We start from the raw sequence: 67,092 nt of genomic DNA on the forward strand, positions 1-67,092 counted from the left end.
CCTCGATTCGAAGAAAGAAGGCTGTTTTCATCGTATGTCTCAACGAGGAAGCTGCAGAGATGTTGCTCTGTCTCTTCTTCCTGCTGCCTGGAGGCTTCTGTTACGGCGATAGCGGTAAGAAAATCCCATTTGTCAACATGCTTTATATGTAAAATCTCCATTTTGGTATTAATGAAGTCTAGATGTTAACATCCAACATTAGTTTTTTAGGGAAAATCACAATGAGTAAAATCAGTTGTTAAGCTTGTCGTGTTTATTTATGAATAAAACACTACAAGTGTTAACTTACATATTTAAGAAGAAAAGACAGTCCAAATAATTCTGATGCATTTTCAAAAAGTATATAGATAATCCTGATATTTCAGGCTATTAAGAATTGTATGTAATTATTGTACAATGTCATTTTCAAGCATACCTAATGCACATTTTATCCTTTAGTGTATTGAGGTTCTTCAACCTGCAGTGACATGTATAATAATAATACATTTTATTTATATAGCGCTTTTTCAAAATTCTCACTTTTCAAACATTAAAATCATCAATATGTTATGAATATGGACAATAAACAGAAGCGTTCACCAAAAATGCATTACCTACTTATTTTATAGTTTAAAAAAAAGGTGTTTTAATTCTTATTTGTATCATATGATTGTTTTATTGTTTCATCCATTGCACTGTTTTACCAGAGTTTAGCACTCAGCTTAGTTTGGGCCTCACTGCTGTTTTTTATGGAAGCCCATTCCCGCCACAAAAAATAATCATAATTATGACCAAAAAAAAAGTCATTCTTTTTTTTGTCATGACTTTTTTTGTTTTGTGGCGGAAATGGGCTTCCATAGGTTTTAAAGGCGCTGTATAAATAAAGTTATCACTAGTATTGGTAGCATCATTACTGCCTTGTTATCGTTCCAGATATCCCTGAACACACCGCGCTGCAGAGCTCAGTGGCCATGCTTCCCTGCGCTCACGGGCAAGGCAGCGACGTGACGTGGAGCCGCTTCGTCAACGGGAAATCGTTGACTCTCGTCACGATCAAAAATGGCGCGGAGGAAAAGTCGAACAAGCGCTACGGGTCCCTGGCGGACAATTCCCTGGTGATAAGAAACGTGACGCCCTTTGACGCCGCGATGTACTGGTGCAATAAAGCGAAGGTGTATCTGAACGTGACGGCGGGCGGCGACGCGGCGAGAGGAGGACCGGCGACGGGCGATGGCCTCAAGCCCGACCCGGAGAACCAGCCGCCCTCGGGCCTCTGGAAGGTACCGGTCGTGGTGGTGGTGGTGGTGGTGGTGGTGGGTGCTGCGGCGGCGGTTCTTTTGGGGGTCGTGACCCGGACACTCTGCTTCAAAAACAGAGTGGAGAAAACCAGCAATTTGGAGAAAACGGAAACCGAGGTAATTTACGAGGAGATTGGAGAGGAGGAGTGGCGGCGGTGGACAGGGAAGGACTCTTATTTTGAAAGTCCCTACTCCTTTCCGAGCGTCAGCGAACCGGCGAGCAGCTCCACTCCGCCCAGTAATAATCATGATCATAATAATCTGTACAGCGCTGTTAACAAGATCGCAACTGAAGGCCGCAGCAGTGAGCAGTGTGTGTATTCCCTCGCCCAAAGTCAAGGAGAGAGAGAGACAGACGCTCTCTCTTCCTGTTAGTTAGAGAAACTGGTGGAGAACAAATTCAGAAGCAGCTGTTTTTATTTTTTAAGTTTCGGGCTAATTTTGACAAAGAGGGGAATATAAATCAGCCCGACTGGAAACATTACAACCTGGTAAAGTGAAACCACTATCATTAATAACCTTTTTTTGATTTGTGCAGCATAAAATGTGAAAGTTGTGTCGTGTGACCTGAGCAATACTTCCTTAATTTCTCTTTTTTTCATCCATGGGGTAAAATAATATATATACACATTGTGTTTCAGCAAGTTACGGACATTAAAAACTGACCTGAGTCCTGTTTAGAGAATGGCGTAGTAGTGCGTTTCGCCTCTTGTGGCTGAAATGGGTATTACAAAAACAAATTCACCTGCTAAAACTATTTTATTTTTCATGTTTTCACAGATTCAAAATGTTTTTTGTTTTGTTCTTAAGTCACAAATAGAAAAGAGAAAACAATTAAATTCAGAAAATTAGAAAAAGGATCACCAGAATTAGTTTTCCTTATAAAACGACTACATTGCTGTGTTGTGTTGACAATAAATGAACATGATAACTCTGTAATGCTCCTTTTGCCTCTTTTTAAACCAGTAAATAAAATATCTTGAGTCAGAAACATCATGTTAAGCAATTTCCTCAGTTTATGTAAGAAGCAAAAAGAAAGAAAAAAAAGATCAGTTGCTGTTTAAGTCTCATAAAAAAATGCTTCAAATACATATATTTTGACACAATAACCTTCTGCAGAAGCTGCTACAACTCAATCAGAAGCCGTGCGTCAGGGGCTCCCTAAGCTGGGCGCAGATGACCTCATCGATGTAGAGCGAGTTGGTCTTCAGCTCCAGGTTTTCCTGCAGCTCCCGCTGGCATCGAAGCAGCGCCCTCTGCTCCTCCTCGGACTGGGCCACCGCCTCGCGCAGCCTGGGGGCGCAGGGACGAAGGGATTAAGCCACGCCTTCGGATTTCACCAGCATTGAATCACGACTTTTATTACCGTAACATTACGATTGCTTTTTGTCAAAATGTTGTGAATTCGCAGAGGAAACGTTTTGAGCGTGAGCAGAAATGTTGCTGAAACATTAAAGCTATTAAAGTCCAGGGGTTTTAGAAGTAATTCATATGAATGAACGTATCATTGAGGTGAAGAAGAGCCACGAGGATGTTTAAAGAGACGACTTCCTCACAACAACAAAAAACACAAAAAGGGGAATCGAGCCGAGATTTGTGTTGACTCAGCAGGAACAAGATTAAATGAGGAAAGTTAAATGAGGAAAGCTGATCTAACATTAGGCCATCATGCTATTATTGGTATATTATTGGTATACATTCTTTGTAATACTCGTTATTACATGTTAAAATTGTCGTTTGCATCATCATAGTGCTCTCGATGTCTCAGGACAGTAGAAATGTGTGTCCACTCTGACGTCGTTTAACTTCCACGTGTGTTTCAGCGTGTGAGCGTGCTTGTGTGTGTGTGTGTGTGTGTCCTGCGTACTTGGTGATGTGAGCGTTGATCTGCTGGACCTCGGCCAGCAGCTGGAGCTGTGCCGGATCGAGGCACTGCTCTTTGGACGGCCTCTGGAGCCGCAGGGCCAGGCGGGCCTGAGCCAGACCCAGCAGGCGCTCTTGCTCCGCGATGGCCGTGAGGAGATCCACTCTGCTCCGCTGCTGGCTGGCCAGCTCAGACCGGATCTAGAGGGGCAAGAGAGATCACGTCGGGGTCACCCGGTACTTCCTCTTAATGACATTGAATCAATCTCACTGTTCTATGCGTATAAAACAATCCATAGCCTGGAAGGATCACCTTTCGAGCATAAACGACCCACCGAGGAATCCAACAGTGTGTTAGAATAAAGTCTTAAGGACGCCAAGCGCTCCTCTTCCCCTTACCGTGCTCATCTGCTCCTCTATCTGGGTCTTGGCGGCCTTGAGATCCCAGACGTTCAGCTGCAGGGCCGTGGCCACGGCGTTGGCCTGCTTCTGCATGTCGGTGGCCGTCTGCTCCAGGAGCGACTCCAGCAGGGCCCGCAGGTACAGGGAGTTGGCCAGCTGCTGCTCCGCTTGGGCCATGTTGACGTCGGAGATGTTCTCCCACTGCTTTGGAGTCACCGACAAGCTGGGGAAGAGAACGTAAAAGTATCTCTCCAGATCTTTGGAGACAAATATGATTCACCCCGTATTGACCCCTGAGTTTTCAAACGTTAGCTCACCTCGGCAAGAGCGTTTGGGTGCGTTTGGGCCTCAGCTGGCTGTCCGGGGATTCGGCGTTCATTAAAATGCAGGAGTTGTCGATGCACTGCGCCTCAGATTTCTCCCTCAGGTCCTGCTCCAGCAGCTCCTTCATGGATCGGTTCAATCTGGAACAAGATCGGTGGACGTTGGACAAAGTCAACCCTCTCACCCGGAGCGTCTCCTCGTCCCCACCCGGAGTATCTTCTCTTACCGCAGCTGCTCAGTGACCTGCTCTGCCGCGCGCCGCAGGATGAGAATCGCTCCCTCGATGACCTCCCTCTCCTTCAGCAGCTCTCTGTCGGCCTTGTCGTGCCGCCGCTCAGTCGGGAAGCGCTTCATTCTGCAGGCGACGGACACAAAAAGAGCATCACTCTCTTCACGATGTACCATATGGAGAGAACTCTGCAAATAACAAGGACCGCCTGGACGCATCATCAGTTTCAGTGTCAGGTTCAGTTTTAGGTTTAGCATGGCCTTCACGTCGTCTGGTTTTAAATTGAAGATTTGATAGGTTGTAAACATTTCATTTAGCTGACGCTTTTATCCAAAGCGACTTACAATAAGTGCATTCAATCCATGAGTACAAACTCAGAACGACAAGAATCAAGAAAGTACAATTTTTCAAAAAAGCAGAACTACAAATTGCCATTTAAGTGCTAATAATGTGCTGCTAAGGTGATACTTTCTTTATTCAAGGTTTTGTCGGAAGAGATGTGTTAGCCCCGCCCTATCGCCCAATGCATGATGGGTTAGTTATTAAGGAGTTACAACTGTGTTTGATAAGTCAAAATATCTGCTACGGAAAAATTGCTATTAAACAGGAAAGGTGGGATTAAATAAATGATGGATGTGAGATTAATGCTAAAAACATTTCGAGTGGAGGAGGGCGGGCGGGATTTATTGTTTTAAAGTACTTTCATCTTTTCATGAGCTTCACACTAAGAGAAAGTAGTGTGTAAAGTTCAGACTAGAGTGACTGAAAACTTTGCAAATAGCTCCCAAAATCCAAATCTATAAGAGAGGTTAGCGGTGAGTGGACATCTCATATGTAAAGTAGGGACACAATGTGCATTGTTCTTCTGTCCCAGCACCAACCTCTCCTCCAGACAGAGCAAGGTGATCCTAAGGGGCTCTTTGCAGGCCTCCAGAGCTTTCTCCACTCGGCTCTGCGACGTCAGGAGGAGGTCAATCTCCACGACGATCTCATCCAGCTTCAGCTCCAACTCCTTCGTCATGAACTGGATGTCTTGGACCCGCTGACCTGAACAAGCAAAGGAAGACCCACAATTCACGCGACACCAGTCCACCTCTGTGGTCTCCATCTTAGTGTTCCCCCTTTCCTCACTCACCCAGTTCCTTGCTGTCGTCGTTTTGCATGCGCTTGCACGCGGTGTCCGTCTCCATGATCAGCCTCACGCATTCTGCTCTGAAGAGCTCCGAGTGGTTTCGCTTGAACTCCATGTTCTGCAGATTGGATTCAGCACCCTGCTGGGCGCTGCAGTCCGGGACAGACATTGTTCTGGCTTCAAAGCAGAAGGGAAAATGCATGTGAGACGACACCCAACGGATTATTTATGAAGGACATTTAAACAGGAAAAAAGGTCTCGGACATGGAGAACATTGAATAAGAGAAATGGCCGGCTATGCCTGTGATTGTTTGAAGATTAAGCTGTAACTTAAATTCTACCGGTACTGAATAGTGGATAGATAAATGTTGTGTAATTAAATACCAACACTGAAGATGATCAGATTTATCAGGTAATATTTAGAAATTGTATTTTATTTCAATTATTATTTTATTATTAAGACAATCAATATATTTACATTTGACTGTTTTTTAAATGATCAGACGTATTAAATATATTAAATTTGAATTGTGATGAATGTTATTTTTGTCAGTTAACGCTAAAGCTATGTAGCCAAGATTGCTGTTGTTGAGAGTTCATCCAGCACTTACCGCTAGCTAACTGCTAACTGCTAACCTTTGCAGAAAAACTTTAAATCTCAAATCTCAAAATGATTTGCTATCATGGTTTGAAAAAACACAACATGGTGTTTCTCACTCGCGTTTAAAAAAAAGACTTTAACTAAATAAATAAACATCTAAAAACAAACAAATAAACAAACAAGTAGTTATTCAGACCCGTTTCCGGTTTCCGGTTCTCCTTAAGCGGCGCAGTTGAAAACCTCCAAACGTCTCAACTGTTGTAACGTTAACGTAAGGAAGTGCTCCGTATCTATGGCAATAGGTGACACGTCTTCAAAAACATCTTTAGGCACGTTTAGTTTTCAACCTCTATGTATACGCATATAAAATATAATAATATAATATATATAGATGTATTTACACATATTTTATTTTCTTATTATATATATAAATACGTAAATAAATAAGTACATTTGAAAAAAGAATACATAAAATAAGTCTAAATATGTATAAAATATAAAAGTATAATAATATGAATAATATAATAATATACAACTAAAATATATGTATTTACACTTATTTTATTCTATTATTATTCCCCCCGCCTGACATTTTGAACGCAGGCAACATTTTCAATAAAGTTTTATTTGGAGCAACAACTAAAAAAAAAGAGACGTTGCCATGGCAGCTCCTCCTGTGTACAGCTAAGCTGGTTAGCTCGACCTGAGCCGAGGACCGAATCTTCCTTCCTGTTAGCTGGCAGGCTAACTGCTGTTTAACGTTACTTGTATTACTATTTGCGATCCCGTGCGATATTTAACCATGGTGAGTAAAGTATTTTAATATTATGAGTTATAGTTACGTAGCTTCGGCTTCCTATGGAGGCTAGCTAAACTAAGCTAGGTCAAGCTAACGTGACCTGAAAGGGATTTTAACCGTGGGGATAACGTTAAATGCCGGTGTGTTTTTCCTCCAGCCACCGAAGACTAGAAGCAAAAAGGCTGCGAAGGGGAAGTCTTTGGCCGTGGTGGACGGCCTGTCAACGGAGGAGATGTCCAAGGACCAGGTCAGAGCTGCAGAGCGATGCTACTAACTAGCCCTGTGTGTTTGGATAGACACACTGTGTGTGTACTCCAACACACTGTGGTTGGATAGAGACACTGAAACCCCAACACAGTGTGTTTGTAATGGAACAGAGCCTTAAAAAGCTGAGATTCACTTTGACTTTATCTAACTTTGATGTGATGGTATTTGTATATAACGGTTAGATTTAGTTTATTCTTCCTCTATATTAATTCACAAGTTTTCACATATTTATCTCAGTTTGAACAATTTCTTTGAAATAACATGGTTCAAAACTGTTTCGCCGTTGATTTCCCAATGAAAAGACAAAACACTGAACACTCACTATCTGGTCCAGAGAGTGAGATGTAATCAGTGATGAGGAAGAGTTCAGATCCTTTACTGAAAGTACGAACACACACTGTAAAAATACTCATACATTTAAAACCTTACTTAAGTAAAAGTGTAGTGTTCAATTATAGAAAATCAAATAAAAGGGCCACTGACGCAGCCTGGGTTTGGTTTACACAGGCAAAATAATGCATTGTCCATACAGGATTCAGTGTTTCTCATAATTTATTTAACCAAAAAACAAAAGAACAAAGGAACTCCTAATGCTGCCTCTCCTGCTCTGGTAAAAAAAAAAAAAATTTAATCGTAGGCTCACCCAGGTGCATGCTGGTCCTGTACCTGCCTGCTCCTATATAATATAACCCCAGGTACCCAGAGCGTTACCCAATGCATAAACAAACGAACAAACCAAAAATAAGTATACCTGGACAACAACAACACATATTTAAACTAAATAAAAACTATCAAAAGAAAAAACTGTCCTAATATATTTAAAAAAATGTAACCTAAATAAGAAAACACTGAGAATTGAATACATTGTGAATAAAATAACTAAATACTAACATCAAATAAATAGCTCCTGCAAAAAAAGAATGTGTTATTAGCACAATGTACGTAAATTCATGAAAGTAGAAGTGCTCGTTATGCAGTAAAATGTTCCCCTTCATGACTCTTAAATGTGCATAACCCTAATATATCTCATAAGAGGAGGTATGGGAGCATGAGGAGATGATGTCGCGGGTGTATCTGCAGAGTGACAGTGAGCCGCATCAGGTTACGATGGCTGACTGTGTGAACGTGATCTCACTGCACACAGATCCACTCATTAAGTAAACGGCTGATGCAGGAGATGAAGACAGAGCGTCCCCCCCCCCCCCTCCGACACCCACACACACAAAACTGATACTAATGTACTAATGTCTGTGCGGCCTTTCAGCTGGAGGAGCACATCATCCGCCTCCGAGAGGAGCTAGACCGAGAGCGCGAGGAGAGGAGCTACTTCCAGCTGGAGAGGGACAAGATCCAGGCATTCTGGGAGATCTCCAAGAGGAGGCTGGAGGAGGAGAGGGCCGAGCTGAGGAACAGAGATAGGGAGAGAGCGGAGGCAGAGGACCGCCACCAAGTGGAGATTACGGTGAGACACACACACACACACACACACACACACACACACACACACGTTACTGTAGTTTTTAAATTGCACGTTTAAAAAACCTTAAGACTGGAAGGTGTTAGAGAAACAGAGAGTAACCAATCACCCCAAAAAATCATTTAATATACAAATGAATGAATACATTTACTTTGTTTTATACTTCCTATCTCCTGCTTACCAGTACTGTGCAATTTGTGTACATTTTGTGTATTTGTGCAATTTGTGTCCATACCATAATCAGAAAATATTCTTTGGATTATTCTTTAATTTTCTGAGACTTTACGTATCATTGAGATCTGATGTTACATCATTGCAGTGAGGGGTTTAATCCAGTGGTTCCCAAAAGGTTCTGGAATAAATCTAAGATGTTAAGAGACAAAAGAAGAACCTCTTAACGCTGAATCACATTTGATCCGACCCCTGAACGCCTCATTCTGATGGCGGTCCAGGTGTACAAGCAGAAGCTGAAGCACGTCCTGTCCGAACAACACGGCACGATCTCCGGGCTGAAGGCGGACGGCGTGGCCTCGACGGCGCTGCTGCAGAACCAGAACACGCTGTCCGAGCTCGGGCTTCACAGAGAGCTGCACGGCCTGCAGGCCGACTTCAGGGAGAAGAAGGACCACAAGGAAAACGGCATCAAGGAGCTGAAGCTGGTGAGGCCGGCTTCTTCTTTTACATTGTGGTTTTATTTCCCCAATTCTTTGGCATCTTCACCACGACCCTGTCACCTTTTTTTTATTCCCAACAGAAGCACCAGGTGGAGTTAATGGAGCTGGCAAACAGCTGTGATAAAAGGATCCGAGGTGAATGAACCCAGCCCCTTTGAGTTTAATCCAGAAACTCCCGTCGTGAACTAGAATTAAAGCTTTCCCTGCTGCTTCTCCAATAGAAATGGAGGTGAAATATCACAAGAAAATGCAGTCGGCGACGGACGCGCAGGCCAAAAAGCATCACGTCGAGGTCGCCGACATCGAGGACCGGATGAGGAGCCGCGTGGCGGCGCTGGTGGAGGACCACGACCGAGCGCTCAGGCGCGCTGAGGAATACTACGCCACCATTCAGAGGAAGCTGCTGCTGGACCAGAGCACGCTGAAGGTACCGAACACACCAGCAGAAACACAGAGGCCACCAGCAGGTTGAGATGAAACTCACATGAAGTTTTTTTTCTTATAAAAAACTGAAAGCGATATAAACTGTGGCAAAGACGCTGACGCGGCTCTTTTGTCGTCCGGTAGGATGAACTCTCCGCGGTGACGGCGCTGCAGGCGCGAGCGGACAAGAAGCTTTCAGCGGCCGAGCAGCAGAACCGCCGTCTGAGCGAATCTCTGCAGGAAGCCCAGCAGAAGCTGCCGGAGCTGCAGAGACAGCTGCAAGACTACAAGCAGGCCAAGGCCCAGCTCGTGGTGCGTTCACGTCACGTGTTCACCAGCACGCTCTCCACTTAGTCACAAATACACCGACTGAAGAGTTGAGCTTTATTAAATCATCGGGATTTCTGATTATTTTCTGAGATTATTTTGTGCATTAGTGTTCATTACTACTTTAACTTGAAAGGCAAAAAAATCCAACATCATTTTGAGTTTATTTAAAACATTAGTCCATCTTTCACATTAATTTACATGACTTTGTAACCAACAACTTACATTTAAAGACACAGTAGCACCTGTTGAACATTAGGGCGTGGCCTTTTTAAAAATATCCCCACTAGGGGGCCACCATAGTCGGCATGTTTTAATCCGACATAAAAGGGATTTTCATCATCTCAGTCTCTTGTTTTGAGCTCTCTCATTGGTGCCGTTATGGAACTAAATGTGTTGAGGTTCAAAGACTTTGTAAGGAACCTGACGACGGTCGCTGTACCGAGAAATAGTTATTCAATACTAAATATTGACATTAAGTTACTCTTCTTTAAATCTAAACTGTCCGTTAAACACATTTGTTACATCTGAACTTCACTTGATGTTTGTTACATCTACAATACCCGGGTCTGCCTTCATTTCTTTTATGTATTCAACAGAAATGAAAGTGAGAAGGACTCATCCGACTGCACCAAGAACACAATCCTTCTAAAAATCAAACACATTTTCCCTCGACAGGCGACCAAAGCTCGAGGGAAGGTCCTGGACCAGGAGCTGAGGGACCTGTCGGTGGAGCACGAGCTGCTGCTGCAGGCCTTCCAGAAGGTGAGCCGTCGCCGCCGCGCCGCACGGCGTCGGGCTCAGCCGTCGATGTGTGTGTGTGTGTGTGTGTGTGTGTGTGTGTGTTCACGTTGTCGCTTTCGTCAGGTTCAGCAGGAGCGCGACGAGCTGCTGAGGAAGCAGACGGAGGCCGTCCTGGACCTGCAGCAGAGGAGCGCACTGAAGCAGCTGCTGCTGGAGAGGAAGCTGGCGGCGCTGACCGACACGCTGGAGAAGAAGGAGGCGCGGCTCTGCGCCGCCCTCTCGGCCTCCAACGTCGACCAAACCGCCGGCAGCAAACTTGAGGTGTTTTTTTTGTTTTTTTTCCTCCTTCAAATGAATTAACGGCTTCAAGAACAGCCGTCTGAACGCGTCTTCCTGCTCGTAGGAAATGCTGGCGTCTAAACGGGCCACCATCGACGCCTTGCAGCGAGACTTGGCTGAAGATCGTACGGTCAGTTCATTTAAAAAGAGTTTTAACGCGTTGGAGTTCATCATTCTGAGAGTAAACGTGTGTGTGTGTGTGTGTGTGTCCTGCAGGAGTACGACGACCTGCTGCGCACCTGTAACGAGAGGCTGAAGGATTTGGGCGTCCCGCTGTACGACTTCCCCTTCAGGCCTTCGGAGCGGCTCCTCGGCGAACAGACTCGGGCGCAGAACTCTCCGGCCTCCGAAGAGTGACCTCGCTCAGGTGAGCGCTCACCTGCTACACAACCCCAAAACGACTCGACCCCCCTCCCACGTCACATAATGAAGAAGCGGTTCACGGAGGATTTTCTGGAGGTTTAACCGTCTTTCTATCGCTGCTGCTGGTGATCACCATCGTCTCATGTTAACCGACCAAGAACTATAACTTTGTCATACCTTTTGACTCATTTTCATTTTCATTTGGTGTCTTTTCAACAATCATCAGTTCAATGTCTTCAGTGTTGTGGATTTTTTTTATTTTTTATATGTATTCGTGGTCCTCAGAGGATGAAGTCCATCGACTTTAAATAGACTTTTCCTCTCCCACCATTGTGACCATGACACTCCTGAACAGTTCATGTTCTCATCAGGATGAATTGGAGTAACTTTGATCTTCTGACTTTCCCCATTTTCCTCCTCGCTCCGTCAACATCTCAGTACTTTGGTTTGTGATCAAATCCCTTCAGATGGTGAACACTGAAGCCGGTAAACATCCGCTCACTGGAGGCTGTGAGAGTAAAATCTTGTTTGATTACCTTTAACTTTTGATACTTGAGCACAAAGTATTTTAACTTCAGCGGAGTTGTGATTTCATTCAATTTAAATCTGACGTGACACTTGTGGGATTTTTCACACCATAAATATCATCTGTTTTTCTGTAGTAGTAATAATAATAATAATAATAATAACTTCCTGGAGTCTTGTCTTTATCGCAAAGTTGCCTGAAAAAATTAAAATGTGTCTTTTTTACAACTTGTTGTCGATTTAAACAAACCAGATAAAACGTGTTCTGTCAGGAGGATTCTGTCACCTTTGTCATAGCGAGGCTAGCAGTTCCCACCCGTTTCCATTCATTATGCTAAGCTAAGCTAAGCAGTGGCCGGCGGAGTTTCAATCCTCTCAAACGTCACCAAGAAACCACACGAGCAAATTTCCCAAAATGTTGAACTGTTAAACAGCAACAGTGATCGAAAAATGTTCAATTGTTGAATTAGGAGACAAAAAACAAGCAGTGTGAATGTTGTGGTACGTTCCCTTTACTGACATTCAATGTCAATAGTTTACATCACATACAAGCATATCGTATAGAAAAACTATGCACATCAACATTTACACTTTATACACACACACAGTATGGCTTATGGGGAGAAGAAACAAAAACACAACAACCGTGAGGCTCAGGAAGACTTCAGGATCGCATCGATTCACTCGATTTTTTTTAGGGGGGGAAATAAAAATCAGCCCTTAGCTGCCGGAGGGAGGAAATAATCCCTGCTAAATGAATTATTTGTATCTATTTGTAAAAAAGAATAGAAGCTCCTAAACACTATGACGCCGTACTTTACAACAGGTCTTTGAACGCAACCTTTTGAGGCCGTAGTTGCGTTTCATTGCAGCGGGATCACAGCAGATACAAAAAGGTGAACACATTATTATAAACGTGTCAGTGGAACTACGACTACTTCTTTTTTTTGGTGTTCAGAGTCATTTGCAGCGTCTAAATATTATTTGGCAGCTTTAATGTCAACAAAAGGGCACTGATGGTCACGTAGAAGAGGAGGGTTGATACCTCATTATATGTTCTTCTTCCTGTTCATGCACTTAAAGGGCCAGTGTGCAGGGTTTGGCAGCATAACATACATTTTTTTAATAGGATATTCTGATATTTATGCCAATAAATTCACCCTAAATGCAACACACTGTTACTTTGTAAATGAGTCCATACTTTGATTTAGTCCTCCATCTGTAACGGGGACACGGGTGGAGATCTCTGAATGAACGGTTTGACCACAGCGAAGAAAAACCTGTTGTCATGTCATGTGACCGGCTTCAGATCGAGTGATTTAACGTCAACTAATGATCGTTGCCGTCATAGATTCCCTTCTTGTTTTATTTGTGAAATGTCATGAATGAGAGAACAATGCCCGACATAATTTTCCCAGAGTCAAAGGAAACGTCTGCAAAGACGTCGTCTGACCAACAGTCTGAAGATATTCGCCATGAAGACGACAAACGACAACGAAACACACAAATGTTCACATTTAAGAATGAAACAAGTGAAGGTTTTGTCTTTTTTCTTTACTGACTTTTTTTTTCCGCTGGCTGACCGTTTAAACCACGATGAGTGTTTCAGCAGCAGAACACGCACGCACGTTCTCTCTCACACACACACACTCTCACACACACACACACACACTCACTCACTCTCACACTCACACTCACACTCACACACACACACACACACACTCACTCTCACACTCACACACACACACACACACACACACACACATTCTCTCTCTCATACACACACACTTCCTCTCTCTCTCTCTCTCTCTCAGACACACACACACGCACTCTCACACACTTCCTCTCACTCACTCTCTCAAACACACACACACACAGTGATGGCGTTGCCATAAGTCTCACAGCTCATGTAGATATATTAGCATAATATTGCGGTTTATTGCTTCAGCGTAGAAAGTAAACTCTTTAAAACAGAGCTGAACTTTCTCACTTTAACCGTTAGTGAGAAAGTTTCTACTGGAACAGCCGGCGTCTCAGCGGCGAGCAAACTGACCTGCGAGTGTTTCAACCTGTTGATCTTCTGAGGCGGAAAAACACGGCCAGCTGTTTTTTTAAACTTTTTTGTGTGTTATTTTTTGTTTTGGTTGTGGCGTTGCGGTCAGCCGGTGCCGTGGCTGCTGTACTCGAACACGCCCTTCTTGAAGAACGGCGAGAGCTCGCACACGGCGTGTTTGGTGAGGCGGAAGCCGCCGTCTGCGTCGGCTCTGAGCGGAGAGCTGGAGGACGACAGCATCACCCGGAACAAGTTCCTCAGATAACGCTGCGGGGAACAGACGGGCCGCGAGTCACATCTCCACTTCTTAAAACAAACAACGTGTAATTCAAAACCGTCTCACCTCCAAGTGGTTCCGGCGTTCGGCGACCATCCGCTCGTCTCGGTTTCCAAACAGTTTCTTGGGAGGGAACTCGAGCGCAGCCAGCTGCAGCACACACACACACACACACACACACACACACACACACACACACACACACACACACACACACACACACACACACACACACACACACACACACACACACACACACGTCACATTAAGAAGCTACAACAAGGGAATGTTTTGTCCTTTTTCTTTTGATAAATTACTTTTTTTTTTGCTGACTGAGTGTTTCAGCAGCAGCAGAACTCTCTCTCTCTCTCTGTCTCTCTCTCTCTCTCACACACACACACTCATATTCTCTCTCTCTCACACACACACACACACACACACACACACACACACACACGTATTCTCTCTCTCACACACACTCATATTCTCTCTCTCTCACACACACTCATATTCTCTCTCTCTCACACACACTCATACTCTCTCTCTCACACACACACACACACTCATATTCTCTCTCTCTCACACACACACACACACACTCTTATTCTCTCTCTCTCTCTCTCTCACACACACACACACACACACACTCTTATTCTCTCTCTCTCTCTCTCACACACACACACACACACACTCTTATTCTCTCTCTCTCACACACACACACACACACTCTTATTCTCCCTCTCTCACACACACACACACACACACACGTTGGTACTCTCTCACCTCCGGGTATTTCATCTTGAGGCTCTTGTGCATCTCCCGGAAGCGGCTGTAGCGCCTGAACACGGCCCACATCTCATCCATCACGGCGATCTGACCAAAGGGAGCAAAAAGTGTTTGAGGTAAAAACTCGGACGCGCACTTACACTCGAAAGCTTTTCTGGTTCAACGCTTCTACAATCTCACAACATCTAAATACAATTTAGTCCAGTACGACGAAACCTTGAACTATGACCTTAATAATAAACAAATATAGAGCTAAGTTTACATGAAGAAACTACTTTTATCCAAGTAAAACTTCTGAATATTTCTTCCAGAGTGCAACCTACATTTAACTAGTCATCATACTATACATCCCGTCACATTAAAGATGGATTACATTCTTAAATAGATGGTTAAAAAACGCATGAGGAAGATGAACAGGTCAAACCGTACATGACTGACGATGACGAGGGAGACGAAGACTCACCTTGACCTCGAACTCAAAGTGCTCGTCCTTCCCCTGCCCGCGGAGAAAGTAACGAGGAATGCTGATTTTAACGGGCTCCTGGAGGCCGTCGCCGCTCGACCCGAGAGGACGGCAGACCAGGTGCTGCAGAGGACGCCAGGAGGAAGAGGAAGAGGAAGAAGAGAAGAAAGGTAGAGGAGAGGAAAGGGTTGACTCAGAAAGAAATCAAAATCATTTTCATTAAACATTTGGTTGAACTTGATTTAAGAATGATCGGAATCATAGAAAGTTCAATCTTTATTATCTTGGTAACACAATTAACATGTTCTCTGTACATTTAAGACACATTAAACATTTCTTTAATACATACTAATCTTTTTTTCTGTAATCACTTCACATCGTTACAAATCCTCTCGTTGCCTTTAAGACATTAAATCCCATCTTTTTTTTTTAAAATCAAAATGCAAGCTGCAAAAGTTTAGACTAAAACAGCAAATAAGTAATATCATAATTTTTCCTTTAAACCAAATACGACCAGAAAAATCAAGCTTCATCCACATTGTTTCAACTTTCCGAAATGCGGTTTATCTTCATAAATTTATTATGACGACATATAAACTACTTAAATTATAATAAACATCAAATCAACAGGATCTGTGAGTCTTCATCTCAAAAGGCGTTTTAAAAATGTTAGAAATTATTCTAAAAAACTTGCAAATGTGTTTATTTTACTTTGGTACGATGATGAATCATCTTTTAAGATCTCAACTCCATGAAATGGTAAACACTTATTGAACACATACTAAAACAAATGAGATGATGACCCGATCATACATATAAATATTGTTTAATTACTTCTCTCTTTCAGACACAGGTAAAAGTCGGGTTACAGCCGCTACTACCTTTGGTAGGTGTCCGCGCTAGCTCCCCGGTGTAGCCAGCTAGCATCGCGGCTAGCTCAGTAGCTTCAGCAGCAGCAGCGGGGAGCTAGCACCAGCGCTAGCTTGTTACAGCGGGGACACCCACCGAAGGTAGGAGCGGCTTGTAACCAGACTTTTATGGTAAGTAAACCGTGAGTAATTCAGGTAGACAGGTGGTTAATCAAGACCACGGCTTCTGAGGTACAACCAAAACACAACTTCCAGGAATCGCTCCGACGACCGCGGTCAGAGACGGAGAGCGCGTCGGCCGAGTATCGCCTGGCCTCCGCCCGCTTTGCTCCGGTCGGCGGTCCGCGAGTCGCGAACGTGACGTCGACCACAAAGCAGTCGTCGCTAACCCTCACAACCAGGCATCCGACGTCCGAACGCTTGCGGAGTTCGAGTCCCCGAAACTGGGGCTGCACGGGCGCCACACTGGACCCCCGCGGCACCGGGTGGAAGACGCCGTCCTCCCGGAGAAGAGCCACGTGCGTGTCCGTCAGGAGGAACTGACAGATGGCGTCCCGGTGCGCGCGGGAGGAGCTCTCGACGACCTTGACGCTGGTGTAGAGCAGAGGACGCACGTGCGCCAGGGACGGCTTACCGGGACCCTCCATGTTCCCGTGGACGAGGTAGAGCAGGTCGGCGAGGACCCGCTTGAATCGGGATGCGACGCGAAGGCCGTCGTCCAGGACGATGTCGGGAACGCTCGCCGTCCAGTCCAGAGAGAGGGCCGCGAGGTCGCCGGAGAGCAACGGGTGGTCGACTTCAGTCCCCTCGGGGAACCTTTCGGGGGAACGAAGCTTCAGCAAGGCTTTGCAGAACTCCTGAGTGAGCTCTTTGCTGTAGGTAAAAACCACCAAGACGGCGTTTTCGCCGCTGCCGATGAGGCGGATGTGCTGCCCCGCCAAACCGATCTGGACCTGCTTGATGTCCGGGAGGTTCAAGCGGTGACGAATAGCCACGGCGTCGTCGGCGTTTGTTCCACTCGACAGCACCGTTATGTCCTCGTCCGACAGGAGCAGGCACCCAGGGTTTGGGACCGGCTGCCTGACGTTGGCAGTTTGGAGCCAGAAGATGCTCGCGAGCTCGTTACGTTTTGCTCGAGGGCTCAGAGATTCCAACTTTTCCAGCAACTCCTCGGACGAAAGCGACTGCAGCCGAGACAAGGCCGGCGTCAGACGGACCAGCGTCTGACGAAACACTGCTGGACGAGCGTCTCTGAGAGACGACACGGAGCCTTCGGGGCGTCCCGCGACGCCCGGGATCACCGACGTGCGGCAGTTTGGAGGACTACCGAGGGCGCGATCCTCTGTCGGATCGCCCGATAGGGCCTTGTTTTCTGCGAGGTTCAAAGGTTCTGGCTCCGGCTTCAGCTGCAAGCGATGAATCAGCGGCAGCTCCTGGGACATCATGGTCACGTACTGAGTGAGCACAACCTTCATATCGCCCACTCGCACGTTTCGAATTATGTCCCGAGTGCCCTGAAGCGTTCTGCTGGCGTCTTTGCACGCTTCGGAGAGCTTTCCGGTAAAATACCCAAAAACAAAGCTTCTGCTGGCTGCCCACGTATCCGTTTCCGTGGCTTTCTCTTGTTTTAGTCCACTGTTAACGGATTCCTTCGACTCCTGCGTGAAATTGACAGAGTTCTGCATCTTTGACGATTGATCATTGGAAAGTTCAGTGTCTTTTACCATCTCTGGGTCACATGCTTGGCGTTTGCTTGCTGCATCTTCAACCTTTTTATCGTCGTCATCATTATTAGGAGCACGGCAGGCTGAATGGGTTCTTTTTTCAAGGGCGATGTTCTCGTTTTCATCCATCACGTTGGCCTCCGAGTTTGCGGAGTTGCCGCGAAGCTTGTGTTCAAGTTGGCAAAGGCCTCGGCCCACTTCTCCTGGAGGGACACTCGCTCCTCGATGCTGCCAATAGGTTTGTTCACCCTCTTTGTAAGGCTCTTCCTCTTTTTCAATCACGACTTTAGCTGCGTATTCTACTTTTTCTTCTCTGTGACTCTTTAAAAGGTTGTAATCTGGATTTTCCGACACGTTTTCCCGCACTTGAAGAGGGGATTTTGCCTCGAGGATCGGGGCAGGCGGCAAGCTAGACCACAACCCGCAGGCTTTCTGTGTGCACAAGGGGGGGGAGTCCATGACTACATCGTCAAGAAGGAGGCGAAGGCTCTTTGAATAACACCGAGGTCCATAATCCACCCATCGAGAATCAGAGTTCTTCCATCACCAAGTGCACAGGCGAGTTTTGAATGATTCGAAATTAACAGTGTGAAGAGGTTTGACATGCAAATTAAGACGACAAATGGACAAAAAATATACTTATATACTTTAAATTCTTATCAAACGTGGGCAAAGCAGCATTTGCAAATAATTCTTATGATGATTTCCTGCTGTGACGAGACGGATGATGTTTGCAGATCTCCAACATTTTGTTTATTTGTAGGTTTCTGGCTTAACTCCATCTGTCTTGCACCTTGACTGAAAAAAAAGGCAAATCTGCAAATGCTGTTTTACCCATGTTTGAACCCACGTTGTTTGAATTGAAGGACTATGAGCTGATATATTACATTCACAATCATTTCAAGGTGTTTTGTTGTCTGTTAAATTGACTTTCCATGCATCCCTTGCTTCGGGTTTCACAAAAATAATAAACAGAGTTTCCAAATTTTCAAGAACACAAACAATTGATTAGAAAATATTTTATTTGGTAAACTTAACAATATTTAAAAAAGGAAAACTCATCCATTGTTTCTTCTAAAATTTAATTGAATTAGTATAATTATGAGGAATTATGTTCATATTTTTCTTGTGTCATTGTTCCCATGCATATGAGCGATGACGGTCAAAGATACAGAACCTCGTCCATTTAAAAAAAAATTGTACATAGCAGGATTACAAATTTTTAATAATTGATTATTGAGTTGTAGTAATCTCAAAACTAAAGGAGTCTGGTCTTACCTCATATTTAAGCCTCCTTGGATTAATGTTTTGAAGCTTTTCATCATCCTGAAAACAATGAAACTTAACATCACCTCTCAGTATCATTACATATACACTATTAATTCTTAAATCTGCACAAAAAAGGGAAGAAAAACAAGCAAGTTGTAAATTATACTTCATGACAGGAGAAAAAAAAAAAGGGAAAAATTTAACAAAACCAGGATCATGAACCAAGCGGAGAAGAACCCCATAAAAGAGCTACAAACCAAACGGAGTGGTAGAAGTGTGAACGGGTCAACCCAGAACCGGATTGGGGAGGAAGAGGAGGAGGGATCATGCAGATTACAGAGCAGAGCAAGTCTCACACAGAGCAGGAGCGTCCTGGTCTTACCTCGTCTGTCAATCTAACAGAGCTACAGTCAAAAGCTTCCTCCTCCTCCTGCGGGGTTAAAGAGCTAAACATCAGTTCTACACAGAGAGAAAGCGGCGCCGGACTCGCAACCTGCCACCGGACCTGCTCGATGCCTTTATTCTCCCTTTACTCTATAAAAACACACATTTCGCAGGCTGGACGAAAGCTCAGAATAATGAGTGTTAAGAGCGGCGGCTACAGGATCACAACCATGACGGATTATTGAGAAACCTCCCACCTGATGGAATAAGCTCCAAATACATTTATTCAACTGATTAATCCGCCAATGAATCAACGCTTTGTTCTGTTAAAAACAGACGAAAATGTTCAGAACAAGTGGACTTCTTCAGAGGTTTTATTTCGCGTCGACAGAGACGAACAGCAACTTCTTGCTCCCAAGAAACCAGAACATGTTTTGACATTTTTGCTCGAAATATGACCTGATTATCAAAATAGCCGGCGATTCCTTGTTCTACCAGAACACACATATATAAGGAATTTAACTAAAGGTTTAAAGAATAGGTAAGAACTATTGTGAACACATGTTTGTGTAAAATAAGTGAATAAATGTATATATATTTAAAAAAACAGCAACATCAATTTAAGGCAAGTGTTTTTAGTTCATAATAAAGTGCAAAGTGATATTGAATTTGTGGATATGTATAAATACACACATTGTATACATTTCTAGATCCAGTGTATGTACTGCATGTAGGATTTATATTTACAGGGACAAAAAGGTGCGCTCTTCAACTGTAAAATATCACTTTTATTGTGAATAACGGGATGTTTTAATGTACGACTGATGTTAAGAGTCCATCAGAGCGACGGTCTGAGGGGAGAAACTGTTCCTCGGTCAGCTGGTTGAGACACTGAAGTGTAAAACAACGTAAGGAAGCGACAAAGTGCGCGGGCATCGTCTTACCCGGAGCGATTCACAGGACAGAGACAGATCCAGGTTGCTGTTGCTGCCGCCGCCGTTGAGCAGGTTCATCTTGCGCATCCTCCTCTGGACTTCCTCTTCGATGTACGCGTTGATCCTGCAACGCATGAAGCGCCGGCGGCAACATGAAACGACTAAAGTGTTGATTTAAAGCGACCGGGAACGCAAGAGACGTACCGGTCGTCCGACAGCGGCAGCAGAGGCGTCAGGCTCTGGACGTGGCTGACCGGCGAGCTGCCGTGACTCGTCTTCTCCTCGCCGGTCCGGCCGCTCTCGTCCCCTTCGCTGATCCTCCGCCTCAGCTTCTGGATCTCCTGCTCGACTCTGGAGAGAAAGCGGTTCACGAAGCGTTAAACCACACGAATGAGGGTTTCTATCGTCGTTTCTTTTTGTTATTCATTTGGCTTCTCCAGCGCACAAAGGGTTTTATTGCTCAAACAACAATTAATGTTGTCAAGCCAGAGGTTTGAAACAAATATCTACACTTCAGTAAATATTGTTTATAGGATATTAAACATTATTTTCCTCATAATCATTTAACACATCGAGCAGAAATGCCTAGTTTGTAGCTCGTAGCTTGTCGCTCGTAGCATGTCGCCCGTAGCTCCAAGCTCGTAGCTCGTCACTCCTAGCTTGTAGCTCCTAAATCATAGCGCCTAGCTCCTAGTTCCTAGCTCGTCGCTCCTAGCTCGTCGCTCCTAGCTCGTCGCTCCTAGCTCGTAGCTCCTAGCTCGTCGCTCCTAGCTTGTAGTTCTTAGCTTGTTGCTCCTAGCTCCTAGCTTGTAGCTCCTAGCTCGTCGCTCCTAGCTTGTAGCTCCTAAATCATAGCTCCTAGCTCGTCGCTCCTAGCTTGTAGTTCTTAGCTTGTTGCTCCTAGCTCCTAGCGCCTAGCTCGTAGCTCCTAGAAACAACCAGACAATAAAGCAGAAACAAACACAACCAAACCTCCTCACAAACCTTCAGGAAGGTGTCAGATTCAATTGAGAGGGATTATTTTTTTGTATCAGTCAAAACATTATTTAGTTTTTTTAAAAGGAAAATTGTTGCATTAGCATTCAATCATATACGTTTCTCCCTCAGTGACGTCACTGTGGCGTCTAATATCTTGCCACGTTGTCTTGACTTCCAGTTTAAATCGTGCATATTCATAACTTTGTGACGACGTGCGTCGCATGTAAAAAAACCTCTGACCTGTGCGGGTCCAGGTCGGCCCCCGTCCCCGTGTTCTTGACCACCGAGCTCTGGCGCCGCTGCTCCTCGGCGTCGGGCTCCAGGGAGACGCTGCGCCTCAGCGCCGCGTGCCTCCTCTCCAGCCGGGCCACCGCCTGCTCCATGGCCTCCCGCTGCTGCTTCTCCTTGGACTCCAGGATCTCCTTCTCCTTCCTCCTCACCTTCTCCTCCTGCCGCGCCACGTTGGCCGTGAACTCGTAGGTCTCCTGCAGCTGCTGCAGCTGCTGGGCGCCGTGCCAGTGGAGGTTCAGCCTCTCCTCCTTGTCCTCCAGCTCCTTCTCCACCTGGAACAGCGTGTTGTCGAGGCCCGGCGGGCCGTCGCAGTTCCCGTTGCTGCCGCCGCCGCTGCGCTCCAGCATCTCCGCCGCCCTCTGCTTCTCCTCGGCGAGCGCGGGGAGGAGGCCGTCGACCACGCTGGCCAGCTGGCGCTCCTTGAACTGCAGCCTCTGCTCCGCCTGCCTGACCAGCTGCTCCTCCTGGCAGGCGGCCGTGGCGTCCTGCGCCCCTTTCTCCTGGCGCTCCCGCAGCTGCTGCTGGCGCTCCTTGAGGCCGCGGGCCAGGTGCGGCAGCGCGCCGCGCTCGCCGGCGACCTCCTTCTCCAGGCGCTCCCGCTGCTGCCGGAGCCCCTCCTCCAGCCGGCCCAGCTCCGTCACCTGCGCCTCCTTGAAGTCCGTGTAGCGCGCCTGGGCGGCTCTGGCCTCGCGCTCGCCGGCGCCCTCCACGTCCGGCCGCTCCGCGGTCTCCTTGGCGCGGAGGAGCGCCTCCCTGATCTCCGCCAGGGCCCGGCGCTCCTCCTCCAGGCGGCTGGCGTCCTCGCGGGTCAGCAGCGTGGCGGCGGCCTCGTGTTTCTCCCTCAGCTGCTCCTCCAGCCGGCCCACCAGGCTCAGCTGCTCGCGCTCCTGCTCCTCCAGCCGCCGCCGCTCCGTCTCCAGGCGGACCTTCTGCTCCTCGCGCTCCCTCTTCAGACGCTCCAGCTCGCGGTAGATCTCCGCCTGCTCGGCGGCCTCCTGCTGCCGCCGCTGCTCCTCATCCAGCTGCTCCCCTGCCTCCGCCTCCTCCTCCTCCTCCTCCTCCTCTTGTGGTTTGGGGTCCGGCCCGTGGATCTCCGAGCGCCGCTCCTCCTCGAAGCGCTCCTTCTCCGCCAGGAAGTCCCGCAGGCGGCTCTCGATGTCCTGGCTGCGCCGGCGGAGGCTCTCCTCCTGGTGGAGGATCCGCTGCTGCACCTCCTCGGACTCCTTACGCTGACTCTCCACCTCCTGCTGGAGGAGCTCCAGCTCCGCCTTCTCACTCTGGTGCTTTTCCTCCATCTCTTTGATGAGCCTCCTGCGGCAGCGACAACAAGGAAAGTGAGAGACTTGTTTTTTTTACACATGATGTAACTTTGATTTCTTAATACTTTTCTTGCTGTTTTTGCATTTTTTTGCATTCTTTAAATACATTTCATCGCTCTAACTGGACAAAAAGGGATTGAATCAATAGATTTTCTGGGTTTTCAAAACGGTTATTCATATCTTTGTAAGACTTTGATGCAGGCCTGATGACTCTCGTACCGTTTCAGCTCCAGTTTTTCCAGCTCTTCTCGCTGCTGTCGCTCAAACTCCAGCCTGAGAACACAAAAACCTCCGTCATCTTTTTGTTGTACTCTCATAAAAAAAGCACACACACACACACACACACACACACACACACACACACACACACACACACACACACACACACACACCACAACTAAAGTGCAGTAAGTGAAAGGCGCAGTCAACACAAAATGACTTTAAATGAAATGCCTGATGACACATTCTCTCCTCTCAGACGTCAAGATGGAGACAGAAGCAGCAAAAAAATGGCGTGCGAAAATTATTAAAAAAATACAATGAGGGTTCAGCGTGAGAGACGGGACGAGTCAAACAACGGGGACAGTGAGACAGGAAGTGGGCGGCTGAGTCTACCTGAGGAAGACGGGGCCCTTCTCAGTGAAGAGACTGCCGACAGGACACGTCCATCAGTTAATTCACATGAAACTGAGCTTCACAATCCAACAATAAAACACACACTGCTGCTTTCAGAGTGGACACCAGACACACAATCTCTCTACACAATTGTGTCAAAAATAAATTTAAAAAAAAAGCTGAATTTCATCGGACAATGTCGAATAATCGGAGGAAAAAAAAGTCATGAGATATAAATAACCTTTTTTTGTTTTCACTTCTTATCTCATAATTACTTTTTATCTCATAATATGGACTTTTAATCGCGTAATAATGACTTATTGCATAATAATGCATTGTTATCACATAATTATGACTTTTTATCTCATAATTTGGACTTTTTAATCGCGTAATAATGACTTATCGCATTATTATGACTTTTTATCGCATATTTATGACTTTTTATCTCATAATTATGACTTTTCATCTCACAATAATGACTTTTAGTCTCATAATAATTACTTTTTATTTTATTTGTATGTATTTGTTGTGGCGTGGATGGACTTCCATAGTTTTGTTGTAAACTAACTGCTCTGTGTGACTGCAGGTAAACGAACACGACCAGAAGCTGAACATCAGCTCTTAAAAAAAACAACTAAAAAAAACATGGCGGCGCCCTGTAGGGGTTTGATGCAGAGGGGCGATGCGCTGCAGGGGGTCTGAGCCGATAACCACATGCAGCGAGCTGACGGGCCGGCACTCACCCGGGGTTGTAGAGCATCACGGTGGACAGACTCTCACAGGACTTGGACAGATCCGTCATGGAGAGGCTGAACGTCGAGAGCAGGCCACTCTGAGGAGGAGGAGGGGTCAGAGGTCAGCAGTGGTACCGTCCCACCTCGGAGCCCTTTAAGGTCTCCAATGCGGCCGAAAAGGGGGTCGAGAGCCTCACCTTTCGTTTCTCCCTCAGCTTGGCCGCCTCCTTCGGGTGGTTGAAGCGGAACATGTTTGTCCGGCCGAGCAGAATCACAGCACCTGGACGAAGAAAAAACACTGAAAACTGTCCGGGACAGATTCTCCGGTCTTGACCCCCCCGCCTCCCCACCAGGCGTCCTCTCACCTTGGTTGAGCTGCGACGACTTGGTCACCTGAACTCCGTTCACGGAGCACTGAGCGGCGCCGAGCGGCACCAGGGTCACTTTGCCGCTCTGGTTCTCGAACACGCAGTGTTCGCTCTCCAGGTCCAGACCGTGCAGGACTGCAGGGGGGCGGGGCCACACGTCAAAGACACGCTCACTGCCTCTCAGACAGGTAATGAAATGAAAGAACTTCTGCACATCAACAACAACAACAACAATCTGTTATGGAGCTCCTGCGTGAAAGAAGAGAAAGTTCTTAAAATGAATGAAAAGCTTTCGTAAAAAGAGTTTATATAGGAGGTCGAGACGCATGTCTGATTCTCTAACTTCTGATTTAGAGAAACTTTAGTTCAGCGTTCAAAACCTTTTAGTAACTTTTCCTTGGAGGCAGATTTTAATCCAGTTCTAAGGTCACAATAAAAGTTTAACCATTAACTAATTTACAGTTTCTCATAAATCGAGTTACAGAATCTCACTCGAAGGAATCTGATCAAAAATCTGAGTTTTATGTCTTTATGACACAAAGTGTGTGTGTGTGTGTGTGTGTGTGTGTGTGTGTGTGTGTGTGTGTGTGTAAGAGAGAGAGAGTACCTGTGTGTGTGTGTGTCCTTGAGGTACATTTTACTGTCATTGAATCAGTTTTGCTCCTCATGTCAGCAGCTGATCACTTTAAGTGGGTCATTAACCTTTTTTTTTAAGAAGTTAGTTGAGGTTGAAAACGTATTAAAATAAAAAGTTGTTTTTCATTTTCTCTTCACCTGCAGCTCGTTAAAAACAAGTCAACAAACTCACTGATGTCGTGCTCTGTGGACGCGTCCTCTCGGCCCACGTACGTCCGTCCCTCCTGAAGGACGACAGGGACGAAAACCAAGACGTTTAGACGTCGATGGCAAACAGAATCTCACAGGTTGTGTTTCGTTTAGTTCTGTTAAACCCCGAAGAGGCCGAAGACTCGAATAAAAGCTCCTTCCGTCCAGATGCGACAGCGATATTAAGTGTTGCAGCGTGTGCGGCGACCTCTGACCTTCAGATGGTACAGGATGATGCCGGTGCTCAGGAGGTCGTCGTCGATGCCGATGAGGTGCGGCAGCTCGGAGTCCAACACCACGCCGATGCCCTCTTTCCTCAGAGCCAGAGTCTCCTCCTGCAGGCGAGGCCACGCAAAGAGGAAGGATCGGATATGGGAAGAAATGGGAGAACAGAGAGCAGATACACATTGATTTTCTTTTTGTTCTTTTTGTTCATTCTCTTTCTTTTTGTTGTTTATTCCGTCATCAAAAAAGTCTAAAAAAACATCTGTAAATGTCTGATTGATGCCGACTACCAATAAAGGTCAAGGTATGATTTCACAAAAACAATCAAACTAGTGCACAAAGAAAAAAAAACACTAGCAATGAAGCTAAATGCTAAAGCTAATGTGTGTGTGTCTGTGTGTGTGTGTCTGTGTGGTCTCTCCCTCCAGCAGAGGTTGAGCCGCCTGAGCGATGAGCAAACGGACCTTCAGGATGTTCTGCGTCTCGTTCCACTTGTTGGTCCACTCCTTCGTCAGCTCCAGGACCTGAAAACACACAAAAAAAAACACACAAACACAGAAAGTAACGCGACAGGAAGCAGCGAGCGATGCACTCTTCAGCAGAGCGGAGATCAACAAAGCCACACGTCCAGTTTAGTAAAAACGTCAAAACTCGAGGTCTAGTTCAACTCGAGGGCTAGTTGAACTCATCTAGTTTAACTCGAGGTCCAGTTGAACTCATCTAGTTTAACTCGAGGTCTAGTTTAACTCAAGGTCTAGTTGAACTCAAGGTCTAGTTGAACTCAAGGTCTAGTTGAACTCATCTAGTTTAACTCGAGGTCTAGTTCAACTCGTGGTCTAGTTCAACTCGAGGTCTAGTTCAACTCGAGGTCTAGTTCAACTCGAGGTCTAGTTCAACTCGAGGTCTAGTTCAACTCAAGGTCCAGCTCAACTCAAGGTCCAGCTCAACTCGAGGTCCAGCTCAACTCGAGGTCCAGCTCAACTCGAGGTCCAGCTCAACTCAAGGTCCAGCTCAACTCGAGGTCTAGTTCAACTCATCCAGTTCAACTCGAGGTCCAGCTCAACTCGAGGTCCAGCTCAACTGGAGGTCCAGCTCAACTGGAGGTCCAGCTCAACTGGAGGTCCAGCTCAACTCGAGGTCCAGCTCAACTGGAGGTCCAGCTCAACTGGAGGTCCAGCTCGGTGGCTCCGGTGAACTCACTCTGGCTTCGTTCTGGTGCAGCTTCTCCTCCATGCTCAGAGCCGTGGGCGAGTCCAGCAGCGCGATCTGACGCAGAAACACACAAAGAGGTCAGAAACACGTCGGCAGCATCGGTGACGCTTCACGCCGTGACTTTAACGATGAGGATGCGGATCAGAACCGGCAGAGCGACCCCCCCCCCCCACCTGGTTGCCCTGGATCAGCAGCGCTCTCAGGCGGGCGATCTCGGCCCGCAGCTCTCGGATCAGCCGCACGTTGCCGTCCTCGTTGATGGTGGGCTTGTTGATGATGTTCTTGGCTCGGTTGGCGTAGCGCAGCGTGCTCAGCGTCTCGCCGTAGTTCACGTCGGCCGGAGAGACGGCTGAGAAGTAAAGAAATGTAAAGAGAAGGAAAAGAGACGGACACCGAGGAGCAGGAACGCCGTGAGGTAATGCATCCAGCCGGGAAATAAAGGTTAATGAATGCATAGAACAAGAGACCTATCACATCAAGGACGTGATTACACACACATAATAATACAAATTAATATTTTGTATTATTATTTTATAAAATTATTTTAAAATATATACATTTTTATATATAAAAATAATACAAAATTAAAATATATATATATATTTTTTTTTAATTTTGTATTATTTTTATTTTATAAAATTATTATTTTTGTATTCTTATTTTTATAAAAATATAAAATTAAAAAAAATAAAAATATATAACTTCAGCGACGTAAACTTATAAAACCTTGTGAAACTGTAATTTTAGGATGACAGAGAGAGAGAAAGATAGGAAGAGGGAGGTAGAGGTAGAGGGAGAGAGAAGGAGAGAGGGAGGGAGAGAGAGAGAGAGGGAGAGAAAGAGGGAGAGAGAAGGAGAGAGAGAGAGAGAGAGAAGGAAGGAAGGAGAGAGGGAGAACGACGAGAAGGAGAGAGGTAGTTTTCCAGGAGGTTTTTAAGTGAGCCGGTGCGAGAGAAGGAGAGAGGAAGGAAAGAGAGAGAGAGAGAGAGAGAGAGAGAGAGAGAGAGAGAGAGAGAGAGAGAGAGAGAGAGAGGAGAGAGAGAGAGAGAGAGAAAGAGAAAAAGAGAAAAAGAGAGAGAGAGAGAGAGAGAAAGAGAAAAAGAGAGAGAGAAAGAGAGAGAGCGAGAAAGAGAGAGAGCGAGAAAGAGAGAGAGAGAGAGAGAAAGAGAGAGAGAGAGAGAGAGAGAGAGAGAGAGGGAGGGGCCTCACTGGCGATCATGATGGTCTTGGAGTTTCCTCCCAGGCTGTCCTTCAGCAGCCAGGTGAGCACTGAGTCTCTGTAGGGCACGAACACGGAGCGCCGCTTCAGGTTGGTGTTCACGCCGTCCTGCGTCATGTCGGCTGAGGACACAGAGCCGGCGGTCAGCGGGGGGAAGCGAGGGAAACGCGAGGTGAACGAGGGGTGAAGGCGGGCGGCGTTTCCTGACCCAGAGCGGAGATGACGTTGCCCAGGGTGACCAGCGACTTGTTGATGTTGCCTCCCTCCTTCAGGCGGACGCCCGTCGCTCCCGTGGCGTCGGCTCGCTCGCTGCCGGCCAGATCCACAAGATGGATCTTACTCACCGTCTCACTGGGCATCTCTGCATCGAACTTAGCCTGGAGGGAGAGGGGAGAGAGAGAGAGAGGAGGGAGGGAGAAGAAAGGAGGGAGGGGAGGGGAGAGAAGGGAGGAAGGAGGAAGGAGAGAGAGAGAGGGAGGGAGGAAGAATAGGAGAGGGAGGGAGGCGGGGGGAAAGAGAGAGTGCGAGAGAGAGGGGAAGGGAGAGAGAGAGGGAGAGAAAAAAGGAGGGAGGGAGGGAGGGGGAGAGGGAGAGAAAGGGAAGGAGGAGAGAAAAAGGGAGGGAGGGAGGAAGAATAGGAGATGGGGGGTGGCGGGGGGAAAGAGAGAGTGCGAGAGAGAGGGGAAGGGAGAGAGAGAGAGAGGGAGAGAAAAAAGGAGGGAGGGAGGGAGGGAGGGGGAGAGGGAGAGAAAGGGAAGGAGGAGAGAAAAAGGGAGGGAGGGAGAGGAAGAGAGAAGGAGAGAAGGGAGAGAGAAGGAGGGAGAAGAACAGAGGAGAGGGAGAGAAAATGAGTGAGGGAGGGAGAGGAGGAGAGACAGGGAGAGAAGAGGGGAGAGAAGGAGAGAGGGGGAGGAGGGTGAAGGAGAGAGAGGAGAGAATGAGAAAAGGAGTGAGGGAGGGAGGGAGAGAAGAAGAGGGAGAGAAAGAGAGAGACAGACAGAAAAAGAGAGGCAGAGACAGAAAGAGAGAGAAATATTTTAGTGAAAATCTGAATCTGACAAATTGTAGTGAAAGTTCTGATCTGAAGCTCCAGGATCGTTTGTGGAGCAGAACGGACGATGACGACAACATGGAACACAAAGACACAAGAGACACAAAGACACAAGGACACAAGGACACAAGGACACAAAGACACAAGGACACAAGGACACAAGAGACACAAAGACACAAGGAGACAAGGACACAAGGACACAGCGAGCGGCGCTCGTGGCGCCGGGTTCCTGACCTGCGTGAAGTTGATGGTGAAGATGGCGTGCGAGCGGCTGCTGACGTCGTTCATGTCGGTGCTGGCGGTGGTGCGGTTGGTGTTGCCGGCCTCCATCAGCTCCTCCACGTCGCTGTAGTTCTGCACCAGGTGTTTGGACAGATCTGAGACCAGGGAGGAAGGGGGCGGAGTTACAGGAGAGAACGCGCAGGTATGAACTCACCTGAAGCTGCAAGACTGTGATGCACATTGTGACCAGAGAAGTGGTCATTTCTATGACTTTAAACCACATTTCTATGACTTTAAACCACATTTCTATGACTTTAAACCACATTTTCAGGACTTTTAACCACATTTTCAGGACTTTTAACTACATTTCCATGTCTTTTAACTACATTTCCATGGCTTTTAACCACATTTTCAGGACTTTTAACCACATTTCTATGACTTTAAAGCAAATCTTTACGAGCAAATATTGTGTGAAATCTGTGTGTAAACAGTAAAAAGTGATAAAATGTAGTATTTAAACAAACAAAGCATTCAAAGCAAACAGTAAACCTGAAATGACACAAGTGAATGAGAGACAATAGTTTAATTAAAAGAATAAACTTTTATATAGATGCCTGTATGGATGCCTGCTTGTATTTTGAGCATCATGAACACATGAATATAACACATTTACAGGACTTTTGCAGGTTTTCCATGACCGTGAGAACCCTGAATACACAATTTCAAAAAGACTTAAAAACACACATTTTGACTTCCTGACAAACACAGTACAACTAAACTAGAAACCGAGCTAAATAAAAGTAAAAAAGCTAGATTATAGTCCAGAATAAAAGTAGCATTAAGCTACGTAGCGCCGCCGCCTCACCTTCTACGTACGGGCCGTCCTTCGGGTGCTCCCGGACGCGGAGGTTGTAGGTCTGCGTGGACTTCCTCCTCAGCAGGTCTCTCACCCGCTCGTTGTAGATCTCCAGGTAGCTGAAGGCATCGAAGCGGACGACGCGGTCACAAAACTCGCTCTCGCCCTTTGTTCCCACGCAAGAATACGTCGAGCGAAGACGAGGGGCCGAGGGTGAAAAAAAAATAGCATCCTCACCTGACTTCCGTGCGAAACGAAGCTTCGTCCCATCGAGTCGCCGCCGCGATACGACTGAACAAGCCTTCACAGAACCTCGGGATCAGACCGGCGTCGCCCTGAAACGCAACGACGACGGACACAAAAAGTTAAAAGACTCAAAACCAGAAGGAATGTGGAAAGACATTCGGTAAAGTTGAGCATCCAGTCTCCAACTTTTCCCCCGCAAGTTGTGAAAGCCACTCGTCACCGGCACATTGCACATTTTAATGATTTCTAGAGAAAATAATCAACAGGTAAAACCCCCAACAGGTCAGATAAACTCGACTCCACTGCAGCTGAGCAGACGGATCAATGACATTCGTTCGTGTTTCGTCTCACTGGATTTCCCATCATGGTGTAGGACTTCCCCGAGCCGGTCTGACCGTAGGCGAAGACGCAGGCGTTGTAGCCCTCGAACGCCGCCCTCAGCACGTCCGAGCCCAGGTCTTTGAAAACCTGCAACGCAGAAAACTAGAAACGTTATTTATCCTGCAGAGATGCAATGTGGTGCTTCAGAGCTGCAATGTGACACTTCAGAGATGCAATGTGACGCGTCAGAGATGCAATGTGACGCGTCAGAGATGCAATGTGACGCGTCAGAGATGCAATGTGACGCGTCAGAGATGCAATGTGACGCGTCACAGATGCAATGTGACGCGTCAGAGATGCAATGTGACGCGTCAGAGATGCTGCAACGTGACGCGTCAGAGATGCTGCAACGTGACACTTCAGGGCTGCAATGTGACGTGTCGGAGCTACAATGTGACGTGTCGGAGCTACAATGTGACGTGTCGGAGCTACAATGTGACACTTCAGAGCTGCAATGTGACACGTCGGAGCTGCAATGTGACACGTCGGAGCTGCAATGTGACACTTTAGAGATGCAATGTGAAATCCCCAAATGAAGAGGTTAAACATAACGTGACAGTCGGTGTCTGTAAAGACGGCATCCATCTTTAGAAAGCAGCATCACCTTTTCCTGGGAGACGAACGAGGAGCTCTTACAATCCGTGGAGTCGTAGGAGAAGTCGTACGTGAACGTTTTGGTTCGATCCCGCACCGAATCCGCTCCAATGCCATCCGGGATCTTTAGAGAACACAACATAATATATATATATATATATATATATATATATATATATATATATATATATATATATATATATATATATATATATATATATATATATATATATATACACACACGCATACATACACACACACATATATATATATATATATATATAATAAACGGCTTCAGCTAAAAGGAATTTTCCATCCTATTCAACCTGAATCACTTCCTGTGTGGATACAATAAATGAAATCAAAAGTACCCTCAGGTTGGTGATGGAGGTTTTGGTCGCCTCCATCTTGATGATGCATTTTGCGGTCAAGTCCTTCTCCCTGTGAAAAACCAATGAAAGATACGCGTTTATGTTTGTTGCATAGTTTTATAGAAGCTCCCTTGTTTTCAGCTGCACGTCTAACTCCATCCTCCCTGTTGTTGAAATGTGTACAAGTACACAGAGCCACCTAAAACCAGTCATATTAATATATTTCATGTGTACACGTACACACAGACCATAACATACTGCTGTCTGACTTGTCGGTGAATAAAACCCACATGACTGAACATGAATGTTATCAGCAGGCGACATGTTTGTTTATCCAGTGAATCTTCTCCGTCTCCAGCGGTTTGGTGACACCCTTCATGTCCGCCTCGCAGCAGGAACAGAAACCATTCACGCGCTCTTACTTTGAAAAGCCTGTGAAGGCCACAGAGTCAAATCTGCTCCAACTGCGATTATAACTTCTAACGAGAAGAAGGTGTTTGTTAAGAGAGCACGACGTCTCCTCATCGTAGAACTGAGCGTGTTCATTAAACGGAGACGTGGGAATGGGTTAAAGGTCAATTATTTTATATCAATATCAATCAATACTGTAATTATTAACCCATTAAAAAAAAATTAAAATGTAAATCATTGTTATCCTAAACTTATTTTAAAATAGGACCAAAGGATTAATTGGTGCTGTAACATTGCAGCCTTGTTGTTATTGTTAAAAGAATCTTATAATTTGTGATTAAATGTCATTGAAAGCTGATATAAATACTTTCACAGAGGCAGTGAAAAGGAAATAATGTGAACATTTGTCTGCTTCCTGTTCTTTATTCTCTGTTTTCAACAGAAACGCAAAGCAGCTGCACCCAACTAACCAAATACATATACGCAAGTACTGTGCTGAAGTACACATTTGAGGTACTTGTACTTTACTTGAATACATCAGAGGTAAATATTTACTCCAATGCATTTTGACTAACAGCTATTTAAAGTTGTTTTCATCTCCTTCCTGTCCAGGTAAAACCTCGTACCTCCAGATGTGTTGATGTCGAATGTTTGTGATAAACTGAAGGATTAAATGTATTATTAGTATAAATACATCTACAGCAGTAAAAACGCAACACACACACACACACACACACACACATAATGCAGCAGTGATAGAGGCACAGAAACATAATAAAAGAGGCTAACAGGTGACATTTAACTGCACATTGAGCACTTGTACTGTTCTATACTTTAAAGTACATTGTTCTGATAATATGGAGATACTTGTACATGTGTACTTTTACTCCAGCTGCTGTAATCTCAGCCTGCTGCTCCTTCTCTGTCTCTCAGGTTCAAACAGGTGAGAATAATGTTAAATCAACACACCTGCTGTGATAATAAACACACTAATGTCCTCACAAAGGCTACCAAACCCTCCCTTTATGTAACATAATGTATTATTCATCGTAATAAATATAGTTTCGGAGTCCATGCATGTGATTTAATACATCTGCACGAGCCAGTCACCCCAGTTATAGCAGGAACAAAACAAATCCTGTTGTCGTTGTTGTTGTGAAATAAACTCACCTTCTGTTCATGGGTCGGACCCGGACCGCGACCCGAACCGAGGCCATCGCACATGTCCGTCCGCTGCAGTCAGGAAGTTAGTCGGTTAGCTGCTTTATAACCAGCTAGTTAGCTATCCGGCTAGCACGGAGCCGCAGCGGGGTAAGGGGGCAAAAGTCTCCGAGATAACCGACGACGTCACTCGATAGCCGGTCAGACTGAGAGGGGGTGGAGGTGGTGGAGGTGGTGGTGGTGGTGGTTTTGGGAGGGGTGGAGGTGGGGGGGGGCAGGTGTTATCGGTGTCCGGTGGACCCGCGTCTCCGTCCCGGTGTGAACCGGCTCACGTCCATGGTGACTGTTGCGTTAGCCGGTTAGCTTCCATGTGACGGAAAAACAGAAAGAAGCAAAGTAACGGAGGAAGAATCAGCTGATGAAAACATTACAGCGGGACGGAAGCCGAGAGAGGACAAACAACACGCTACGGACGGGTGGGGAAAGTGTATTAAAAACACTATTATTCTTTTTAATAGTATAAAATGAGGAATTATATATATATATATATATATATATATATATATATATATATATATATATATATATATATAGATATATATAGATATATGTGTGTGTGTGTGTGTGTGTGTGTGTGTGTGTGTGTGTGTGTGTATAAGGTTTTAATGTGTTTCTCTCTACATATATATATATATATATATATATATATATATATATATATATATATATATATATATATATTGACCTCCTTTTTATACTATTATTAAGAAGAAAAGAATATATATATATATACATCATTATTATTATTTGTATATATATATAGAGAGAGAGAGAGAGAGAGAGAGAGAGAGAGAGAGAGAGAGAGAGAGAGAGAGAGAGAGAGAGAGAGAGAGAGAGAGAGAGAGAGAGAGAGAGAGATTGTCGACTAATCGATTGTTTTGGTTGAAGGATTCTTTTTTTCTTTCACTTAGTCTGATTCTGATTATATGATTTGTGTCTTTTTTCATGCTGATGAAACATTTTCAAGACACTTATGATCACATCTCTGGCAAACTAAAGATATAAAGTGGAGTTTTGTTTGTTTTGATTCTTTGGGGAGGATCTCAGTTTTACATCTGTAAATTAAGTCAACTCATAATCTAATAATCGATCGGTCGACGGAGAATACTTCTGTAACTTGGATTTTAAATTTGTTTCCCAGTCCAGAAAAGCGTAAGTCACCCTCGATCATTATTGAACCACAGCTAAATATTGAGTGAGTCTGCTTCTCTTTGGGCCCCGTGCCGTCTGCTGAGTGAAGACTGAAGAGGGTTTGAACTGTGATCTGTCAGTCCAGACATTTCTGATGATAAAAAAATAAAGATGAGGCAGTTTGCTTGATGGGGCAGAGATTTAGAATTAAGGAAATAAGATAAAGGATTCAATGGTTGAATAGGTAATTTAAAACAATCTTTATTCCAACACTTTGGCATAATAAGGACATCTTATTAATACAATTCAGTATATTAATATATATATATCATGTAGCATACAGGTAAGTGGCAATTGACTGATGATTTCAAATATATTAAAAAAAATAATTTCCAAATCCAACGTAAGAGCTGTGAACAAAGGCACAAAAACATAATTATGCTCGCTTGCACCTCGTTTGCATGCTACACGCTTTCTTGGGCCAAATCTGCACGAGCAAAGAGGACAAGCAGGAAAAGCAGATATTTTGCACAGATATCCTAATTTACAAATATTTCTGGGTATATTCCATAGCTCAAAAACACAAATACTGACAATGTGTATAATTTATTAACATTATAATTTGTATAATTAATAATATTATTATTTATGGGCGGGGCCAGGCCACGTGGCGTTCTATTAGCCGGCTGCCACTGCTTCTAAACCAATGTTGATTTAGTATTTATGGTAATAATACACAGACAGAAAAGCCATTGAAAGATTTTTATGGAAAACATGAAAAGAGAAATCAAACACAGACAATATAGAAATCCAATGAAAAACATCAAAAATAAAAAAGTATAAATGTTGAAAGAATATATTTTATGCAATCTCTCTTCATCTCTAAATCGCAAAGCTGCCAACTTTTCCAAAAACCTTGCCGTAGACTTTTTTTTTGCCGTAAGATGTTCGTTGTGCGGCGTGTGAGCGTGTGTCACACGGCGAAACCGTGAGAGTTGGTGGCTCTGATAATTTGAGGAAAGACGTCCTCCCTGTTAACATCTGTAGAGGTCAACAGAGTTACACCCACAGTCCACAAGAAAGATCATGAAAAAATAAATCAGTCAGTTTAATGTCACCAGCCGCCACTGATTAGTTCCCTCGATTGGAAATCCATCGATAATGGAAGAAGAAATGTGATTAGTTTAATTTGACAGGAGAGATGATCAGAGGTGCAGAATTTTTACCATCACGGTTCTTACAGGGACAGAAGTACGGGAAGAGTTTCTTCCTGAAGGAGCAGCCAGTAAAGGAGTAGATAAGAGCTGCAGCTTCTACGTCATAGAAGGAGACCAGACCCTCCTCATAGTCCACAAACACCCCCACCTTCTGAGGCCCAGACTGCAGGGAGAGAGGAACTGAAGGACCAGTAAGAGCTTTGTACTCATTTCCATTTCTCAACTGTATAGTCCAGTTACCTTTCCAAGGACTCCGTGTGATGTTTTCCTTCCTGTTGATCGACTCTCTGGTCACTCCTAAAGTCCATTCAGTCTTTCTTTTAACTTGAACCTCGAAGTAAAATCTGCCTGAAGAGAAACTCTGCTTTGCTAGGACAAACATAGAACGAGTAAATCTCTCTGGGTTGTCTGGTAGATTCTTCCTCACATCACCATGATGTACTTGTTTCCTGTCATGAGACAGGATGAGAGCAGGATGAGCTGTATCAGGATCAAGAGTCACATCCACTGCAAACTTCTGGACCCTCTTCAGCTCAACTTTAACCAGCTTCTTCATCTTTTTACTGATCTTCTCCTCCAGCTGAGACACAGCTCTCCTCACAGTCCCCTCATGTGATGCTGGAGGAACACTGACCTTTGTCCAGTCCTTGGTGGGTGGTGGGAGGTGGATGTTTAGGGACTGGAAGCTCTGGAGAAGCTGGAGGTGGTCTTCAGAGAGGGAGAGCTTCTCCACCTCAGTGCTCCTCTTCATCAGCTCAGAGATTTCCTGTTCCAGCTCTTTGATGGAGTCTTCAGCCTGTTTCTTTGTTGTTCTCTGCTTCTCTTCTATCGTGTTGATGAGCTCCTTCAGTTTTCTCTCAACAGACTCCTTCAGATCAGTGAAGACCTGAACACCTTCTGCTTTCTCTCTGTCTGCATCTTCCTCACTGAGCTTCACGATGCGTTTGACCTCCTGAATCTTCAGTCGTCTCTTCTGGATCATCTCCTGGATTTCAGCCTCTGTCTTCTTCAGCTCGACCTTCTTTCCTTCATATCCTTCTTCCAGAGGAACAACATTGTGCATCTTGTGGTCTAACACAGTGCAGAGCATGCAGACACACGTCTGGTCGGTCTTACAGAACAGCTCCAGAGGTTTATCGTGCTTCGTACACATCCTGCCTTCCAGGTTCTCCACGGGGTCCATCAGCTGATGTCTCTTCAGGCCTGACATTGTCAGATGAGGCTCCAGGTGAGTCTCACAGTAGGAGGCCAGACACACCAGGCAGGACTTCAGGGCCTTCAGTTTGGTTCCAGTGCAGACATCACAGGGAACTTCTGCTGGTTTGGACTCTTGTTGCTCTGAGCTGCTGCTGCTGGCTTTCTGTTGAGCCGACTGTCTGAACTGAGAAACCATCTCAATGATGAAGGTGTTGACCTTCATATCAGGTCTTGTGGTAAAAACCTCTTTACACAAGGGACACTGGCTCCTGTTACTGGTGTTCCAGTGTTCAGTTATGCAGTTTTTGCAGAAGTTGTGTCCACATGGTGTGGTGACTGGATCAATGAACACATCCAGACAGATGGAGCACAGAAACTGATCTTCAGTCAGCAGATTGCTGACAGCAGCCATATCTACACACTGAAGACAAAAGTTTAAAAAGAAGAAAATCAATAAAAATGCATGGAATACATAATTATTTATTAGAATTTTAGTTTAATTTGACTTTCCTCTTTGAAAATCTTCACGGAAGGCCATCTGACCATGTGTCATGAGGAAATGAAAAGAGATTAACTTTCTGTTTGATTCGAGCTGTGAGTTTTGTGTTGAGTTATTAAAACACAGTAAATACCATCAGCTGTCACTCACCAGTATTTGGGGCAGCTGTTGAGAAAATCCCGACAAGCAAAGTGTAATATTTCTTTCCACAGAAACACAGAGATTTGTCTCGACTGTCGCTCTGACAAAACGTTAAGTTTCATTTCAGGATCGTGAAGTTGAAGCCCCGCCCCTTCATTAGAAGCCCCGCCCCTTCAGCAGCTCTGTTTGGGAGGTTGTGTTTCCTCCTCCAGGTTGAGACTGTTTGTGTCACTTTACGGTTCAATGCAGCTCTGCAACGATGTTACTGGCAGTCACAGCTCAGCTCTCTGTAAAGCTCTAACCTCCTCATGTTATATTTACTTCTTATCTATATGTGTCGCTGAATCAGAGGAGGAAGTTGAATAGTGTGAAGTCTGTTGAAGCCTTTAACAAACGCTCCTCTCTGGTGTGAGCTGTGCTGCCATCTACTGGTCACAGGAGGGAAGCGCACCACAACTTTGCGGATTTTATGGACAAGACTGCCGTTATAAAATAAAAACGTCAACAAACAGTTTTTTCTTCTGTACGTGATTTTACTGTAGTGATACTTTACAGCAGAGTAATTTAATTCTTTACACAACGAGTTTTCATTCACTTTACGGCATCTGTTTAAGAACCAATGTTATTTCAGATCACGTAAAAGGCGAATGTCTCTCTCCAGAGTCAGTGTCCCTTCTGGGCTGCCGTAGAAACATGACGGTGCAAGATGGCGGAATATGGAAGACGAGCCGCTCCGGAAGTAGATATAAATAGTTTTTTCTAAGCTAACGAAAACACTAGTCTTAGTTTGAGGTGATTATACACTGATTAAAACATAGTTATGAATATTATATTTCATTGCTGCTAAATATTCCCGCTAAATGTCACACACTGTTCCTTTAACATAATATAATTTGAGGAAAGAAATCCTCCCTGTTAACATCTGTAGAGATCAACAGTTACACCCACAGTCCACAAGAAAGATCATGAAAAAATAATCAGTCAGTTTGATTCACAGGAGAGATGATCAGAGGTGCAGAGTTTGTACCACAATAATTATTACGAGGACTGAATAACGGGAAGAGTTTCTCCTTGAAGGAGCAGCCAGTAAAGGAGTAGATAAGAGCTGCAGCTTCTACGTCATAGAAGGAGACCAGACCCTCCTCATAGTCCACAAACACCCCCACCTTCTGAGGCCCAGACTGCAGGGAGAGAGGAACTGGAGGACGAGCAAGAGCTTCATACTCATTTTCATTCCTCAAACATATAGTCCAGTTACCAAACTGAGGACTCGCTGTGATGAATCCCTTCCTGTTGATCGACTCTCTGGCCACTCCTACAGTCCATTCAGTCTTTTCTTTAACTTGAACCTCAAAGTAAAATTTGCCTGAAGAGAAACTCTGCTTTCCCAGGACTAAAACAGAATGAGAAAATCTTTCTGGGTTGTCTGGGAAATTATTCCACACATCATCATCATCATCATCATCATGACGTACTTGTTTCCCGTCATGAGACAGGATGAGTTCAGGATGAGCTGTATCAGGATCAAGAGTCACATCCACTGCAAACTTCTGGACCCTCTTCATCTGAACTTCAACCAGCTTCTTCATCTTTTCTCTGATCTTCTCCTCCAGCTGAGACACAGCTCTCCTCACAGTCCCCTCATGTGATGCTGGAGGAACACTGACCTTTGTCCAGTCCTTGGTGGGTGGTGGGAGGTGGATGTTTAGGGACTGGAAGCTCTGGAGAAGGTGGAGGTGGTCTTCAGAGAGGGAGAGCTTCTCCACCTCAGTGCTCCTCTTCATCAGCTCAGAGATTTCCTGTTCCAGCTCTTTGATGGAGTCTTCAGCCTGTTTCTTTGTTGTTCTCTGCTTCTCTTCTATCGTGTTGATGAGCTCCTTCAGTTTTCTCTCAACAGACTCCTTCAGATTAGTGAAGACCTGAACACCTTCTGTTATCTCTCTGTCTGCATCTTCCTCACTGAGCTCCACGATGCGTTTGACCTCCTGAATCTTCAGTCGTCTCTTCTGGATCATCTCCTGGATTTCAGCCTCTGTCTTCTCCAGCTCGACCTTCTTTCCTTCATATCCTTCTTTTAGAGGAACAACATCGTGCATCTTGTGGTCTAACACAGTGCAGAGCATGCAGACACACGTCTGGTCGGTCTTACAGAACAGCTCCAGAGGTTTATCGTGCTTCGTACACATCCTGCCTTCCAGGTTCTCCACAGGGTCCATCAGCTGATGTCTCTTCAGGCCTGACATTGTCAGATGAGGCTCCAGGTGAGTCTCACAGTAGGAGGCCAGACACACCAGGCAGGACTTCAGGGCCTTCAGTTTGGTTCCAGTGCAGACGTCACAGGGAACTTCTCCTGGTTTGGACTCTTGTTGCTCTGAGCTGCTGCTGCTGGCTTTCTGTTGAGCCGACTGTCTGAACTGAGAAACCATCTCAGAGATGAAGGTGTTGACCTTCATATCAGGTCTTGTGGTAAAAACCTCTTTACACAAGGGACACTGGCTCCTGTTACTGGTGTTCCAGTGTTCAGTGATGCAGTTTTTGCAGAAGTTGTGTCCACATGGTGTGGTGACTGGATCAATGAACACATCCAGACAGATGGAGCACAGAAACTGATCTTCAGACGGCAGATTGCTGACAGCAGCCATATCTACACACTGAGGACAAAAGTTTAAAAAGAAGAAAATCAATAAAAATGCATGGAATACATAATTATTTATTAGAATTTTAGTTTAATTTGACTTTCCTCTTTGAAAATCTTCACGGAAGGCCATCTGACCATGTGTCATGAGGAAATGAAAAGAGATTAACTTTCTGTTTGATTCGAGCTGTGAGTTTTGTGTTAAGTTATTAAAACACAGTAAATACCATCAGCTGTCACTCACCAGTATTTGGGGCAGCTGTTGAGAAAATCCTGACAAGCAAAGTGTAATATTTCTTTCCACAGAAACACAGAGATTTGTCTCGACTGTCGCTCTGACAAAACGTTAAGTTTCATTTCAGGATCGTGAAGTTGAAGCCCCGCCCCTTCCGCACAAGCCCCGCCCCTTCGTCAGAAGCCCCGCCCCTTCAGCAGCTCTGTTTGGGAGGTTGTGTTTCCTCCTCCAGGTTGAGACTGTTTGTGTCACTTTACGGTTCAATGCAGCTCTGCAACGATGTTACTGGCAGTCACACCTCAGCTCTCTGTAAAGCTCTAACCTCCTCATGTTATACTTCTTATCTACATGTGTCGCTGAATCAGAGGAGGAAGTTGAATAGTGTGAAGTCTGTTGAAGCCTTTAACAAACGCTCCTCTCTGGTGTGAGCTGTGCTGCCATCTACTGGTCACAGGAGGGAAGCGCACCACAACTTTGCGGATTTTATGGACAAGACTGCTGTTATAAAATAAAAAACTTCAACAGTTTCTTCTTCTGCAAGGGATTTTACTGCAGTGATACTTTACAGTAGAGTCATTTCAATCATTACACAACGAGTTTTCACCAATAAAAAAAGAATGAAAAAAGCACAACTCTATGTTCAATTATTCTATGGACAAAACTAATCTTAACAATGTCTCTCTCCAACCTCAAAGCATGAAAGACCTTGCAAGGAATGCGATTACTATCCTCTCTTAGTAGCGGGGTGCAATTCCCCCTTCTGGTCTGCGGGGGGCGATGGCGGGTCAACGCGCCTTAAAGCTGCAGCAAGTGCTTCCGGCGAAATTTGAGTGTTTCCGGCTTTACAAACGAAGTGTGGAGGGAGACCGGTGAGTTTAATGTTTATTACAGTTTTGTCTTTATGGAATCCCTTTATAGTTTTACTGAATCCATAGGATAGTATATACGTGTTTATGATTCTATTTATATAAATTATTATTGTGTTTCACCTCTCAAAAACACAAAAGCGTAGTTTTCCAGATCAGCTCGGCTTCATTGTGAATGAACGTAGCTTACGTTGAGCTAACGTATGCTAACGTTAACCTAAACTGAGCGTTTAGCCGAATTAAAACGTAGAAAAAACACGTCAGATGGGAAGTGAAAGCTTTTTTGTGGGATATTTGCTGCCAGAATCTGTTTGTGCCATAACTTCAGGTTTTGTCAGTCTCTCTGGACATGTTTAATATGTCATTAATCTTGTTAGTATAGATAGATGAGCTAGCTACATAAATGGATAACGTTAAATACTTTAGTTTAGTGTACGTTTTAGTTCGATATTTCATTAATTTTACAAGGGGAAATTGTTTTGTTACAGCAGCATTTAGACACACAAGTAAAGCAATATTGAATATAAAAATGAAAAATATATACAAAACAATATAATAGAATACTGTGCAAAGCTGTAAACAAACACACAAACAGTGTTGTGGTTGTGTGAGGTGATTTATTGTAAAGTCGTATAGCAATGGGCAGGAATGAATGGTTACAGTCAGACGTATAAGAGGACTACTCTATATTTTAATTTTTGCATTTTTGTGTGCCTTTTTAGGTTTTTGGGAAAAAAAACTCCTTTATAAATATACGTTTTGTGTGACTGGTTTGTTTTGCACACGGAGAACAAAACGCTGTTTAACGGTTTAATTGAAAGAGCAACAGCTGAGTACGCAAATATATCACACCGCCGTTGGTAAAATAGGCTGGAAGCTTGACGCCAAACTGTGCAGATTAAAATGTTCACTGCTTCCTGTTTCAGTGTCACGTGCAGAACACTGCAGCCAATAACTATCTTGAATCAACAGGCGTGTTGCTTCAGTGATGCTCCTCTTTCAACTTTACAATAGAAATAGAAGGTTTGTGTCGCGTTAGCACCATTATAATAATATCAGATGAGCTTTCTGTGGACCGACACAGTTTAAATATCCTAAATCTAACTCTTTTGTCTCGGTTAAAGTAGCCGTTCTCGAAGAAAAACATAAATATAACGTGATTCCAAACTTGAATTTCAACTGCAGTGAAGCTCAAAAATGTGTTTTCTGCAAATGAAACGTTAACGTTCTGTCTGTCTCCTTGTTTTCGTCAGACGCCAACATGGATATCCGGCCGAACCACACCATTTACATCAACAATATCAATGATAAAGTCAAGAAAGAAGGTACGCGTCTGATTCTTCGCGCTCTATGGCTTCGAGTTTTACTTTAAAATGAGTCGTTTAAATGATAGCAAACAATGTTTTATTTCTTTGTGTTGAAGATGAAGCTAAATGTCAGACGTACTCTTGTTTCCAGGCGCCGTTATGTGACGACATTCTGCTTTTTTTGTGTTTTTATATCATATATAATGTCGTACATTTGTGTTGAGCTGCTCCTCCTCTTCGTCTTGCAGAGATGAAGCGCTCGCTCTACGCACTCTTCTCGCAGTTCGGCCAGATCGTCGACATCGTGGCCACGAAGACGGCGAAGATGAGGGGGCAGGCCTTCGTCGTCTTCAAAGAGCTCGCCGCGTCCACCAACGCACTGAGGCAACTTCAGGGCTTCCCCTTCTACAACAAGCCCATGGTAGGAACAGCGACGCCGTCCTCGCTCCTCTTTTGACGGACTGACGGGGCGGTTCTTAAGGGGGAGGAGCTTTAACCGACCCGTGTTCTGTCGTTCCCCAGAGGATACAGTACGCAAAGACGGACTCCGAGGTCATCGCCAAGGTGAAAGGCACGTACGGCGACAAAGACAAGAAGAAGGACAAGAAGAAGAAGGCTCTGGAGTCGGCGCCCAGCCTGCTAAAGAAACCGGCGCCGGTGAGTGGCGTTTGTGTTTCAAACACCGGAGGCCGTCAGTCTCGGTCTCTTCATGCTTATTTCCTTTTTTAATAGACATGAACACACATTTTAAATGATCACTAAGCCCTATTTATTCATCACATTCTGTACAAGTTTTATTTTTACCTTTACAAATATCTCACACATCAGGGTCACAATACTTTTAATTTCAGATATCCTTAAATTAAACACTGTAATGCCTCGTTATCAGATTCTTAAAACTCATAACAACGAGTCTGTGCTTTAAGAGATCCAGTTTTAGTTCATAGTCTTTCAACAATCCTCTACACGCCTCTTTTCCACGGAGGCAAACTTTGGTTTCTCCTTTCAACCTTTTAAAGAAAGGCAGAGCAGATCAATTCCTTCTGCTCTGACCTTTCACAATAAAAGCCCTAGACATTCAAGATTGAAGATGTTTTTACTGTCGTGCACAGATAACAGTTATTCTACACAATGAAAAGCTTATTTTGCTCGGTCCTCCTAACACAGAATTATAACAAACTTAAAAGGGTAAATAAATAATAAATGTGCTCCAACATTTCTTACATTAACGTTGAAAGTTTTTTTTTGGTCCGCACGTTGTTCATTGTTGTCGTTGTTTGTGTTTCTTGTGCAGGGATCAGCAGCTCCTGTGAACTCCAACGCCGTTCAGGTACAACTGACCACGAGGCTTCAATATCAAATGTTTTGATGCCTCTTAAAGGGCCGGTAACGCTGGATGCAACCTGAAATCTCACCACTAGAGGGCACCAGATCCTTCACAGGCCTTTCGCTTGTCAGAACTTCCAATACTTAGCGGAAGATTTGTAGGATTCTGCTGTTTGTGATCTAAAGTAAAGACGGTGATGATGATGATGATCTTGACCTCTGCTGTCTCCTCAGGTGGCGGACAATCCTCCAAACTACATCCTGTTCCTCAATAACCTTCCCGAAGAGACCAATGAGATGATGCTCTCCATGTTGTTCAACCAGTGAGTCCTCACTCCGGACTTTTGTCTTTTTTTATATATATATATATATATATATATATATATATATATATATATATATATATATATATATATATATATATATATATATATATATATATATATATAATTTTCATATAAACCTGAGCTGATCGCGCTTCTTCTTTGCAGGTTTCCGGGTTTCAAAGAGGTGCGGCTCGTCCCGGGGAAACACGACATCTCCTTCGTGGAGTTTGAGAGCGACACGCAGGCGGGCGTGGCTAAAGACGCGCTGCAGGGCTTCAGGATCACGGCGACCTGCGCCATGAAGATCACGTACGCCAAGAAGTAGCACGGAGCCTCTGAGCGGGAGTCTGTGCTACCAGATGCTTTGGGATGTTTGTAAATGCTACAGAGCTTTTTTTTTCTTCTTCTTCTTTGTGTTCATGAGCTCGAGGCGAATAATCGCCGGCTCGCGTCTTGTTTTGTAAAATAAAATTCTTTTACATTATTGTCGCCGTGTGAGTTCTTCCTCCTGGATCTTTAGGAACTAAAAGAGGATCAGATCTAGTTTCCTCCATTTTTATTTTTTTTATTTTTTTTAAAGATAAATTCCGCACGTCAGGAAAGTTTTAATTTTGTTTCGTTAGAAAAATGCGTCATTAGAAAGACGACACACCCAAAAGTCTCCCGTGTTACGGCTCATCCTGTCGCCTCCCAGGTGAGAAAAGAGTGTGAGATGCAGTCAAAATAATGTGTGTGTGTGTGTGTGGTCATGGGGATGAAGGAATAGCCGTGAGGCTCACTAATGTGTTTTTAATGGAGTTCAATGGATCAGAGGAAGAAGAGATGTCAGGCTTTAACACACACACACTCTACTCGTTAGATGCATTCACCGTTTAAAAGTAAACTCCAGACTTTATTTGACATGTTTGTCCTAATTAAGCTCATAAAGGGAAATGTGAGTCACACAATTCAGGCATTTTAGATCGATATTCTGGAGTATCTGTGTTTTAATGTACAGCTTTTATTTTTTAATTTATTTTTTACAAACTTCACCAATATTGTGTCAGCTCTTATGGAACTTAACGGTAAAACTGGTATATACATGAACATAAAATATATGCACATCTCTGTATACTTTTATACACAGATATAATAATATAAATATATACACATACCATATATACGTCCATCCATATGTGCACAATCATATGTGGCCTTAAGATGTTTTTGTTTATTTTTGAAAGATTCAAGAAGCTGAAAATAGAATTTGAACTGAAAGGTCGAGTCGACGTTTTGAAGGTAAGCGAACGACAGAAAGGAATCAAACGAATGAAGTGATGGAATATTAACGCGTAAGTAAAGAAATGTCTCCAGCTGAACAACTCTGTGTGTTTCATCATCTCCAGATATGTCTGTCCGTGACTCACCGGCTGCTCTGGGCGGTCCGGAGGCCGGGGACTCGGTTCTGCTCAACGTGTCCGAGGCGGCGCCGCACCGACAACCTGTGGAGGCCGGGGACGCAGAGGAGTACCTGACCGCCGAGGACTTCTCCTCCTCCGACGAAGAGGAAGCTTACACGACCGCTGAAGACGAGTAGCGGACGGTCATCTCCCCCTGAGGACGAATAAATAATATTAAAGCGTAATTTACTAAATCAAAACATTTGGAGGAGGAAGTTCATTTGGAAAACAATTTAGAAATTAAATCCGAACTCTAGACACAAGAACTGAGAGGAGTTCAAAGGTCATTTAATTTATTGTTTTTGGCGGAAGAAAAATAGAAAAAAAAGAGAATAAATATGGTATTAATACAAATGTATATCATGTATATATATCAATATATTTCATGCTTAGTGGAGGAAGGGCACAGCAATCCTCCAGTGACGGTTTGAAGAAGATAAAGTGGAGGATAATGAAGTTTGACCCAAACGTCTGCCTATGTGGCGCCATCTTGTGGAACAATGGCGCAGTTACACCCAATATGAAAACATGAGGAAGACTATTAAAGAAAAACTGATGTCATAGATAAATTATAATGAGAGATAACGGGTCTGAGTCACAAAAACAATGTAGATGCAGCTTTAACACGTGAAGCATAGACTTCTATACAACCAGAGGAGTCGCCCCCTGGTGGTCAGGAGAGAGAATGCAGCTTTAACACATGAAGCATAGACTTCTATACAGCCAGAGGAGTCGCCCCCTGGTGGTCAGGAGAGAGAATGCAGCTTTAACACATGAAGCATAGACTTCTATACAACCAGAGGAGTCGCCCCCTGGTGGTCAGGAGAGAGAATGCAGCTTTAACACGTGAAGCATAGACTTCTATACAACCAGAGGAGTCGCCCCCTGGTGGTCAGGAGAGAGAATGCAGCTTTAACACGTGAAGCATAGACTTCTATACAACCAGAGGAGTCGCCCCCTGGTGGTCAGGAGAGAGAATGCAGCTTTAACACATGAAGCATATACTTCTATACAACCATAGGAGTCGCCCCCTGGTGGTCAGGAGAGAGAATGCAGCTTTAACACATGAAGTGTAGACTTCTATACAACCAGAGGAGTCGCCCCCTAGTGGTCAGGAGAGAGAATGCAGCTTTAACACATGAAGCATATACTTCTATACAACCAGAGGAGTCACCCCTGGTGGTCAGGAGAGAGAATGCAGCTTTAACACATGAAGCATAGACTTCTATACGACCAGAGGAGTCGCCCCCTGGTGGTCAGGAAAGAGAATGCAGCTTTAACACATGAAGCGTAGACTTCTATACAACCAGAGGAGTCGCCCCCTAGTGGTCAGGAGAGAGAATGCAGCTTTAACACATGAAGCATAGACTTCTATACAACCAGAGGAGTCGCCCCCTGGTGGTCAGGAGAGAGAATGCAGCTTTAACACATGAAGCATAGACTTCTATACAACCAGAGGAGTCGCCCCCTGGTGGTCAGGAGAGAGAATGCAGCTTTAACACATGAAGCATAGACTTCTATACAACCAGAGGAGTCGCCCCCTGGTGGTCAGGAGAGAGAATGCAGCTTTAACACATGAAGCATAGACTTCTATACAACCAGAGGAGTCGCCCCCTGGTGGTCAGGAGAGAGAATGCAGCTTTAACACATGAAGCATAGACTTCTATACAACCAGAGGAGTCGCCCCCTGGTGGTCAGGAGAGAGAATGCAGGTTTCAAGACACTTCCACATTGAGACACAGACAAATGTCTTAAACCATCAAAAGTTGCTGAATAATCAACTAATTGATTAATTAACAGACGTTTTTGTTCACAACAAAACAGATTAAAAGGTTTGTTTGCAAAAGAAAACATTTAAACTCCACTTTCTAGGAATCTTGCGTGTGTGTGTGTGTGTGTGTGTGTGTGTGTGTGTGCGCGCGCGCGCCTCGCGTGTGTCTGTGCGCGTTGGGTAGCCAGACGTCGTGAACGCGCCTCGCAGTCCTCCGTCATTCAGTGGAGGAGAGCGCGCGGAGGAGCAGCTTCAGGTCTGTACACTGAACATTATCACCTCCTTCATCTCCTCCTTCCTCTCCTCCTTCCTCACCTCCTTCCTCACCTCCTTCATGTAGATGTCTTCGCCTCCGCGTGCAGGCGACGTGGTTTAGTTTAATTCATAAAGAATCCGGTTCAAAGTCAGCTGGAGAATCTTTAACGGAGTGAAACCTGATGTCAGGTTTTATACATTTTATTCAAATGATATTTTCGCCTGTAGAACTTTCTCTTTGCTCTTAATGTCATGTGATGTTAAAATATCGTTTAATTCTGCAGTTCAACACCTGCGTCCTGCAGAATTATTTGGTTGTGGTTCCCAAAGTCTGGTCCGGGGACCCCAACGGGTCCCAGGAGAGAATTCAAGGGGCCAGAAGTAAAACATTTTAAAATAATTGTATTATCATCATTATTGTTATCATCATGATACTCTGCAAGCTGACACGAGGTCTCATACGGGGAGATACTGTAATTCTGATTCCAGTCATCACAGCTAAATATATATAAATATATAGAAGATATATTTTACATTTATATTTGTAAATTCGACTGTGTGTTTTCTTCCATCAGTTAAACACAGACTCTAAAGTCTCTGTTGGACTTTTATCTTCATAACGAGGAATCTCTCAAATTAGTGAGACATTGTCAAATTTAGTTCCAATTTCCAACTTATTAATATGATTTAATAAACAGATGCGTATAGAAAACATATTATGTGCAATGAATATTTTCATTATCTGTGAATCTGCTGGCTGTTTTCGTGAATAATTGATCAGTTTAGTGTGAATTGTGTAAAAATAAGGAAATAAATGTCATTCCCAATATTTCTGAGAGTCCAATAATGTCCTCTATGTTCTATATTTTGTCAGAATGTTTATCTTTAAAAATATCTGAAACGATTAATTGATGATCAAAAGAGTTAGTGATCCATAAGGAGCTCTAATATATAAATATCACAAACTATACGACCCAAAACATCTATTATTCAGGATGTGCCGCGATAAATATTGAATAAGGTACATGAGAAAGGTCGAATGTGTACCTGTACACACATGGAATATATATTAGGTAACAGATTAGAGTATTTTCTTCATGGAAGACGATTGAAGCCCTGAAAATAAAAAATATATATTAAAAAAAGGTAAGTTGTATTTTAATGTGTTCTAATAATAAAATAAAGCATCTTAATTATGATTAAGTGAAGCCACAATGAGATATAATATACAATGTAAAATATATATATTTACAATAATATAAAAAATAAAAAAATAAGCAAACAGTTAGCAATTAATCGCATTTATTCTTGATTATGGCAAAAGAAGACAACATAATGTCTTTATCTGCACAACGTCAACGGTAGAGACTCTACTTACCTTAAATTAAATGTATTATTATGAGTTATATTCTGAATGATTGGTCAATTCACAAAATGTCCGTTACCGCCAACATGGCCGCTACCTTGGCTCGCTAGCTAGCTAGCTCGCTACGTCAGTGTCACAAATGTAACGTTAGCTAACCTGTTGGTTTTTACCCGGCGACTCTTTTCTTCACTGGTAGAAGTGTTGCTAGGCGCCGATGTACGGCGGAACCGCTGACCAATCAGAGCAGACCTGCCTGATCTTCTCTTAAAGAGACAGGCGCGAAAACGATGTGTTTCAGACGGCGAGAGAAAAATATGTTTCATGAACATTTAAATACACGTTCTTGTAGAAATCTAAAATACAAGTATGAACCTGAAAACGAGCGGGATGTGTTTTCTTTAATAATGTCAATGTCTAAAGATTTAATATATAATAGTCATATTTTATACTTTTAAGTGTGCAGACGGCACAACAGTTTAATAAAACATTAAATTAAATGTATAGAGCTCTTGCGTCGGGGCTCTAAAAGACTTTTGCAGACGTCTGAGGCCAGAAGAAACATTCCTCGACCTGCGGGCAAATATTACAAGTAGGCTACATGAACTCTGTAGCTTAGCAACGGCGTCAGCAGACGCATGAAAATGATGCATGAAAAAAACTCCCGACGCAAAGATCCAACATCTTTAAAGTCGCACCCAGCGGCAAAACAGGTGTCTGTGTGTCAAGCACTAAATCGTGTGTGTGTGTGTGTGTGTGTGTGTGAGAGGCTCGAGACACACGAGTGACCTGCCCAGGAAGTGTACTTTCCCGCAGTGCATGCTGGGACAGAGGCCACCGTGTACAGGATGTGGAAAAAATAGAAGTAATATCCTGTATTTCTCTGTCATTAAATGTTCAGACTCAAAACAACAGTGAATGTTTTCCCTTTACGAGTCTGTTTGTGTATCAAAGCCTGATGATGATGATGATGATGATGAATCTTCTTCCTCAGAGGCTCCATTGTTTTCCCAAAAGCTTTTATAAACACACTGTTACTTCATCCCCATGTAAAAATACGCTGACAGCTGTTTTGAATTGATGTTTATCTATATCTATATCTATAGATATATCTATATATAGCTATATCTATAGATATATAGATATAGATATATATAGTTTTCTCCACGTCTTCGTCCCAGTTGAATTACAATCTTCTAGATGGCTGAATATGACTGAACAGTCAAAAAGTGAACTACAGCTGCAGCTGACGGTAAATATATCGGGTTTGTAAACAATAGTTCACTAAACGTATCTCCTTCATCATCATCTGCTCTTCATCGGATGGAGTTGCACTAAATTTAGTTAAAATCTGTGAACTTTTTGAGGATTTCTCGACCACAATGTTCGCCTTAAACGTTGACTTTGAATCATTCCTATTAGTGGCCGTTTTGGGTCTTTTTATGACATCGCGTGATTTCCTCTGCCAGAAAAGTAGTTATCAATAAAAAGTTTTAAAAAACAGAAGAAGTAGTTCTCGAAAAAATAAAAGGAGTTCTCAATAGAAAAGTTCTACAAACAGAAAAGGAGTTCAATAAAAAGTTTTTTAAAAAAAAGAAAGAAAAAATCCCCAAAAAAGAAGAGGTCTCAATAAAAAAGAAAAATTATTCTCAATTCTCATTCCAAAATCTTCCTCGCAGACACTCCAACCAGCATGTTGATCTGAAAGATGGACGGCCCGACCTTCACCGCCAGCACCAACGGCAGCCGGCCTCCGCCGGACTACTTCCTGCCCGGCGACGGCGGCGTCCTGGACTACGAGATCCCCCCGGACGAGATCCCGGACACCACGCAGGGCCGGGCCTTCTTCGTGGCCACCATCGTCATCGGCGCGGTGCTGGTGGGCATCATGCTGGTGTGCGGCGTGGGCAACTGCCTGTTCATCGCCAGCCTCGCCCGCTACAAGCAGCTGCGCAACCTCACCAACCTGCTGATCGCCAACCTGGCGGTGTCGGACGTGCTGGTGGCGGCGGTGTGCTGCCCCTTCCTGCTGGACTACTACGTGGTGAAGCGGCTGTCGTGGGATCACGGCCTGCTGCTGTGCGCCGCCACCAACTACCTGCGCACCGTCTCCCTCTACGTGTCCACCAACGCCCTGCTGGCCATCGCGGTGGACAGGTGAGTCCACCTGACGTCGGTCATTCATCATTCATCTTACGTATTACTTGAATGATTTGAATGTGACCTGGTGGAGGATTAGATCTCAGGCTGCAGGAACAAGTGATCAGGTAACGTTTGTATATTTTATGCAACAGTTTACTCACCACTCTAGTTTATTCTTTATCAAAACTAACACTGAATACCGTTTTCCTTTTACTGTAAAAGTCGGCTTACAAGCCGCTACTAGCTTCGGTGGGTGTCCCCGCTAGCTTCCCGCTGTTGCCAGCTAGCGCTGCTGCTAGTTTCCTGCTTGTTTCCCGCTAGCTGCCCGCTGTAGCCAGCTAGCGCTGCTGCTAGTTTCCTGCTTGTTTCCCGCTAGCTGCCCGCTGTAGCCAGCTAGCACTGCTGCTAGTTTTCCCGCTAGTTCCACGCTAGTTCCCCGACAACAACCGAAGGTAGCGGGACCAGCCCCGGCTCGACGCCCAACTCGGGCAGCGGGGACTTGGGCAGCAGCAGCAGCAGCAGCCGCGGAGAGCTAGCAGCAGTGCTAGCTTGCTACAGCGGGGACACTCACCGAAGGTCGTAGCAGCTTTTTCCAGTTTGACTCATCGACATTGGCGTCCAAAAAAAGTTACAACTTTGGTTTAAAGGGGAACTTATTTTTCAACCTGGAACCTATTTTCTTAAGGTTTGTTTTTTTTTTGTGTAAAAACGACAACAATTATTTAAATTGGTCCAGTTATTGAAGGAGGAGAAACGAGCTGCAATGCTATCGACATAAGCAACTCCTCAGCGTCAATGTGAGAGGAGCAATGTGAAGAAAATAATGATCAAATAATTGTATTTCACTCCAGGATCCATATAACAAAAAAAAAATAAAAGCCCTTTTAGTGGCCGTACATCGCCGGAGGGGCCGTTACCGAAGATTATCGTCCGCTCCTGTTCTTGGAAGTGGACCAATTTAAAAACATAAATCGGGAAAAATCAAAATGACTACTTGGAGAGCTTTGTCGTCATGGTTACAACCAATGTGACCAGGACTTAAGACATAAAAGCCGTAAATAAGTAAACACACGTTGACGTTTTTTTTTGCGGGACATTTGCCGATACCCCCCCGGCTCAGTCTGCTACAGACCTCCACATTACATTTACTGACAAAAATAGTATCTTTCACTATGTTTATATAACACAAAAAAATAAACTGTTGTTACAGTGCAAAAATTGTAGAGCGCAGAAACCCAAAAGCGCTGCAAAAAATTTAAAATATGACCACAAATCACTGAGATTTAGCACAGGGCTAACAGTATGACCTGTGACCATCGTCGGCACTATAAAATGTGTTCAAGGTTGAGTGAGAAACACATCTATGAAATTCATCAGAAGCGATTCAATTTATAACCTGTTGGATTTAATGTACAACTTAAAAAAATGTAAAAATAAAAATGCTGTACTCCGCAAACCTCTGAAAGTACCCGTGGCACGAAAACATGGCCGACTTTCCGAGACCTCACTTTTTTTTTGTTGGGTCCATAAAAATACTGCGGTATGGTTTTGCAGGGCAACAAAGGTGGAGTTTACAATGAGGGCGGAGCTCTGGCCCCCAGACGGAGGAGCCACAGGCGGCGTTCAGGTCAAACTCGTAAAGCATCAACTCTGACCGCTTCCACTGATTTATTTGAACGTTTCTGGGACTCCGATGTCAGCAGAATAGCAGAATAGAAGAGATGTTAGCGCATAGCGTCTTCAACAACGGCCTCCCCGCAATTATTACAAATCACTGGAGTCCTAAAATAATCAATTTAGTCCAATTTGATGCACGATTTTTGACGTTTTTTATCATGAAAGTGAAGATAAAACCTCATGTATTTATGTTTAAAGGACATTATTGGAGTGCGTTCACGCTTCCGTGTGTCTTTTTCATTTATTTCCCGTGAACCACGGCGGTTCCCGTCCTCCTTCATGTTCGATTATTGTTTCTTTCGTGGCGAACGCGACATCAACACGCTCATCCATCACTGAGATGATTTGCTGTCTGCTCCGACTCCGACAGCCTTCACTGAGGGATTAATTATCCCTCCACCGGGAGAGTCACGCGATGGACTGAGTGTGTGAGTGAGTGTGTGAGTGAGTGAGTGAGTAAGTGTGAGAGTGAGTTAGTGTGTGAGAGGGAGTGAGTAAGTGTGAGTGAGGAGTGAGAGTGTGAGAGTGAGTTAGTGTTTGAGGAGTGAGTGTGTGTGTGTGTGTGTGTGAGAGTTAGCGTGTGATTGAGTTAGTGAGTGTGTGAGTGAGTGAGTGAGTGTGTGAGTTAGTGTGTGTGTTAGGATTTAGTGTGTGAGAGGGAGTGAGTAAGTAGGAGTGAGAGTGTGAGAGTGAGTTAGTGAGTGTTTGAGGAGTGAGTGTGTGTGTGTGCGTGAGAGTTAGCGTGTGATTGAGTTAGTGAGTGTGTGAGTTAGGATTTAGTGTGTGAGAGGGAGTGAGTGTGTGTGTGAGAGTTAGCGTGAGATTGAGTGAGTGTGTGAGTGTGCACCTCGGTGTCTGTCCGCAGATAATCTCACATTCCACTGTAACACAATAATAATATTTTGGGTACATTTCCTGCAGTAGACTTTGTCACGTGGTCAGAGGGGAAAACTTTGACTCATAATTTGTCTTTTTCATTTCCGACCTCGACTTTCTTCCAGTGGCGGAAGAAGTATTCAGACGCTTTAAGTAAAGGCGAGTCTGAGTTTATACTCTTGGTTTGTTTTCTATTTCTTATGTTTTATCTTCATGATGCACGAATTAAAGCGGACCAAATAAAACAATTTAATATTAAAATCTGCCACTTCAATGCAAAGAACCACAGATCTCCGGCACGCACAAATCCTTTGAGACTTGATGAAGTATTCACTATTCCTCTGGACTTTATTCACCGTATTCTGCCTGTTTTCCTCGGCCCAGATGTCAAACAAATGATTTAACATACACATATATACATATATTAAATGCATATTAAATCATATTATATATGATGTTCCTGGATAAATATCACTGCTGCATTAACGTGTGTGTTGCATTTTCCTGCTGTAGATGTTTTCACCTCCTTTATATCTTGTTATCTAGTTTACAGCAGTGATACAGACGATCATGTCTTTCTTTCTTTCTTGGCGTTTTCTCCTACCCCCCATCCTTTCCTCCCATCCTCTTTCATGTGGTCGTTCTCTCTCTCTCTTCTTCCCTCTCTCTGAGTGTGTGTGTGTGTGTGTGTTCCTCTTATCGCCTCCTTAATGTTCTCCTCCTGCATGTCCATGACCACCCGCTGAGGTCAGATCACATTATCAACATGTCAGGTGGGAAAACCGCCGAGGGCCGTGTTCTGGTGGGTTTGCGATAACAGAAAAAACCCTCTTCCTCCTCCTCTTCCTCCTCGCTGTGGTGCTGTTCGAAGCAAACATACACGAAAAAAGGAGCGTTTTCAAAGGCTCATCATTAGCTGCGTTGCTCTAATTTAAGCTGTTCGCGTGGCTCCAGCTCTTTGAGACGATGCTCCTTAATCAGGAACTAGTTCCTCCCGTGTGTGAACGCAGCATAAATCATCTCTTTAAAAGGATTTCCACGTATCAGCATGTCGGTTACAACATCAGCACGTCGCGTAGTTTGGCTGAACTACAGAGCTTCAACCGTCAAGAGAAGAAAAAAAAAAACAGGAAACGAATGAATGAATGAATGAATGAATGATCGCTCGGCTTCAAAACAGATCTCAGGACTCGGAGGCCGACGTGTGATTTACATTCCGCCGCAGTAAAAAGCCGCTTCTGGGCCTCTGAACCAATCCATCACCGGCTGACGCTCGCACTCGGCATGATCCATTCATCACGGCTGACGTCCTCGCCTGTGTGGATCTGTGAAATCCGTGGAGTTTTTCCCTCCGCTCAACATCTGTCCTCCCGCCCGCAGGTACATGGCCATCCTCTACCCTCTGAGGCCCCGCATGAAGACCCAGACGGCGTACGGCGTGATCCTGACGGTGTGGATCGTGCCCATCTTCGTCTCCATCCCCTCTGCCTACATGGCCTCGGAGATGACGTACCCGCACGTGGAAGGCGGCGGCGGCGCCCACAAGACCTTCTGCGCCCAGATCTGGCCCGTGGACCAGCAGGCGTACTACCGCTCCTACTTCCTCCTGGTCTTCGCCCTGGAGTTCGTGGGCCCGGTGACCGTCATGGCCGTCTGCTACGTGCGGATCTCCCGGGAGCTGTGGTTCAAGGACGTCCCGGGCTTCAAGACGGACCAGATCCGGAAGAGGCTGCGGCGGCGGCGGAGGACGGTGGTGGTGCTGGTCCTGGTGCTGGTGGCCTACGTCCTGTGCTGGGCGCCGTACTACGGCTTCGCCCTGCTGCGGGACTTCTACCCGACGCTCATCTCCAGGGACAAGCACTCCCTGGTGGTCTTCTACGTCATCGAGTGCATCGCCATGAGCAACGGGGTCATCAACACCCTCTGCTTCATGAGCGTCCGGCGCAACAACAAGCGCCTGAAGAAGGCGGGAAAGTTCCAGCTGAAGCTGGCGACGTTCGTGGCCGCCAAGTCGCTGGACTACGGGGACGCGCGGACCTGCTCGCTCCGGGTGACGGAGGACGCGGAGGGCGCCCGGCTGAATGCTGCCGACGGAGGCGGACAAAGAGCGGGAAATACTGATCGCTTATTATAACCCGACCGGAGAGGGCGGAGCCTCCAGCAGGAGCGCTGCAGGAACGAGTCCTGAAACCCAAAGTCAGACGCCTGAAATAAAGTCTAGGGTTAGAACAAGCTTTTAATGTTCTTTTTGTGACGTAAAATACGTTAAAAACACACACACAAAAAAGAAAAAAAAGGCTAGAACTGGCAAGACACAAGACAACTACACAACTACACAAGACTACAAGAGACTACACACATCTACACGAGACTACAAGAGACTACAAGAGACTACACGAGACTACAAGAGACTACACAAGTCTACACACATCTACACAAGACTACACAGACTACAAGAGACTACACGAGACTACACGAGACTACAAGAGACTACACAAGTCTACACACATCTACGCAAGACTACACAGACTACAAGAGACTACAAAAGACCACACAAGACTACATGAGACTATACGAGACTACACGAGTCTACACAAGACTACAAGGGACTACAAGGGACTTTACGAGATTACACAGGACTACATGAGTCTACGCAAGACTACACGAAACTACAAGAAACTATAAGAGACTACACAAGTCTACACAAGACTACACGAAACTACAAGAGACTATAAGAGACTACACAAGACTACACGAGACTACACAAAACTACAAGAGACTACAAGAGACGACACAAGATGACATAAAACTCCAAATCGTCACCGCGCAGAGCGCTGGCCCTCCTTTAGCTTTGTTTGAGCGACAAGAAGTCACGTGTTGTTTCCTTTGTACGTTTAATGCTTTTTACTTCTGGTGATTGCCTTCATGCTTCAAAAATCATAAAAGTGGTGCTCAATTGTGAAGTTTTTCTTTTTCTCGCTTATTTACTGAAATATTTAAAATCCAATGGAAACATTCCTTTGGCTTTTTTGCGATGCTAACTTCCTGGCTGGCCAACAAAAACACTCGTCATCCCCGCAGCACTCCGTTTGGCGTAGTGGCCGTCGCTCATACATACAAGACTACAAGGCGGCCATGTTTGTAGTTCTGTTTCTGAGAGCCTTGGTACAGTTTTAATAGTGGATTTGAAACGTTGGTTTTGCTTCGGTGAAGACGTTCTCATGCTGGCCCGACAGCGATCGTGAAAGTACCGTGAAAAGATGGAAAAGCGCAGAAAAAGACATGTATTCCCCCATTTTCACCGCCTGGTTTGAGCTGAGAAGCTGAGGGGTCAAACATCCGCTTGATTTTGTTCATGTGCAGCAGCGCAAAGTTCAAAAACACGCCGACTGAAGTGGAGTATCAAGCAGAGAGTGCAGTGATTAATGAGGAACCCTGACAGCCAATCACATCGCTCTGAAGCAGCCCGGCCAATCACAGGGCGGCGCGACGAAGGTGACTCAGAAGAAGCAGCTTCTTCAGGAGATGCTGCTGTTGTCCTGACAACCATTTACAGACGCAGAGGGTGCATTTGTTATTATACTCGTACACTGATGATGAATAATATTAAAATAAAAGATATCTCAATGAAGTCGTTTGTATGATCGCATCCATCCAACTCCATTATCATAAATGGATCCGTCATATTTTAAAATGTGACACTTTTCTGCTCAGTCTTGCATTTAAAACCTTATTCAAGTAAAAATGTTATCAGTAAAATGTGCTGAAAGCAAGCAAATGTCATCATTGTGCAGTAAAATGTTCCCTTCCAGTGTTATATCGGATGTTTTTGTTGCATTAATTTGATTTTACATTAAACTGAGACTTTGAACTCCTTTATACATTATGTTATATAGTTTAATCTACATCAATGCATCATATTCTACAAGATCATGCTTGTGAGAAAAGAAAACCCTGTTTTCAGCTTTGTGACGTTGCATTTTCCAGCGACCCAAGAGGCTTTTTAAAGAGTTTATTTACCTGAAGAAGAAGTAAAAGAAGGATTTTATCAACACTTCGTCGACATGCGACCTCAGGTCAGCGCTCCGTGGCTGAAAGGAGCTACGCTTCAGCAGCTTTACTCGAGTGTTGTACTTAAAGGAGCTGAGCGCAAACCATTCATGCTAACTCTCAACAGTGCTTTTTGAGTTCAGTTCAATTTGTATTCCAAAAACTAACTTATTGTACTTTAGCAGACTACTGAGAGCAGAGAACAAGTTGCAATGTTCAATGTTATTGCATATTTTTCTCCTATCGTGTCGCTAATAAGCTAATGTTAGCAAACGTTAGCATGCGGACACGCTAAGCTAAGGATGGTGAACCTCTGCATGTTGATAAATTAATTTAAATGTAATAAATGTAGTATTTTCCACTAGAATGACACATTACATACACAGACAACTGAACAGAGTCTGGTGGGAGAATAATAAAAAAAACAGGAAATACCATTTTGTCTTCATCAAAAGTATTTAAACAAAGTAAGAACAACAATCCAACAAAAACATCGGGGGAACAATTAGAAAAAAACTACGACCTGAAAGTCATTCTGACATATTTACACGAGCAGAATCGATCGCGAGCAGAACCGATCACCTGGAATAAAATCTATCAGCGAAAAAATACATCTTATCGAATGAAAAACCCGCTCCGTGGTTGTTGTTTTGCATCTTTCCGTAAAACAGTCAGATCCGATGTCACTCCTCAATTATAATCTGCATCTAAAGCTCGCTCGAGGCGTGCTTCTCATACAAAAAAACATATTTTCTATCAATCAGCCATGAATTACCGGAGGCCCACTGTTGTGTTTTGAAGTTGCCAAGACGACGCCCGTGCGAGAACACCTTGACAGCGTTTGCACGCCGGCGTCGACGAGAGGAATCCAACTCGAGAAATCCTCAAGAGAAGGAGGAGGAGGCGTATTTGGCCTCTTACCCGTAGTGCTTCTGATCAGTCTGGATGGTTTTGGTGTGAAACGTCTCGAATGCAACGAGATGAGTTGACACTCGGCTCGTGGAGCTTAAAGCACCCAAAAAAACCATTAAAAAACCATACATTTGAACGTCTCTTTTCTTAAAAATCCACACCCGGTCGCTCAGACGTTGTTGTGAGCAGTTTCACGTGGGAACTATTTCCTTTTCTACCGCTCAAAAAAAGTAGTTCCCTCCACGAAACTGCTCCCAACGAGGCGTGACGTGATCTCGAGTGACGTCCACGTCGTTTTTTTGTGACTCCCTGACGCGCTGACCCTGATGCTGCACGGTGTGTGTCTGTGTTTGTGTGTGTGTGTGTGTGTCTCTGACTCTACTTCCTCCTCTTCACGAAGGCCTTCGCCTCCTTCAGCAGTCCCGTCACATCCTCGCTGTCGTCCTCGTCGTCGTCGGAGACCTTGGGAGGCGCGTAGTCCGAGTCGTCGCCGGCGTCCTCGCTGTCGTCGTCGATGAAGCTGTCGTCGTATTCGTCGCCTTCGTCATCGTCGTCGTCTTCGTCAGCGGCGGCCCTCTTGGGGGCGTTGCGCGTGGCGCGACCTGTGAAAGCATCGGCGGCGTGAAGGGAGTGAGTCAGAGAAGGAGACGGGGACGGGAAAAGGCTTCAAGTGCCGCGTGAGAGTTTTTCATGTTTCCTCTGATTTCAAAGGTCTTTGATAGAAGAAAAAAAAAACAGACAAAAGAAGAAAAGAGGAGTGTGTTTTGATGCACGAGGATTGCGCGGTGCTTTCTAGTTTTGTAACCATAAAAATCTTAATAATAAACATAAATCTGACAAAAGGCATTGGTGTTTCGGCCCCTGATGAAATAAATCTCGTCTCTCTGTCGGTAGCGGACGTCGAGGCGCCGCATCACTCCTCCGCCTTCCTGCCCCCCGTCGAGGTGGAGACGCAGCGTCTTAAATCAGACGACTAAACTGAATGTCAACTGAGGCGTAAAAAAAAGAATCGGTGGCGAAATCACGTATCTCATTAAGTGTGTGTGTGTGTGTGAAAGTCATTTCCTCTGTGAGGGGGGGGGATGTCCTGCAGGGTCTTGAGATTACATTATAACCTGCTGAGGAAAAGAAATCGATCGCCTCCAGTGGATTTAAAGACCCTGAGCAGCTGAGTGTGTGTGTGTGTGTGTGTGTTTTTCTTCTTCTTGGCTCTCGTTGGGAAGCATTTTGTGTGACTGTGCGTGTTTTTTTTTTTAAACAGCACCAGTGGTTTTGCTCAACCAGACCAGTAAAGCCTACTGGGCAGCTGTTCGTGCCCATAACTCCCATCAATCACTGGGAACCATTTCCCCCTGACGATAAACGTGGCGCCGCCATTTTTTATGAATGCTTCTTCGCCACCTTCAAGGAGCCGGTTGCGTTAGTAATTAGTTAGTAAATGGACTTTACGACCACTCAAAACTCAAATGTTTGATTATTATATTGCAGATGAAAGACTCAATATATCTTCTTTGGAAAAATGTGTCATTAAATATGGAAATAAATGCAGCATTTCTTTTAAAAAACGTAATAAAATTTATATAATTAACCAAAGTTAACGACTTGTTGCTGCAGATTTGATCAGATGGCATGAAGAGATATGTATGAATATATTGAACTATATTATATGGAGTAATATATATCTACAGAGTAGAAACATTTCTTTGAATAAAAAACATTAAATAGTGAATTTTACTAAGAATCAGCATGAAGGCAGAGAAACATCTTACCAGGTTTCTTTGTGTGTTTGTATTCTTTCCTGTGAAGAGGATTCTTCCTGTCAGGGAACAGGAAAAGTTATTGTTTTATTTCTGTAATAAATTACATGAATAAAAAAAGATTAATGTCACTTTCAGACCAACAGCCTAAAACAGAGTTCCTACACATTGTGACCAGTGGGTTTTACATGACCTTTCACCACATTTCTATGACTTTTAACTACATTTATATTACTTTTAACGACATTTCTATGACTTTTAACCGAATTTCTATGACTTTTAACCACATTTATATTACTTTTAACCACATTTATATTACTTTTAACGACATTTCTATGACTTTTAACCGAATTTCTATGACTTTTAACCACATTTATATTACTTTTAACCACATTTCTATGACTTTTAACTACATTTATATTACTTTTAACTACATTTCTATGACTTTTAACCGAATTTCTATGACTTTTAACCATATTTCTCCTTTTCCAGGCCTGGAAATAACAATTTCAAAATTCCATGAAGTCCCTGAACTCCAGCTGATGACTGTTGTAACTCAAAGTCCTATTTATAGAGTCCTCCTCTCCCTGTACGTGATGTCTGACCTGTAGCAGTCGGTGCCGTAGGGGCACTCGGGCCGATCTTCCTCCTGCGTCTCCTCCTCCTCCTCGTAGTCGGTGTCGTCAGGGTGACTGCACTCCTGGAAATGCGCCGGGTTCTTCCTGAGGGGACAAACAGAGAGGTGATGAGAGAGGCGCTGCACGTCTGCAGGAAGTGTCCCTGCTGCTGCTTTATGTACTTTAGTTATGAATTTAAAAAGGAACAAACAGAGCAAGTTCAACCCATTTAAACCTCAGGACTTAAACCTTCTATTGGAGGTAAATTCACACCGTCGAGCACATGGAGGCCCATTTATGACAGGACCAGATAGAAAGTCATAATTATGAGATGGAAAGTCGAAAATATGAGGAATTATGACTTTTTATCTCATATTTTTGACTTTCTATCTCATAATTATGACTTTCTATTTCATAATTTTGACTTTCTATCTCATAATTTTGACTTTCTCATAATTTTGACTTTCTATCTCATAATTTTGACTTTCTCATAATAATGACTTTCTATCTCATAATTTCAACTTTATAATTCATAATTTCGACTTTCTATCTCATAATTTCAACTTTATAATTCATAATTTCGACTTTCTATCTCATAATTTCAACTTTATAATTCATAATTTCGACTTTCTATCTCATAATTTCGACTTTCTATCCCATAATCTTTTTCTTTTACAGGAGGAAATGGGCTTCGATACAACAAGAATTACAGCCTGCTGACTACATTTAAACATATTTTTTATGCTTGTGAGGAAAATTAATTTTAGTAAATTACACAATGCAATATTTGCAATAATATAAAACTTAGGAATCACTTTCTGATTTTTGGGTCGCGTGAGAAAACCTTCGCTTTCATGCTTTTGAAATCATCTTATTGTCTTAAATTGGAGACGCAGCGTCCCTTGAGGCTGAACCCAGAGACACGAGGCGGTGCTCAGGTGGACTCTACCTGTAGCAGCTCCTCCCGTACGGACACGGCTCTCTCCGTCGCGGTCCGGGCGCGGCGGCGCCGCTCGGCCCGACCCCGGCCTTCTTGGCCTTCTTGGCTTCGCTCTCCGATTGGCTGAATGAATTCGTCCGTGTGTCGGTGTTCATGTCGGCTGTTGTCATCTTTGCTTGCTCCTCCTCTTCCTGCTCCTCCTCCTCCTGCTCCTCCTCCTCATCCACCCTCCTCCTCTTTCTCGACGTTTCTTTCTCGGAGAGCTCCGCCTCCTCAGGTGAGGAGGTCTTGGTGGGCGTGGCCTGTTTGGCTGCTGCTTTAGTGCTGGATGACGGTCCTTTGCTTCTCTTCACAGCCGACTGAACTGAAACAGAGAGACAAATTTCAGAGGCTTTTCGCAAGAAATGGAGCCCAATGGATACTAAACAATCTGATATTTCATCTTCCAAAATCTGTTATAAATACACTAGTTTTCTTTTTCTTTTTAATCAATAGGAAACTTAATTTTACAAGACTTAAAGTGGTGGAAGAAGTATTTAATTCCTTTTTCCTTTAAGAAGTAAAAGGAGAAGAAGGAGAAGAAGAACAAGAAGGAGAAGGAGAAGAAGGAGAAGGAGAACAAGAAGAAGAAGAAGAAGAAGAAGAAGAAGAAGAAGAAGAAGAAGAAGAAGAAGAAGAAGAAGAAGAAGAATACTTCTTCTTCAGACTTTTCTGTCATAAGATAAAAATCGGTGGCAGAGCAAAACAAATAAAAGTCCCCCACACAAGACTTTTAGTAGAGAAGTAAAATGCTCCTTCAAAACTTGTACGGGGGTAGAGAACTTGAGAAAAAGAACTTCATTACTTTCCCCCGTGGCCAAAAGGAGCGAGAGCAGACTCTCCGTCGACGTCACAAGCGTCTCTTTAGGAAACTGGAGCTTCTCCATGTGCCCACTCTCCCCAGATGGAAGCAGCTCCTCTAAGAGCCGCTCAGAGCAGACGGGTAACGAGCTCCCAGAGCGTCCGTCTGCTTCCCTTCAAAGTAAACATCACCGGAGCCGACGGGACACCTGGACAGCGTCACCTGAAGACAGACGCTCTCTCCTTCAAGCGGACGCTCTCTGGGCATCGGTGCGGAAAATAAACGCACCACGGCTCAAAAGTATTAATAGAAACGAGTCCCATTCGGGGGGAAAACCTGCAAAATGACTTTGTGCCGTTATTATGGAAAGCGCTGCAACGCAACCGCCAAGTGTGAAGTCACCCGGATGAGAAACAATCTCCAGTGTCTCCTCTCTTCATAACATGAGCTGCAGCGAGTCGTACCCAGCATGCCGTTTGTCAGTGTTACGTTTAAACAAAAGACAGATTTCAATTTAGTTGGCTTATTTTTTTAGCTTGTTGTACTTCTATTGGTCTCTATAGCATGTTTATATATATATATAAACATATACGGTACCATATGTTGGCTGGTATGTCAGAAGAAATTGCAGGAGAGAAATGTAGTTTATTATATTATTATTATTATATTTGTTATATTATATTGTCGAAAAAGAGATTTTTAATCTCAATGGGACTCTCCTGGTTAAATAAAGGTTCACATCGCTTTCTGGCTTTTTAAACCCTCAAATGTCAATATTGGCCTCAAAGAAATGTATTGATGAGTTCGGCTGAAGGAGAAATAAAAGACGTGCGGACAAAAAAACAACCACATATTTTACACATATTGAATTGAATGCCTCAAAACTAAGGATAAGGACCAGAATAATTTAAGAATAATCACTTTTACACCCTCACAGGATCGAGCACGGCGCTAAATCTTAAGGAACCAACAAAATGTTTTGTGACGTAGAGACAGATCCGATCAAGTTCAGACGGACGCGTGAGGGAAAAAGCGATTAAATCCACACGGCGAGGGCGTGCCGGTACCTTTTGGGCTGAACGAGGAGGAGGAGGAAGAGGAGGAAGCGCGTGGCGCCGCTACAGCCGCCATCATCCACGCAGGAAGAACTCTCCTGGCTCTAGACGGAGGCTCGTCCCTCTGGTCGCCGTGAGCGTCTGACGGACGCGCAGCCTCTTCCTACGTGGAACACAGAAAGAACAACATGCGTGTTCATCATCAGAGCTGGAAACAACGCCGCTAACGCTGAGGCTGACAACTATGATGCCGATCACCTGGAAATATTGATATTAATGAAAGTTTAACTGGATGAACTTGACTCCTGAAATTGAAGTGGAGACACTGTGGAGCACTTTTCCTTTGCGTGTCGTGACGATTCATGTGAATTTAAAGCTGATAACTTCTGCTCTGACGTCATTAGCATCATATTATTGGTACAATTAGATTCCAGGCGGTGTTTCCGACCTCTAACGATCCAAACACTTCCAACTCCTGAGCCTAGTAAAGTCTAAAAGTCAAGTTTGTGAAAAAAAGACTGATGCGATTATTCTCCTCAATGTACGACGGGTTTTCATCCAATGAAATGACAACAGGAAGCGTAGCAGCTCAGTGTCACATGCAATATTTTCAGTGTCGTGACTGAATATTTCGCGGGTTTCTACAACGTGAGATTTTAGGACGACGACCACCAACAGATCCTATTGAAGTGAAAACTAAGAGCGTTTCATTTCTCCGTCGGGTCTTTGACGACTGACAGTCGGAGCCTGTGTAGCTGCTGTCTGCAGCATTCTGCCTCTTTTCTGACTCTTTTTGTTTTTCCATCAGAAAAGTTGCAATTTGGTGGAAATTTTGTAATTAAATTTTGTTGAAAGGTGATTGTGAAACTTTTTCGTGGATCAAAAAAACCCTCAAAGAACTGCATCGACGACAATTGTTAAAAGGGAACGACACCAAACGAGCAGAGACGTTGGCTCGGCTCTGGTTTTCAGCCGGACGCCGGGTCGAAAACAAACAAACCTTCTTCGAGCTCCCGTTGACGGCGTCGTCCCGGTTCGACGGAGCCGCTGGCGGAGGAGGAGGAGTCTGTCCGGCAGGAGGATGTGGCTCCACATCTGGCTCGTGAGCGACAGGAAGCTCTTCTTCTTCTTCTTCATCATTTTCTTCTTCCAACACCTGACTGTTTCTACAGCAAAAAAAACAAATGTTTTTTAAGCCTGAAGAACTGAAGTCCGACCAAACAACAACGTCCTGCTCAGACACAAGCTGCACGTTCTGTACACACAATGCAACGAGAGCCTCGACCCGGTGCACTCTTGTTCGAGTGTCCTCCGTTTGATGTGAACTTCAAACAGACATCATAGATAAAACATTACCGAAGCCCACAGACTACTTGAATCCCCCGTCTTCAGTAATCTTGTGTTTTATAATCAGTCCACAGAAAACACTTGAACTGCTCTGCACAGATAAAAGGGATAAGACTTTAATTAAATAGTGGAGAGCAGCCTCTTCCCTCTTGATTTAATTGCTCACAAGGACGTCCGGGTGGGCGAGGAGCTTGAGGGGGGGGGAAGAGAGATTCATCTCTTGATGAGCTTGACGTACGCGCAGGCGTTTAACGAGTGCGTTACCTGAGAGTGCCGTCTTCTCCGTCCGCAGACACCACCTGGAAGACGAACTGCCCCGGCAGCAGAGAGAGCAGGTCTCCGTGGCGGAGGCGGTGCCAGGCGTCTCTCTGCAGAGGTCGGGGGTCGTCGGTCGGGGACTGCTGGACGAAGCACGGGTTCAGGTGGGTCTGAGGGGTGGCGGAGCGAGAGGGCAAAGGTGAGAATGTGCCGACGGGAACAAGACGTCTGGACCGAGGGGGAACCATCGGCTGATTCTGGAACTAATCTGGGATGATTTCAGAGCGCCAACGCGAGTTCAGTTCATTGTGTTTCCGTCCGGCTCAAAGCTCTACTGCTCTGAACGTCAGCTGGTGGGCGACGTGGAGACTTCATACCGCTGCTAAAGGGACGGATAACGGGGACCAAAAACAGAGATAAGAAAGGATCTCGTTAGAACTGGAAATATTTCAATTCCCAGAGAAAGGTCAGATTCACAAAAAGGTTTCGCGCTCGTGATTTCCTCACGTCCATCTAAATCTCCCGAAGGATTTTTAACACATAGGGGAAAAATGTCAGCTTAAGTGAATAAATAGTTTATTTGTTTGTATAATAACACAAGTGTGTTCATATTTTCAAAGGGAGCTTTGTTCATTTATTGTTCACGACACAACTTGCACATCGTGTCGCCGCGTCCCAGAAATAAATGACTGGAGAGTTCCTTTATGAAGGAGACGCTCATTATTCCACGTTATCCGTGTGTGACTATCAGCGCTGGTCTTTGTGAATTCAATGCAAAAAAAACAATTACAATCAGCTCGAGGTGCCGTGACGGCGAATTGTTCACTGTTCCTCCGAGATGAAGCTTCGAGACGTGCCGATGCGTCGACCTCCTGTCAATCGTTCGAGCGACGAACGGGTGGAGGAGGAGGTGGGGGTAGGAGGTGGGGACAGACCTCCGTCTGACTTATGAAACAGAAGGAAGACTGAATGTATCCGTGGTATGTGACGACAGCGACTAAACGGAGGCCTTTTCCAGCAAATCATTCGACAGCCATTAATCCTGAAACTCAAGGTTTCTCTCGGCGCCGGAGACGTAGAGCATCCATCCATCAGCTACACCCGCTCCTCCTTTATTGGTTGAGAGGCGGGGCACGCCACCCTGGACGGGTCGTCAGTCAATATCAAGAGAGGACTAAATTAGGGTTCGCACCGATACCAAAACAAATGGCTGGATGGAGTACCGCTGACAAAGGGGTCGATCTATT

The 67,092-nt window shown here is 44.6% G+C and overlaps 8 protein-coding genes and 1 long non-coding RNA gene across 17 annotated transcripts in view; 4 read left to right on the forward strand and 5 right to left on the reverse strand.

Moving 5' to 3' along the window:
* Window positions 1-2,270: 2,270 nt before the first annotated feature.
* On the reverse strand, window positions 2,271-6,158 carry LOC137798755 (tektin-1-like). 2 transcript variants are annotated; one of them, XM_068595680.1, is made up of 8 exons: window positions 6,025-6,158; window positions 5,231-5,404; window positions 4,977-5,142; window positions 4,093-4,221; window positions 3,860-4,006; window positions 3,540-3,765; window positions 3,145-3,341; window positions 2,271-2,570 (listed from the first exon to the last, which is right to left on the reverse strand). In XM_068595680.1, the coding sequence occupies exons 2-8, from the start codon at window positions 5,394-5,396 to the stop codon at window positions 2,414-2,416; spliced, it is 1,188 nt and encodes a 395-aa protein (XP_068451781.1). In that variant the 5' UTR covers window positions 5,397-5,404; window positions 6,025-6,158; the 3' UTR covers window positions 2,271-2,413. The 2 variants fall into 2 exon arrangements, with proteins under 2 accessions (XP_068451781.1, XP_068451782.1); XM_068595681.1 differs by lacking the exon at window positions 6,025-6,158 and adding an exon at window positions 5,839-6,009.
* A 341-nt stretch (window positions 6,159-6,499) lies between these two features.
* Window positions 6,500-12,782, forward strand: LOC137798786 (dynein regulatory complex subunit 4-like). The gene is made up of 11 exons (XM_068595735.1): window positions 6,500-6,633; window positions 6,785-6,874; window positions 8,159-8,356; window positions 8,824-9,030; window positions 9,126-9,180; window positions 9,267-9,472; window positions 9,613-9,780; window positions 10,474-10,560; window positions 10,663-10,860; window positions 10,943-11,008; window positions 11,095-12,782. The coding sequence occupies exons 1-11, from the start codon at window positions 6,631-6,633 to the stop codon at window positions 11,233-11,235; spliced, it is 1,419 nt and encodes a 472-aa protein (XP_068451836.1). The 5' UTR covers window positions 6,500-6,630; the 3' UTR covers window positions 11,236-12,782.
* Window positions 12,783-13,547: 765 nt separating this feature from the next.
* Window positions 13,548-34,005, reverse strand: kif16ba (kinesin family member 16Ba). 4 transcript variants are annotated; one of them, XM_068595660.1, is made up of 28 exons: window positions 33,615-34,005; window positions 32,034-32,103; window positions 31,673-31,786; window positions 31,039-31,155; window positions 30,679-30,776; window positions 30,451-30,560; window positions 29,598-29,740; window positions 28,521-28,689; window positions 28,303-28,434; window positions 27,267-27,442; window positions 27,082-27,147; window positions 26,346-26,405; window positions 25,872-25,991; window positions 25,640-25,691; window positions 24,829-24,966; window positions 24,661-24,743; window positions 24,473-24,561; window positions 23,730-23,762; window positions 23,334-23,387; window positions 21,745-23,106; window positions 20,731-20,877; window positions 20,536-20,650; window positions 19,590-19,637; window positions 19,217-19,264; window positions 15,346-15,468; window positions 14,880-14,969; window positions 14,163-14,246; window positions 13,548-14,086 (listed from the first exon to the last, which is right to left on the reverse strand). In XM_068595660.1, the coding sequence occupies exons 1-28, from the start codon at window positions 33,659-33,661 to the stop codon at window positions 13,925-13,927; spliced, it is 4,050 nt and encodes a 1,349-aa protein (XP_068451761.1). In that variant the 5' UTR covers window positions 33,662-34,005; the 3' UTR covers window positions 13,548-13,924. The 4 variants fall into 4 exon arrangements, with proteins under 4 accessions (XP_068451761.1, XP_068451762.1, XP_068451763.1 ...); XM_068595661.1 differs by lacking the exon at window positions 23,730-23,762; XM_068595662.1 differs by lacking the exon at window positions 19,590-19,637.
* A 1,718-nt stretch (window positions 34,006-35,723) lies between these two features.
* LOC137798747 (E3 ubiquitin-protein ligase TRIM39-like) lies at window positions 35,724-37,655 on the reverse strand. Of its 3 annotated transcripts, XM_068595672.1 has the most exons (3): window positions 37,396-37,622; window positions 37,065-37,359; window positions 35,724-37,031 (listed from the first exon to the last, which is right to left on the reverse strand). In XM_068595672.1, exons 1-3 carry the CDS (start codon window positions 37,620-37,622, stop codon window positions 35,976-35,978), a joined length of 1,578 nt encoding a protein of 525 aa, XP_068451773.1. In that variant the 3' UTR covers window positions 35,724-35,975. The 3 variants fall into 3 exon arrangements, with proteins under 3 accessions (XP_068451773.1, XP_068451772.1, XP_068451774.1); XM_068595671.1 differs by having other exon boundaries at window positions 35,724-37,359; XM_068595673.1 differs by having other exon boundaries at window positions 35,724-37,655.
* Window positions 37,656-38,466: 811 nt separating this feature from the next.
* Window positions 38,467-40,525, reverse strand: LOC137798741 (E3 ubiquitin-protein ligase TRIM39-like). The gene has a single exon (XM_068595666.1). The coding sequence runs from the start codon at window positions 40,490-40,492 to the stop codon at window positions 38,828-38,830; it is 1,665 nt and encodes a 554-aa protein (XP_068451767.1). The 5' UTR covers window positions 40,493-40,525; the 3' UTR covers window positions 38,467-38,827.
* A 1,010-nt stretch (window positions 40,526-41,535) lies between these two features.
* On the forward strand, window positions 41,536-45,014 carry snrpb2 (small nuclear ribonucleoprotein polypeptide B2). The gene is made up of 7 exons (XM_068595669.1): window positions 41,536-41,589; window positions 42,840-42,911; window positions 43,142-43,314; window positions 43,416-43,550; window positions 44,188-44,223; window positions 44,454-44,542; window positions 44,711-45,014. Exons 2-7 carry the CDS (start codon window positions 42,848-42,850, stop codon window positions 44,868-44,870), a joined length of 657 nt encoding a protein of 218 aa, XP_068451770.1. The 5' UTR covers window positions 41,536-41,589; window positions 42,840-42,847; the 3' UTR covers window positions 44,871-45,014.
* Window positions 45,015-45,192: 178 nt separating this feature from the next.
* On the forward strand, window positions 45,193-46,184 carry LOC137798742 (uncharacterized). The gene is made up of 3 exons (XR_011079387.1): window positions 45,193-45,239; window positions 45,769-45,823; window positions 45,931-46,184. It is a non-coding gene; the product is annotated as an uncharacterized lncRNA (long non-coding RNA).
* Window positions 46,185-47,939: 1,755 nt separating this feature from the next.
* On the forward strand, window positions 47,940-56,527 carry prokr1a (prokineticin receptor 1a). Of its 2 annotated transcripts, none has more exons than XM_068595685.1 (3): window positions 47,940-48,011; window positions 51,053-51,530; window positions 55,449-56,527. In XM_068595685.1, exons 2-3 carry the CDS (start codon window positions 51,082-51,084, stop codon window positions 56,200-56,202), a joined length of 1,203 nt encoding a protein of 400 aa, XP_068451786.1. In that variant the 5' UTR covers window positions 47,940-48,011; window positions 51,053-51,081; the 3' UTR covers window positions 56,203-56,527. The 2 variants fall into 2 exon arrangements, with proteins under 2 accessions (XP_068451786.1, XP_068451789.1); XM_068595688.1 differs by lacking the exon at window positions 47,940-48,011 and adding an exon at window positions 49,109-49,156.
* A 2,028-nt stretch (window positions 56,528-58,555) lies between these two features.
* aplf (aprataxin and PNKP like factor) overlaps window positions 58,556-67,092 on the reverse strand; it is a 10,786-nt gene continuing 2,249 nt past the window's right edge. The window contains exons 4-10 of one of the 2 annotated variants that reach the window (XM_068595684.1): window positions 65,852-66,015; window positions 65,241-65,400; window positions 64,253-64,403; window positions 62,354-62,708; window positions 61,393-61,509; window positions 60,800-60,846; window positions 58,556-59,632 (exon numbers count right to left, since the gene is read on the reverse strand). In XM_068595684.1, coding sequence (XP_068451785.1) covers window positions 59,409-59,632; window positions 60,800-60,846; window positions 61,393-61,509; window positions 62,354-62,708; window positions 64,253-64,403; window positions 65,241-65,400; window positions 65,852-66,015 — 1,218 coding nt within the window. In that variant the 3' untranslated portion in view covers window positions 58,556-59,408. Of the gene's footprint in view, window positions 59,633-60,799; window positions 60,847-61,392; window positions 61,510-62,353; window positions 62,709-64,252; window positions 64,404-65,240; window positions 65,407-65,851; window positions 66,016-67,092 lie in introns of both variants that reach the window. The other variant, XM_068595683.1, reaches the window with a different exon arrangement.

Source organism: Clinocottus analis, unplaced genomic scaffold (assembly GCF_023055335.1).
Source record: "Clinocottus analis isolate CAN_PGR_092001 unplaced genomic scaffold, fCliAna1.0.p SCAF_31, whole genome shotgun sequence".
Classification (NCBI taxonomy): Eukaryota; Metazoa; Chordata; class Actinopteri; order Perciformes; family Cottidae; genus Clinocottus; species Clinocottus analis.

Coding starts and splice junctions, on each gene's coding strand:
- snrpb2 (XM_068595669.1), top strand. CDS start 42,848: ATGGATATCCGGCCGAACCACACCATTTACATCAACAATATCAATGAT. Junction 43,315..43,415: donor CCTTCTACAACAAGCCCATG/GTAGGAACAGCG, acceptor GTCGTTCCCCAG/AGGATACAGTACGCAAAGAC. Junction 44,543..44,710: donor CTCTCCATGTTGTTCAACCA/GTGAGTCCTCAC, acceptor TCTTCTTTGCAG/GTTTCCGGGTTTCAAAGAGG.
- LOC137798747 (XM_068595673.1), bottom strand. CDS start 37,622: ATGGCTGCTGTCAGCAATCTGCTGACTGAAGATCAGTTTCTGTGCTCC.
- prokr1a (XM_068595685.1), top strand. CDS start 51,082: ATGGACGGCCCGACCTTCACCGCCAGCACCAACGGCAGCCGGCCTCCG. Junction 51,531..55,448: donor CTGGCCATCGCGGTGGACAG/GTGAGTCCACCT, acceptor TCCCGCCCGCAG/GTACATGGCCATCCTCTACC.
- LOC137798786 (XM_068595735.1), top strand. Junction 6,875..8,158: donor AGGAGATGTCCAAGGACCAG/GTCAGAGCTGCA, acceptor GCGGCCTTTCAG/CTGGAGGAGCACATCATCCG. Junction 10,561..10,662: donor TGCTGCAGGCCTTCCAGAAG/GTGAGCCGTCGC, acceptor CGCTTTCGTCAG/GTTCAGCAGGAGCGCGACGA.
- kif16ba (XM_068595660.1), bottom strand. CDS start 33,661: ATGGCCTCGGTTCGGGTCGCGGTCCGGGTCCGACCCATGAACAGAAG. Junction 23,763..24,472: donor GTGATGCTCTACAACCCCGG/GTGAGTGCCGGC, acceptor TCCTGTCGGCAG/TCTCTTCACTGAGAAGGGCC. Junction 20,878..21,744: donor GCCGACCTGGACCCGCACAG/GTCAGAGGTTTT, acceptor CTTTCTCTCCAG/AGTCGAGCAGGAGATCCAGA.
- LOC137798755 (XM_068595680.1), bottom strand. CDS start 5,396: ATGTCTGTCCCGGACTGCAGCGCCCAGCAGGGTGCTGAATCCAATCTG. Junction 5,143..5,230: donor CGACGACAGCAAGGAACTGG/GTGAGTGAGGAA, acceptor TTGCTTGTTCAG/GTCAGCGGGTCCAAGACATC. Junction 3,766..3,859: donor ACCCAAACGCTCTTGCCGAG/GTGAGCTAACGT, acceptor TCTCTTCCCCAG/CTTGTCGGTGACTCCAAAGC.
- LOC137798741 (XM_068595666.1), bottom strand. CDS start 40,492: ATGGCTGCTGTCAGCAATCTGCCGTCTGAAGATCAGTTTCTGTGCTCC.